Genomic DNA, 70316 nt, shown 5'->3' with positions numbered 1-70316 from the left:
TGGTCTACTCTGGGAAATGATCATTTTCCCCCTCAGATCAAGTGGATCTGAGAAGAACAACGAATGCTTTGTATCACGTGTATAGTTAAAGATTTTATTTAATTAATTATTTTACATATATGATGAGTACACTGTAGCTGTCTTCAGACATACCAGAAGAGGGCATCAGATCCCAGTACAGATGGTTGTGAGCCACCATGTGGGTTGCTGGGAATTGAACTCAGGACCTCTGGAAGAGCACTCAGTGTTCTTAACTGCTGAGCCATCTCTCCAGCCCCTCACGTGTATAGTTAAAGTTTAAACACAGTTATTAACTAGAATGCATAGTTTACACGTTTTTGAAGACTGTTTGTAAATGGACTTACATAGATATATAATTAAGATATTTCGGGACACTTTGTATAACCTATGTTCCTTGGAATATAAAAAATACATTAAATTGAAACTCTTATCCCTCTATTTTTGCATATGTTTATTTTATTGTAACTATTTCATTGTGACACACATATTTGACTACATGCACTTCCACCACCTTTCGAGACTGCTGCTCTTCATCCTCACCCAATCATGTCCTTTCCTTTCCTCCTATTGTGAGTTTCTTTAGGGGTTTTTTGTTTGTTTGTTTTTGTTTTTGTTTTTGTTTTTTCGAGACAGGGTTACTCTGTGGAGCCCTGGCTGTCCTGGAACTCACTTTGTAGACCAGGCTGGCCTCGAATTTAGAAATCTGCCTGCCTCTGCCTCCCAAGTGCTGGGATTAAAGGCATGCGCCACCATGGCTAGCCAGGGTTCTTTATAGAACAATGAGTACCTTACTAGTGGCTGCCCCACTGGAAAAGATGTCTTTCCTTCCCCCAGCAACCATTAACTGACTACAGGTCGTCTGGGAGAGATGAGACCTTGTGGGCCTCTCCACTCTTTTTTTTTTTTTTTCTTTTATTAGATATTTTCTTTATTTACATTTCAAATGCTATCCCGAAAGCTCCCTATTCCCTCCCCCTGCCCTGCTCCCCTACCCACCCAGGGCCTCTCCACTCTTAAGACAAGATGCAAATGGACTTGCTTGAAGGTCTTGTGCTTTTCTCTACATTGTAGGCTTTAGTATCTGTGAGTTTATCGGTACCAAACACATCCTTCACTACACTCGGATGAGGTCCTACTGTTTATTGAGCATTTATTGGTGGGCATTTGCGGTAAGTTCTTTGAAGTCTTTCTCTTTTAATTTAGCTGCTTCTTGAGACAAGTGTGCTGGGGTTTTTTTGTTTGTTTGTTTTTTGTTTTGTTTTGTTTTTGCAGTGATGTTTGGTGATATTCTACAAGGTTTGTTGTACTATTTTATCTCGAGATATTTTCTAGTTCCATTTTAATTTCTTTCTTAGCTGAAAGGTTGTTTAGGTGTGTGCTGTTAAATCTCGTATTGCAGATGCTTTCTTGTTTGACCCCTAGAACCATCATGAGGGAAGGAGGGAGCCGTCCCCCAGAAACATAATTAATTACCTGGGACAGTGGGATTGTATCCTACGACTTTAGTTCCAAATTGCTTTTACTACAGACTCCTGAGTATAGGGGTATATAATTTCACTTATTTTTGCATCTCCCATTGACTAAATTTATGGTTTAATTGGTAAAAAGGAATTTTTCATTTAATGATTGAATGGGCATTGAGTAAGAAGTGTATTAGTGGTAACAAGGTTTCAATGCTTAGAAATTAGTCACACATTTTACATTGCATAGGAAGTTGCTTTTCTCCCCCAAAGCTTCAGGTAGGCTTGGTACCTTCATGTGGGTTAGACATGGACATTCAGATCTTCCCTTCTCCCAAAGGCAGCCACATCTACTGCTTTGATAGTCTACTGTAGAGAGGTCTGCATGTTCCAGCTAACTGTTGAAGCTCACGTCTGTCTCGTTTTGGGGCTGCCACCTGCACCCCTGTCCATTGCGATTTCTAACACTGTTTTATAGTGATATCCAGTTGGTGAGATGGATAATGTGTGTGTGGTAGGTAATAAATTTACAGTGGTTTTAATTTGAAGGATGCATTTTCATATTTGTGCTGTGTCAAATGGCTCCTATCTTGACAGTATGAGCTTATTTATTGACAGCGTAAGTCACCTCCCACCAATTAATATGTCTTCATTTGGCTACAAGACAGATTTTCTCAATCTTTATCAAATCGTGATCTCCTTTTCTCAAAAGCTCAGTCTCCTTAGATGGCCATTTGAGGATTTAGTGATGCTGGTTCAGCATTTCCTGAATCACATTTGCCAACACTGACCTTGCATAGCTACTCGGCTTGGAATAGGCACCCCAAACTGTGTCATGTGCTTCAGTCTTGCCCAGACCTGCAGGGTTAATCAGCAGGGACCTAGGGCAGGGGAGAGAGAGTGGGAGGGACAAGAAACACGAAGAATGAGAGCAAGACAATTAGACTGATCAAGTTCTGAAAAACTTTATCCAGGAGTGGTAATTTAAGCATAAGCAAGAGGAGGCTTCAAGGGAGGGGGGGGGAAAGGCCGGGGGCTCTTCAAAGGTCAAGTGGCAATCTTCAGCTCCTGGAACCAATGGTCACAGTGTCCTCTCTATCCACAAATATTCTTACTGTTATGACCACAAATGTTCTCTCAGGATTGTTTATGTAAGCTAGAAATTTTCCACAAGGAAAATGGCCTCAGCCATGGCTCCCAGCATGGTCTCAGAATTTTTAAAATTTGTTTTGGTGTTTTAAACAGAATCCCACTATGTAGCCCAGGCTGACCTGGTTTCCAAATGCTGGGATTATGGGTGTGGGCCACCACACTTCTTGTTTTGATGGTGCTGGAGACCAAATCAGGGAGCTCATATGTGCTGGGCAAGCCACGTCCTTCTAACAGAAAACATCAAGCCTCCATCCAAGGTCCATGAGGCCTCTCTTTTTCAAAATGAACTGCACTGGACACCACTGGCCCCAGCCTTTCCATCCTCTGTATGCAGCCCTGTCAACATCACTGGTGCAGCCTTTTCTGTCTCTCACCTCTCTTGTCATTTTGCCCAGATTCTCATTTTTCTCTCTCAAAATGCAGCTTACATTCTAGAAGGTGGAGACACATCCTGTCCTTGTCTACTCTCACAAAAGCCTGAGAAGTACTTGTCTGAGTACATTTACCATCTGTTTCCCCGGAACCTGGAAGATGAGGACAGGCTGGTACTCTGCGGACGGTAATGCAAGCTCTCCCCTTTCTTGTAGCCATACTTCCCATGGCCTCCAGCTGCTGCACTGAAGTGTCTCATCATGTTTCCAGAAGACTTCTGGAGAGAGTGAGTTCCTGCAGCATCCAGAAAGCTGACGGGGACTGTGACCTGGCTGCTGTCATGTGAGTGCCCCTCAGCAAGGACATGGGAAACCGAATGTGGATTATCCCCTTAGCTAACAAGTAATGGTCTAAAATGCTTTGTCAGAAACACAACCTACCCATCATTCAAATGAACACAGGAAGAGTAACTCTTCTGTCCGCTGAGCACCAGGCTACAATCTCTGTGTGCAGGAATGCCCCAAGTCCTACACTCACCCTCCAGCCACCCAACAATGCTGTTTTGAGGTGACATGTCCTTAGCCACCAGAAATTATTGGTAACTTTACTGAAAAAGAGCAATCAGACACCCAGGAACCTTTGTTCTAGTAACCAATTTGACAAGAAACCATGAAGTGAGGCTACAGCAGAGATGCAGTGGTCTCTGGTCTTCTGCGGGCTCTAAGAGATTTTTATCCTCTTGCAATCTCTTGGCCCATAGAATAAGCTTCTATAATCTGGCAATTTAAATCACTTCTACACACACACACACTTGTTTTCAAGAGAAAGGGGAAATAGAGTGCTTAGAGTTGTCAAATCCCTGGTTATTGCAATTTTATTATTAGAAGAATGAGATAATGAATTGAGGATTTTTCTGCATCTTTTCAGAGACACCCGCTCATTATAGAAGTCAAGAAATCCTTACTTAAGACAAAGGGTTCTTAAAATGACAGAGCTAAAGTTCATAAGCTATTCTAGACAACCTTCAGATTGGGGGGCATCAACTCCTGGACATTTTTATGTTATGTAACCCTGTTCCCTGGGAGAAGGTCTGCTCCGTGGGTTTTATAAGATTCCCAAAGCAGTCAGAGGTCTATATTGACCTTAAGTCCTCCCACATCAGTGACATGCGTATCTGTCATTGCAACCCAAAGGAGGCCTACGAACATTGACAAGGAAGTCTCAGGCAGAGTTAGACAAGTAGAAAAAGTACCCATGGGTATTTAACAGACAGCTTGTTGGGATTACCAGAGAATACCATAGGCTTTCGATTTGGGGGAGAGGCTGGTTAATGAATGTCAGAGATCTAGAAGGCATAGAACAAAAATGGGGTAAGCCCTTCATGTTACTTTCGTACTTCTCTGACCAAAACACCTAACAGAAACAGCGTGATGGAGGAAAGGCTTATTCCGCTAATCATTTCTAAGTGTCCGAGTCAGTCCATGGTAGTAGTCAAGACATGGTGGGAGGCTGCATGTGGCAGAGGCTCTTCATACCATCATAGACCAGGAAGCAAAGAGTGTGGCCAGAACCAGTTTCTGGACTATGATTTTCCAAGTCAGGTGGAAGTTGAACACTTATACTGCACCTCCCAATGTCCCAGAGCATCCTCAGACAGGACCACTGTCAGGGTGAAGTCCTCCCAAATGTCCCAGAGCATCCCTAGACAGGACCACTGTCAGCATGCAATCATTTAAAAGACCTCAGCCTGTGAGGAACATTTCCGAGTCAAACCTCATCCTCACTTTGATAAGGAAACAGGATTAAAGGGTTAGCCTTTAGTTTTTAAAAGTACCAGCTTTTAATTAAAGAGAAACTATGGAGCCAATCAGTGTTTGGAAACATATTTAATTTATTAAAGTGCAAATCTGTAAATTGATCTGTGCTGGTAAGAAAGTTGAAAAGTACGAGGCAGCTGTGATTTGTGATACAGACCCTGTCAGCTATGGTTTCTAATACCAAATATAAGAACTATTATTTTAAGATCATTTCACTCCAGAACATATCTGCACCTCCAAAGGTTGTATTTTACTATGACAGTATATAAAAGCTCTACGATTTGAGACCAGTGTTTAAGATACAAAAACATTGCTTGTATTACAAATGTAACTCATAAGCATCATATAAACTACCATTAATATTAATTAATTAATAGAAATCAAACATCCATGAGCTTACTAGATTCTTCCCTTCCATTTTCCGGCTGGAAATAAATCCTTTGTTTCTGACCCTCTGAATGATCCTTGTGCTTACTGATCTCTGAGACAGCAGTTTGCTTGTTTATACCCCTCTATAGTGACTTCATTAAGAAGCTTCCAGAAATACAATAGGAAGCTGTCATCCTTGGCTGGGGTTGAAGGTTTTCCTGCACCTCACAGAGATTCTCTCTTGGATAGAAAAATTTGGTGGTTGTTGTTGTTGTTGTTGTTGTTTTCCTCAATGAAGTCATTCAGGAGGTTAGAACTTCTCAGAAATAAATTTGAAATGCTGCTCTGGGGAAAGAGGGGGTGGGGAGGGTGGGGTGGGGGGTTGAATAAACTTTAGAGAATGAACTCACACAGCAGGAGAGCAGGGTCAAGGTCACTCTACATAGCCCTGGCTGTCCTGGACCACACTAGCCTTGAACTCACAGAGATCCTCCTGCCTTTGCTTCCTAAATGCTGGGATTAAAGGCATGTGCCACCATGCCCTGCCCGTGGGACTATTTTTTGAGTACCCTACCTGGGTAAGAATCAGAGGGTCTCTCTGGTTTCTGATCTAGAAATTCAGTGAGGTTCGCTGGTGCCTGTTAGGGATTATGAAACTGGCAGTGTCTGCAGGAGTGTGGGGGAAGCTACCTCTTTTCTCAGTGTTGCCCCATCTTTTAATCACAAACAAAAGGGCAACAGAATGCAGCTGTTGAACGGTTCAGCCTGTTCTACACCTGAGGATTCTAAGCACCATCATAAGAGTGGCAATCACAGAAAACAGAAGCCTCACCAGGCTGTTCAGAAGACAGGCTTCCACATAGTTGCCTGTTCCTTTAACTCCCACATAGTTACTGCTGCCTGTGGCTTCTTTGTGTGTGCGCGTTTCTCTCCTTTGGGCATGTAGGAAGGAGCTGCAATTTTTTTTTTCCAGCTCAGCACTGCTACAGCCAGATTTTCTCCCACAAGAACAAAGCAACTGGCTGCTGAGAATCAGCACTGGTTCCGCAGCTGTCTCCACGTACAGTGCTTGGAGAATATGCTGTCTTCTACCACAGACTGGATGCTAAGGCCCACCCACATCCTTCCACATTCTCCTCCCCTGCTGAGTCCACACATTATCTCATAATGATTTCTCATAGGAGAAATGGTAGCCTATTCCCTGCCTCTTCCTTCATCTTCTTGTGAATATCGAGCTCAAGGCTTTCAATTTATCAGGACAGAGCTACATTATACATGTAGGTACAGCAAGATTTGCCACACTTCATCAGATCTGCCTGGCACCTAATGGAGAGTTAAAAATCACCTCAATTTTTTTTTTTATAGTGAGAGTTTTCTAGTTATCCCAAATTGTGAATGCTACCACAGAAAAATTGGAACAAATTCTGAATTGTAATTTAGAACTATGTTATATTAAGTTTTATTGGACACCAAAATATTTTAGTAGATTTTTCTATTGGCCAAATTTGACTTCATATCTGTAATAAGTTAGTTCCCACTATGCATAAAGGCTTTTCAAAAATTATATCTAGATTATTGCTCCATCAAGATGTAATGCCACTTCAGTGGGAGAAATAAATCAATTACTAGAACAAAAGGCATGGGGAATTAAGGACCAGCAGAGGCATAACCCGAGTGCAGACTCACAGGGAAAAAAGAGGGTCTGTAGCAGCTGAGCGGTCCAGACAAGGATGTCCAGGATGCACAGTGAGGGTGAACTGGTTTTGTTCAATGAAGTTTAAACATGGAAGGGAATGACTTTACCTGGGTCTGTTACTGGTTTTCTTTTCTTCCTTTGTTTCTCTTTCCCCCCCTTCTCTTTCCCACTCTCTTCCTCTTCATCCAACTTCCCCTTCCCTGGTTCTCAGTTTAATACTTTCCGCAGACATCTGAAGACAATGGAAACAATGTCTATAAAATAAGAATTTATCCTCTTGGTGTTCAATTTGAAGTCACTACAAATGCAATGTCCAAAAGGTGGGGGCTACTCACAAGTCACTAGTTCTTTTATGTATTTGTAATTCTTTTGTTTTTCTTGTCACAGGCAGGATTTCTCTATGTAGCCCAGGCTGTCCTGGAAGTCACTGTAGACCAGTGTAGCCTGTATCTAGAGATCCCCCTGCCTTTGCCTTCCCAATGCTGGGATTAAAGTTGTATATCACCACACCTGGCTTATATTTGTAATTTCTGTAAAGACTCGTTTTTTCCGTTTTCTTGGCAGCCTTCATGTTAAACGTAGAAGAATCTGCATCAGCCCTCACAATCGTACTTTGAAGCAGTGGATGAGAGCCTCAGAGGTAAAGAAGAATGGCAGAGAAAACGTCTGTTCTGGGAAAAAACAACCCAGCAGGAAGGACAGAAAAGAGCACACTTCGAGAAAGCACAGAGCACGTGGAACACACAGGCATGAAGCCTCTCGTTAGAACAGACATGTGAACCTACAGTGAACTCCTCAAGTGAACTGGCCCATAGCTGGTTATAAATTTCTCAGCTGAAATCTTCCTTATTGACACCTAATGCTTTGTCTTGTTTCGTTTTGTTTTGTTTTATTAATGAATAATTGCAGCTAAGGATGTAAGCACTTGGGTTGTACATGTAGGCTCAATCCCAGCACCAAAAGCAAAACAAACAAAACTGTGCACAAGTAACCAATATAGTTAACTTAAAAACTATATAAAATCCATCTTTATATATAAATTTTAACTATATAGAATTCCTCCAACTTTTTTTTATTCAAGTTCTCCAGCTCTACAGAGGAGTTGAAAGAATGGAACAAGGGCTATATACATACCTGCCACTTACATTAGTCACTGTTAATCTCTCTGTGTGTCTCTGTCTCTGTCTGTGTGTGTGTGTGTGCGCGCCTGCCTGCATAAGAACTTCTTCACTAAATCATATGAAAAGTTGCAAACATCATGGCCTATATCTTAATCTATTTCTTGTTACTAAAAGAACATTTATGATTAGGTAACCCCTAAAAAATGCAACTTTATTTAGCTCAGGATCCTGAGGTGAGAACACCTAAGACCTTGGCACTAACATCTGGTTAGCATCTAGTGAAGACCTTCTCACTGGGCCTTAATGTGACAGCTGCATATGACAAGAATCCTCTTCCTTTTCTTATAAAGCCACTAGCATCCAGGAGACCACACCCATGTAGCCTAGTTTAACACCAACTACACTCAATGCCCCATCTCCAAATGCCAACATATGGATTTAAGGATACATAAATATCTGGAGAACACATTCAAGCCATAGCAAACACTTCAGTCCTAATTTCTAGAATTTGGCTTGCTATCCTTCAAGAATAAACACGTTTTCCTAAATAATTACACTAGCAGTTTTATACCGGGAAAGCAAACAATTTCATATTGTCTATATTCAAGTTTCTTTATTTCCAGATCACTTTATATAATTCTTTTCAGTCTAGCTCACCTATTGCCTTTTTATGTGCTTTAGTGTTTTCAATATAAAATCATCTCTCAGGTGTTCTCTTTCCTGTCTTCCTTCTCTTATTCCATAGCACAGACTTTTAGAAAGAGTAAAGGTTAGAGCTAACTGTACATCCCAGGTTTGTCTGACTGGTCCTGGTGGTCAGACTTTTCCATTTCAAGCTTCCTAGGAAGATTTGTACACTTCTTGTCTCCTTTGTGGCTCTATAACATCATTTTCTAAGTAGGAGGGTATAAGCCAAGTAAGTGGTGCTTAGAGGTTTGAGCAGCTATGATCCTTTTGTAAACTCTAGCACTGAGAAACTTGGCCTCACTGCCCAGAAATTTCTCTCTTCTGTTGTGGTTCTCAGAGCAATGGCTGTATTATAAATACAGGGATCAGTCCTGGATTGGTGGGTAATTTTGTATTGTTCTTAACAAGAATCTCTCTCTCTCTCTCTCTCTCTCTCTCTCTCTCTCTCTCTCTCTCTCTCTTTCTCCTTTCTATCTCCCCCCTGTCTGTCTCTGTGTGTGGGGTGTGTTGTGTGTGTATTGAGAAAAGTTCAAGTCTGCTCCTGGCTTCCTTTGGATGAAGATGTAGAACTTTCAGCTCCTCCAGCACAATGGGTGCTGCTGGGCTTCCTGCCAATTAAATATTGACTTTTATAAGAAAGAAGAGAGAGAGAGAGAGAAAGAGAGAGAGAGAGAGAGAGAGAGAGAGAGAGAGAGAGAGAGAGAGAGAAGCTCATGTAGCTCTGACTGGCCCAGAACCAGCTAAGCAGGCCAGGCTGGTCCCAAACTCACAGAGATCCACCTGCCTCTGCCTCCTGAATGCTAGGATCAAAGGCATGCACCACCACACTTGACTCTAGAAGCCCATTTTTTTTTTAAAACTCCCAATTGATCTCCTCCCTGTTTTCTGAGTTGATTCACTTTGAAGGAGAAGTTTAGACACATGGTAAAAGCTCATTTTCCAGGAGAGCCATTAGAACAGGGGCAGGTTTTCAGGGTGTCCTTGATGCCTTGGGCAGTTCCAGGCAGTGGTATTATAGGATTACTTGGAGGTACAAATAGCACACAAAGAAGTGTCCCCATTCCTGGACTCTTACAGGTTCTCCTTGCAGCCCCCATAGTGGGCTAAGTTATGTGGACATGGAGATGGGAAGGGAACTCTGTCACTGGTGTTCCCAAAGGGCAAGGGGACCCTTGCTGGTTTATAGCATAAACACATCTGCCACCAGCACTGTGGGTAATGATTCTTGGCAAAAGCCACATTCATAGACCAAGATGGGCCTCAACCTGACTCAATGCACTTAACCATACCCTCAAAGCAGAGGAAACTGCAAAATGCTTCAGTCTTTGGTTTGTGACAGCTTTTTCCATCAGGTCAGTCTTAGAAACTATCATCAGGTTTTGTCCAGAAGTATAGCACTTTTCTGTTCGGCTCTGGCATGCCTTTGAAAGGCATCACCAAAGTGCAGGCCTAAATGCCAAAGAAAGCAACACTGGATTTAAAATTGTAGTAAATACAATAATATAAGATCAAAGCAAGTCACAGATTCTAAATTTGTCCTGATGGTCATGCTGAAAAGTTAAAAGGAAAACCAAAACATTAATCTTTGAGCATTTTAATTGATCATTTGAATCAGATAAATGTTTTTGTTTTATTTCTGCTTATAACTCACATCATCCATAATTTGATACAATTTGGAGTTGATATAATTGACAGAATTTTGTATGCTATATTTTAAAAAACTGGCTGTTATGGTTTGGGTAAGTGTCCTCAAAGGCCTGTGTATTGAAGGTTTGCTTGTTCTTCATCCTGTGGTGCTCCTGGGAAGCAGGGAAAAACTGGAATGTGGAGTCTTCCCTTCAGGGTGTGTCCTGTCTTTGTTTCACACCACCAAGAAGCAAGCAGCTTCCTTGGTCTCATATTTCCACCACAAAATATTCTGTCTGCCACAGGCCCAGTGGTAATGGATCACAGACTGAAACTTCTAAAACCGAGAGCCAAAATAAACCTTTCTGCTTTTTAAGTTGATTTGTCTCAAGTACTTGTTACAGAAATGGAGGGTGAATGCAAAGATTTTATTGTAATGTAAATAGCTAATGAGATTATCAAAATAGAAAAAGCTCTTAGAGACTACCATGTGTGCTTAGTAAAATATGTTTTACTATAATATGTACAATATTGTGCTGTAAGTACTGTTACTATACCACAAGTTACTTAAAGTACTTACTCACCCAGGTTAATGTGTAAGCCTTTTTTTTTTTAATGTATTCTCATTCTTTATTAAAAACTATACAGTTTATTATAAATTGTTTTCATTGTTGCTTTTTTACAATCAAAGGAGCAGCTCAATGTGCTGCACACTCTTCTGCCTATTCTGAGACTTCACTCCTTGATTAATGTCTTTGAGGCCTTTTAAAAGATTTTAATTCTTTTAGGGGATTAGTACCATAATTTCATGTGAGAACTTGAAGTGTCATTTGCTTGTGCATTTAGCCACTATCTATTGCTTCCTATCGTCCCCATGTCCCCTCTTCTCTAGTTTATGCGCTTTATTGCTGTTATTTGTAAGCCTCATTTGTTATAACTAGCCCCCACTCCTTAGTGCACTGAACCTGCCTCTTCTTTTCCTACTCTCCTTCGATATTCTGCCAGCTATACTTGCACATTTATTAATACACATGAGATTGGATACTATAATTTCATAGATTATTAATAATCGTCTTCATGTTTCTCCTCAAAAGGGTTTCCCAACCCTGACAGTTCTGACAACTTGGGCTGGATCATTCTTTGTTTGGGGAGTTCTCCTTACAGATCTGTTCTATTCTTATTCTGGTGAGTCACTTGCTTGAGGTCTCAGGACGACTCAAAAAGACTGCAGAGAATTCTCCATCTGTACATGGGGAGATGCTCATAGTTCCGTGAGTGTAGATAACTGAGTTCATATCCACTGTAGGGAGGTTGTGTCCTTTCATTCAAGCAGTACCTCTGGCCCCTACATACTAAGTATCACTAAATGTCTCTGGATGCTACCAGATGTCTCTTGGGCAGACAAAGCAAAATTATCCTTTCTCCAATTATAAACTACCAGCCTTAAATCTGAAGTGGCTTTTAAACTAGAAAGCCAGTTTAACTGAAGAACGTGTAAGATGACCCCAATATGTCTTACCCTGGTAGACACATACCAGCCTATCTAACATAGCAAGCATAATCCAGGTGCTATAATGAAGGTATTTTGCATTGATAACTAAGGTCACAGATCAGTGACCTTAAGATGGAGAGATTATCTACACAGGAATGACTAAATCACTAGATACCTTTATAGGTCTTAAAGCCAGAGAGGGAAAACAGAAAGATTCAAAGCATAAGGCATTCAGAGCTCCTGTGTTCATCATATTGCTTTTGAACTGGGTGAGACTCAATTCCTAGACAGCTTTGGTGACCCAGATTTGCCAGAGGGTTTCTGTCTGGCACTTTGTCAGAACTCACACAGTAAATATATACATTCTTTACCACCATCAGCCAGGCCTGATTGGTGTTCCAGGTAAAGATGGCTGCCATCTGCTTCTGAATGTCCTCTGAGGTGTACAATGATTGAGCTGTGTTGGTTGGAAGCCAACCATCAGAGGGAAGCCAATCCATCCAGTGGGACACACTGCTGGTCTTGGTTAGAAGTCTCCTACATGGAAGCTACTGGGGTCATCTCCTAGTGTGATATGGCTCCAGTCAAGACATATTTGTTAGAGCAATTTGGATACTGCTGCCAAAAGGCAGAGGAAATTGGCTCCTGGGAATGTCAGAGCACAGGTTGACCCAGGAAATACCTCACCATAGTCCCAGCCTTGTTGCAGCATTAGAACTTCAAATCACTGGAGGGATGTGGCTCAGAGGGCTCATAATTCACTCACCATTGTGCATCCAAGTCATCACCACCACAAGAAAGTGTACAGCCAGCCCAGCATAGCCTTATGTTATCTGTTCTTTCTATGTGTCAGTTTTCATGACCAAACTTCCCCTTTACTGTAGAGACAATAGCCACCAGCCATTCTGGATTATGATCCACCCCAGCAATTTCATTTTGCAATGATTCCATTTCCAAATAAAGTCTTACCTTGAGGAACTGGGAATTAGAATTTCATCGTGAGAACTTGATTGAGTACAAAGACACAGTTCAGCTCATCATGGGAAGGTGGTTGGACATAGCACTACCCTGAATATGCCACTGGCTAGGACCAACTGCATCATTCCACTTCTGAGATAAGGACAGAACACATCTTAGCTTATAGCTGCTGCTCTGCCATTGCTGGGATAGCAGATGGATGATCAGGAAATGTATATGTAGACACATTACAGTTGTTTTAAAAAATACTATGAAACAGAAAATTAACTCCTTTCAAATGGCAGTAATTACTTTTGTTTTGAATACTATGGAACAAACTAGAAATGTTAGAAGTGTTATACTTGTCTGTAGGATAACCTCAGGGTCATCTTCCCCTCAATATTATGAAAGGGAAAAACCAAGGACAGAGAGATTAAACAATTTCCTCAGCGGAAAATCTATTAAGTAGAAAAACCTGGGATCCAGCCATGGATTTTGTCAGCACTAAACCCTGACCCACTTCTCTGTCACATTTACTATCGAGTGGTTTCTAGCAGGTTTAGTCATTCTGGTTAAAGACTTGAGAAACTACCTCATTGCTGCCAAGGTGGTAATCAGTATTAAAGAGTATGACCTTTAAGACAAGACTAGATTAGTAAGATTGCAGAGATGGCTCAGGAGTCAAGAGTTCTGGCTACTCTTTCAGGGAACACAGATTTGACTCCAAGCACCTACACAGTGGCTCACAGCCATCTGGAAATCCAGCTTCAGGGGAGCTGACACCTCTTCTGGCTTCTGTGGCCACAACCACATATGGTGCACAGACATACATGCAGGCAAAATAACCATACGTATAAAATAAAATAATAAAAAGTGACTAGACTAAAACTCGTAAAGAGGTAGTTAACACAGGAGTAGTCGCCTAGTAACAGTGACTCTGACTGATTTTCCTGTCTCATACGCACTTCCTTCGCTCTGTGATACCCTTTGCCACTTTCTAACAGGCAGGTATGCTCTGACCAGCACTTTACTTCTTGAACTTTTAAGCTTCTATGACAGTGAGAAATAAAGCATTCTTCATAAGTTACCCAGTAAATGGTTAGTTTTATTAATTGACACAGTCTAACTTCAAATTTTACTTGTGTGTGTGTGCACATGTGTGTGCATTTGTGCACGTGTGTACACATGCAGCCTTGCTTTCTGCTGGTGTCATAGTATGTGGCAGTCAGAGATCAACTGTGAAGAGCCAGTTCTCTCCTGTCACTTTGTGGGATCCAGTGATCTCAGGTTGCTAAGCCTACCTATGAGCACCTCTACCCACAGAGCCATCCCACTGTGCAACTTTGGCTCAGTATAAAATCACTTGGGAAAAGACTCTCAATGAGGGATTGCCCAGATTATAGCATCCCGTGGGCATGTACGTTTGTACATTGCGAATCTTCTTCTTCCTCCTCCTCTGCCTCCTCTTCTTCCTCTTCCTCCTCCCCTTCTTCCTCTTCCTCCTCCTCTTCTTCCTCCTCCTCCTCTCCTTCTTCCTTTTCCTCTTTCCCTTCCTCCCCTCCTTCCCCTTCCCCTTCTCCTCCTCCTTTCTTCTTCCTTCCTCCTCTTCCTCTTATTTTTTTCTTTTTACACAGGATCTTGCTATGTTGCCTTGGCTGACCTGGAATTCTCTATGTAGATCCTGCCTCTGCTTTCCAATGCCTAGGTTGTCTTGATTAAGCTAACTGAAGTGGTAAGACATGCCAACTTTGGGTAGTACCATTCCCTAGGCAGGGGACCCTGCACTGTGTCAGAGTAAAGAAAGTAACTGAGTATAAACATGACTGCATTTATTCTCTCTCTGCTCTTAACTGTGGACATGACTAGCTGCTTCAAGTCCCTGCTGCCTTGACTTTCCCACAGTAATAAGTTACAACATGAAATTGTGAGCCAAATACAACCTATCTTCTTTATCTTGCTTTTATGAGGGTCTGTTATCACAGAAAGAGGAAATGAAGCTAAAATGCCAAGTCATCCAGTCTCAGATATTATTCTAGGACAACCAAAAAGAGACTAAGACAATAACCTACAAAATACATAGCCCTCCTGCCACATTTTTGCTTTCATAGAAAATTATTATTCATTTCCCCCTGGCCAAGAGTATTATTTATTATTAGCTACAAAATATATGTTTACTAGAAAATAGTCTATAAGATTTTTCTGAAATGATTTTTTATTACTTTTACTCTTCAGCTGAGACAGCTGTAATGTATACAAGTTACACTTGGCCACAACTGAGGACTTGTAAGAATGAACAGGTAAGAACCGTGCAGAATGCCACAGGCCCAGAGCCGGGGTCGAGTGGGTCTGCCTGTGATGAAAGCACAGCATTCTCACAGAGGTGCTCCTGGCAACCAATGGTGAAGCTCCAGATGCAGGGAAACATATTCCCAGCAGAGGCACACAGTCCAGCAGATTGTACCAGCATCCTAGCCTCCAGCATCCCTGGTGTCTATGCCTGTACAGGCTAATCCATGTGGACCACTGTCTGTTTGATATCACACACTCCAGCCTCTGCATTCTCTTCTCACCTCGATTCACTCCTCATGGTACAGGAGTTTCAAGGCCAAGAACTGAAATTATTGTTTGTTTGTTTTTGTTCTTTGAGACAGGGTTTCTCTGGGTAGCCCTGGCCATCCTAGAACTCACTCTGTAGACCAGGTTGGTCTACAGATTTATTTGCCTGCCTCTGCCTCCAGCATGCTGGGATTAAAGGCATACACTGCCACCACCTGCTCTGAAATTATTTTTTAATCTCTTTTCTTCTCAGAGATGAAAAGTTATTCTCTTCCTGCCCTGTCTCCTTCCTTTCTTCCCTTCCTCCCCCTCTACTTCTTTCCCTGTTATTTGGAAAATGTAAGTGCCTTGCTTTGGACTGAACTCAAACTATTTAGGCAGGGAACCCAGACTTTGATATGTGCTAGTTATTGTGAATAAAAGAAAATTATTTACAAAGGACTGAATGGATACGTTTTTTTTTTTAATTACTGTATTTATACCCTACACAGTTAGAGCAAGTCTTACTGGTTGCACAGATATCTAAACAACGTGGCAATGGTTTTGAGGTTCTGGTTCTCCATAAGGACATGAAGGAGCAAGTCTTATTTAAGTATAATGTGGCTCACTTGGATCAACATAACAATCTTTAATGTTAGAAATAGCTTCTCGCTACAAAATTTTCGGTTTTCAGATATAAAAGAAGATACACACACACACACACACACACACACACACAGGACAGCCAGGGCTATACAGAGAAACCCTGTCTCGAAAAACCAAAAAAAAAAAAAAAAAAAAAAAGGAGAAACAGCCTTTCCCTTAATTAAGTCTCAAAAGGAAGACCATGGTTTCCTATTTCTGGCCGAGAAGACAGTAGATGGCATACAGTAACTGAAGCCAAAATAGTAACAATGACTTACGTAAAAATAAAATAAAATATTGGTATACTTGAGTTTAGTGGAGTTAGCAACTATTATTTAAAACACACACAACTTAAAATATGTAGATTTGTTTGATATGTTAAAAATACAAATTATGAGATACTTTCCAAAATGTACTTAAATTACAAGTAAAATAAGAAATGTGACAAGATAAATTGTGCGCGTGTGTAGGTCAGAGGATGACATCAGGTGTCTTTCTTTCTTTCTTTCTTTCTTTCTTTCTTTCTTTCTTTCTTTCTTTCTTTCTTTCTTTTTTTCGAGACAGGGTTTCTCTGTATAGCACTGGCTGTCCTGGAACTCACTTTGTAGACCAGGCTGGCCTCGAACTCAGAAATCCGCCTGCCTCTGCCTCCCCAGTGATCAGGTGTCTTTCTTAATCACTCTCCATTTCATTTACTGAGACAGGTTCTTTTGCAGAACCCAGAGTTCACTGATCTGGCTGTTCCAGCTAGCTAGCTTGCCCTAGGAGTCCTCTAACTCCGCCTTCTAAGAACTGAGATTACCCCTGCCTGGCCCCTACATGGATGCTGAGAATATGAACTCTGTCCCTCCTGCTTGCACATTATCTATGGGGTCATTTCCCCAGCACCACATAAACAATTTAAAGATTATGTTGATATTTGAGTTTTTATTTGTGCAGCACAGTCAGACAGAAAAATATACTACTGAGGTCAAACAGGCCTTAAATGGAATCCCTACAGTGACCTTTGATTTGTTTATCTGAAAATAAAAAATTGAAAAAAAAACCTACAAAGTTGTTGTGAAGATTTAACATATATTAAAAGCAACAAGTGACCTGAATTCCCATTTCTTTCTTTCTTTCTTTCTTTTTTTTTTTTTTTTTTTTGGTTTTTCGAGACAGGGTTTCTCTGTATAGCCCTGGCTGTCCTGGAGCTCACTTTGTAGACCAGGCTGGCCTCGAACTCCAAAATTCGCCCGCCTCTGCCTCCCGAGTGCTGGGATTAAAGGCGTGCGCCACCACACCCGGCCCCATTTCTTGAGTACCCGTAACTGTAACTGCAGTGTGGCTCCAGCGTCAGTTTGGGAAAATTGAGGACTCCGTGTTTTGTACTTCAAAATAAGCAGCTATGGAAGGAGTTGTATACTCACAAGGCTGGAGTAGTGACATCAGGGACTATCAGCAGTAGAAACAGGGGGATGTATGAGCAGCGCTTCACATAGGCCTTGAACTAAGATAACAAGAGGCCAGAAACAGGACTTCTTTAGTGAGCACAGTTGGGATAGCAACCTTAGGTCCCTAGAGGTCACACTGAATAAAGATATTTTTTGATTACTAGGATGGTGATGCCTCAACTGAGTAACAGGATAATGTGATCTTATCTCTCAGATATTTTTATATCGTGAAACTTTGTTTCACTGAGTTAGATTAAACTGTGAAGAGTTTGAAGCAATGTTAAAACTTCCCTTTTCTTCTTGTCCTTTCTACTCACAGAAATATTTGAGCTTTAGAAGGACGTGAGTAAGGAGGAGAGAGAGAGAGAAAAAAAAAAACCACAAGAGTTGTCTGTGGGGATGGGGTCTTAAAGAAACATTCATCCCAGCCAGGAGGATCATGAAATAGGTGAGGTGAGAAGAACGGGGCATGCCTCAGGTGACTCTGCCGCCAGAGAACCTGTAGACTATGTAAGAACCAGAGAGGCCAAGAGATATCCTCAACACTCACTTACAGAGCACAGGAGGGAGAGTTAAGATATCAGGGAGATTCTACCTGAGGTTCACTTCTCTCTCACAGCAAGAATCAGTGTGGTGTGCATGGAAATCAAATGAGTCTCCAAGGTGGACCCGAGAGTTAAGATGTCTCCCATCCCAACCTCCACGAGAGGTTTCATGTGAGTTTTAGGTGTCACCTAGAGGATGTTACAGTCCCTGGTTATTCAATCAAACGCTAATGTACGTATTGCTGAGAGTTTTATTTTTAGATATAACTAAGGAATAGAGTAAGGTAACATTAAAGAAGATTATAAGGTAAGATACTACAGAGGCCAATTCCTTGAGGTAAATCTCTTATTGTGCTCCTGTTGTGGGTTCTGTATTGCTGGCTGATCCCTGAGAGAGGAGTGCTTCAGAGATAACTGGGTAAGAAGGATTCCCTCCCCCTGCCAGGTGAGATAGGGCCTCAATAGGCCCGGTGAGGGTGGAAACACAATCCATGAAGACAGAGGTCTGAAGTCAAAGCTGCCTACAACTAAATGTCGGTCGATGCTGAGAAACTAAGACAAGACAGTCTTGTGTCTTAACTCTTTGTTTTTAATGAAGGATCTAGATGGGAACTTTGGGCAGCAACTGCTCTTGTAACTATATCCCTGTTCCCCTGTTTTAGGAAGCCACCACCTGATCCAAGCTACATCTCCCATCTAAGATTAAGTCCCAATAAAAGCTTTTCCTGACCAATCTCATTTCTACCGTCTTTGGGCCTGGGCACTAGGCCCCAGTAACATAGTAAGACATCTGTTCCCTTGTGAAAATCAACTGTACAATGCTACTACATGTGTCTTCTACAAACATAGGTCTATAAGCATAGGAAGCCTAAAACAGTAAAAGAATTTAAAAAAAATTGTAAAGTGGTAAAAACCTAACAGATCACACCAGCATCATCTGGTGTATCACAAGCTATCTGAAAAGAACATTTCTCGGTGTTTCTATGAGAACAGCAGAGAGTGTAAAAAATTTACCTCCAGATTTTCAGGAACCTTTGGGTAAAATTAGAAATCCACCACTATAATATTTGGAATTTTCAAAAGCAGTTGGTAGTACCAGAGGATGCACAGGTGGATAGCCTCATCTAACACATTCAAAGCAACATCTAGGTGTGTTGCTTAGGGGTTTGTTGCCTACAATTTGGGAAACTTTTAAAGGTCCCCCCACCCCTTTGTGATCTGTCCTTGAAAACTAACTCAGAGTAAGACAGAATAGTTTGGCTAAGGAAGAGGGGCAAAGTGACATAAAGATGATTGTGTGGTTTGAATGTGACCTATCTCCCAGAGCTTCATGTGTTTGAACAATCGGTTCCTAAGTGGGGATGCAGTTTTAGAAGACTGTGGAAATTTTAAGACAGGGAGCCTGTGGGAAGAATAGGGTCACTAAGGGGAGGTTTGAGATTTCATAGCTTGAACTCACTTCCTGGCTCCCCTCGGCTTCCTAACTGCAGCTGCCATGTGACCCCTCAGGTACCCACTGCTATGTTTTCCCTGCCACTATGATGGGATGCTGCCTCTTGAACTGAAGTCAGATAATCTCTTCCTCTCCAAAGTGGAGTCTTGTTATGTATGCTGTTCATGGCAACAAGAAAAGCAATCCAACGATAAAGAAAACATCTGTTTCTTGCTGCAGTTGAGCTGAGTTATAAACGCAGCAGTCATCTGAGCTCTGGGCGCTGTAGAAAGAACAGCAAGTGCAAAGACCTGAGGGAGACATAAACTATAACAGACACGAGAAAAAGTGAGTGAGCCTACTTAAAGAACTCAAGTTAGCCAGACTTGACGTTTAGCTAAACTCTGGAGTTAACCGGACTGCAAGAAGGCTGAGGTTAACCTAAAAATAACAGGAAAGGCTAGGCATTCGCATTCAGTCGCCCATACCAAAAGAGCAGCGGCAAATCCTAAAAATGGGGGATATATAAACTTTGACCCATATGCTAGATTTTTCCTCTATTCCAGTCTGGGGAGTGGAAGTGACTCTAACAGAATGCCTGCCCTTTACTAGGCCTCTAGCTCAGCTAATCACTTGTTAACATTGCAATAACAGCTACTAGATGGTTCAGTAACCCCCTATGGAACACCTACTAATTTCTAGGTGTGGTGATAGGTATCTCAGGTACAATATAGTACTTATTAACCTCCAAAGAGATACCATTCTCAATTCACCACTGAAGAACCAAACCTCAAAAACTTCAAGTCATTTGCCCACATAAGTGACAAAGCTAAGATTTGAGCACAGCTCCTCTGGGCTCTTTCCATTTTTCTGCTACACCCTATAAAGAACAGAGTTGTCCCCTTTAATCCCAGCACTTGGGAGGCAGAAGCAGGCGGATTTCTGAGTTCGAGGCCAGCCTGGTCTACAAAGTGAGTTCCAGGACAGCCAGGGCTACACAGAGAAACCCTGTCTCGAAAAACAAACAAACAAAAAAGAACAGAGTTGTGTCCAGGGAAGAGGTGTGGTGGTAGCATCTGAGAGAGACAGATGAGTACCTTGACCTTTGAAGCCTTTCCCAACAGACTCTGTTTTTCTGAGAAAGTGATCATGGGTGAGGATTTGGTAGTTTGCCTGTGGGCTTAGTAGCCAGCTTTGACTAAATAGGCTCAGAAGTAAATGCTCATCAGTCAAGTTTATGATCCTCATTATGATGCAATCAGAATGCTGGTGTCAAACATGATTGCCTGGGAAACTGCAGACTAGCAACATACAGAACCAAGAACATGGACCATCACGAACATCTTTCCAATTTTCCTTAATATTTTCCGTATTTTAATTTTATGCATGAAGATGAAATGATGGTTATCATGCAAGATATCAATGAACAAAAGAAATGCTGACAAGTGCTTACTGAAGATAGCTTGTGCAAGCCAGGATGCATTGTTTGGATTTACAATGTGCTGCCCTTAAAGGGGAAAAAGTGGTTATCATGTTTCCATAGCTCCGGCCTGACACACCAAAGGTCACTTTGAAACTTATTTTAAAATAGTAACTTTCTATATTCCAGCATAAATTCCCTCCCAAAATTACTACCATATGATAGTAAATGTTAAAGACTAGTTATGGGTTGGCCTGCTCAACTAGTTATCAATAGACAGTTAACAAAGCTGAAGACTTAACAAGAAAGGAAGGGAAAAGTGAACATTTGGCTGCCATCTTTCAATACTGGCCTGAGGCTCAGTATCAGCTGAGGGATACTCTAAATCACTGTGTCTATATACTAAATAGTTCTCGCTTTAAAAAGTAGTGACCATGTATGAAATAGTGTGGGACCTTAATATTTTTTTATGTGATTCGTGTATTTGGAATGAAACAAAAATTGCTTTATTAACTTCTTGACAGTTATTTAAAAACAGAAGCCACGACCTATTTTATTCATAAAGCACTGCGATAAGTGCAGGTAAGCCAGATATTGTTTGTGATTAGCCCTAATCCGCACATTCAAAGAATTTCCTGAGAATGGTTTTTTTTAGTCTGTTTTTTTTTTTAATTTTTTTTCTGTGTCTGTCTCCACCCCACCCCTGTGTGTGTGTGTGTGTGTATGTGTGTGTGTGTGAGAGAGAGAGATTGAGAGAGAGATTGACTTCAAGCACACTGTATGCTTACACATGGAGGTCACAGGACAAATCATGCCCTTGCCTTTCACCTTGTTCGAGGCAGGGTCTCTGGTTATTCACCACTGCATATGCCTGGATATTGAGCCTGTAACTTTTGGGGACTTGCCTGCTTCTGCCTCTTCTCTCACTCTGGGAGTACTGAGCTTACTGACCTGGACCTGGCTCCTGCTTCCAGCTTTTGTGGAACCCGATGATCTGAACTGGGGTCCCTCACACTTGCACTTTAACTACTGAGCCTCCCCCCACCCCATTTCCAGAATGGTTTTTGGTCTCTTCTTCCCACAAACAGAAGATCAGAGCAGCAAATAATCTCTCTTTCATGTCACTCCACAGGCTGAGCCAAAGCACACTTGTGGCTTCAGTAGTCAGATGTTCCCACTTCAGCTCCTGTGGCAAAGAAGCAAGGCAGTCTGGGAACGTCTTGTCACTGTAGCTAAAAGATCTAGAACTGGTGACACAAACCACAACCTCAGTGTCCTGGAGAGGCCTCTGATCCCTCTGTTGGGTGACCAGACACCCTACCACCCTCCATGTCTCTCCAGCCTTTTCCAAATTATCTGAGATGCTCGGCATTATTTCAATAAATCTCCTTTCTGTTTAAACCAGCCAGAGTCAGCTACAGTGAGAACTCTCTATGGTTACATTTCTGTGTTAAGTCAAAACAGCCCCTGACATTATTTTATCCCATACACAGGCACCGGGAGGCTACGCACACGGCATTTTAAGTAAGGCTCAGCTGGTAAGAATGCTTGCTACACAAGCAGAAGGGCCTGAGTTCAATCCCCATCACCTGTGTGAAAAGCCAGGCATCAAGGCCACTTCCTCCTGTATCCCCAGGACTGGGGGACTGGGAGGGAGGCGGGAGGATTGCTGGGGCTTGAAGTCTAGCTCTGGGTTCAGTGAGAGACCCTGTCTCAACAGAATAAGGGTGAGAGTAACAGCTTGTTCAACTGTGCACACACCATATACATACATATAAATAATAAAATAACAAAAATTTAAAAAGAGTAGTCTATCTTTAAAAAAGACAAAACAAAACAAAATAGACTTAGAGGATAAAGGTATTTGCCAACGAACCTGACAAGTTTGATCTCCAGGTTCCACATGGTCAAAGCAGTCTTCTGACCCCTATACATGTACGTACACATTCACACACATATAGGTACATGTCCACACTAACTGTGATTTTTAAAAATAAAAACAAAAAAACATGCTTATGTTTTGTTTTATTTGGTCTTTGTGAAATCCACAGAAGTAATGTGGAAATGGTGTGAACTCTGTAGAAGGGGAGTCATACAGAAGGCATTACTGTATGCTACCTGGCCATTCCACCCCATCCCTACCAGACACCCAGAGGCTTCTTTCCCTTAGAAGAAGGACTGACTCATCTAATGGATGGAAGAACTCAGGCAGGTAGGTGTGACCCAGGCCCTCCCCATCCTTGGTAGCTCCCTGCCACCTGGGAAGCTGCCAGCATCAGCCTTCTCCATCCGAAAGATGCCTGACCTGGTCTACCTGCATCTGAAGGACGAGCCTGTCACTCTGACGCTTGGCATCAGGAAGGCTGTGGTTTTTTATCTTCACTCTTAGCAGCAATAAAGGCAATAATTTAATCCCATTACAAGTTTTGTTTCAGAACTTGACAGAACTGTTCCTTTAAGGCTTAACTCTAATAGATTCATGAAAATTGCTCCATATACATATTTTGTTTATTTAGCATATTTTCTTCTCTCTGTCTAGACCCAATCAAAGCAGAAAACACACAGCCATTTAAACAGAAAAGTTCAATACAAAGTATGGACAAGGGGCTGGAGAGATGGCTCAGCGGTTAAAAGCACAGACTGCTCTTCCAGAGGGTCCTGAGTTCAATTCCTAGCACCCACATGGTGGCTCACAACCATATGTAATGGGGATCTGATTCCCTCTTGTGTGTCTGAAGACAGCAACAGTGTACTCACATACATGAAATAAATAAATAAATCTTTTTTAAAGAAAGGAATGAACTAAATAAGAGGCTTAATTAATTGAGGAGGGGATAGACTAACTTTAGAGGATGTAGAAATAGCAGATCTGAGAAGCAGCAGCTATCCCTGAGCGAGGCAACCAACAGAAGAGGATTCCTCTACCACAGGCTAAGCTGGGCTCAGGGTGCAGGAGAGCCTGGCTAGACCTCACTGAAAGACGCAGGTGTCACTGTGGTGTCCTGTTTTCTGGAATTTGCTGGAAGCACATCCACTAAGTTGCCAGGGAAAGTGGCTGGGACTCACCAGTGGCAGAAAAATATGAAGTTGCTGAAGGCTGGGAGCCAGTGCAAGGAAAGGCAGCCACCTGCCTCAAGTGCCACCATCCCAGCCGGCCTGCTCTGAGCCCCTGGGAAGCTGTTTCTCTTGTAATGTCTTTCTAACCTGTCACTACTGACCTAAAGTGTAAAACTGTGATGCCTCTGAAAGAAAAATACCTTTTAAGGTTCCAGAATTCCTTTTTTTAAGCTAACCATGTCACAGAGTAAATCTAGAGTCATGAGGCAATACGTCCATGCTAATTTTCGCTTGATAGTACTGTTATCAGGCAACATTATGAATTGGGAATCAAATTGTTCATACGTTTTATTATATTTCTTTTTCTGACTCCTTCCCACCCCACTCGAAACTAACCCCTGTAGAAACATGGATTTTCTCTTACTTTTAAGTGCTAAGTGTGTATAGATGGGGGTTTTGAGCAAGGATGGACCCTCCTGAATAAAAACAAATCACCAGAGGGAGACATTCTGGAAACAGGAAATAGTAGTACATTTGTGTGGTCACATCTTAAATGTTCCCCCCAGGGCTTTGTGTTAAAGGTTTGGTTCCCAGTGAAGTGGTGTCACTTTCCAGGGGTGGGTGTCAGTGGGAGGTGTTCAGGTCAAGAGAGAAATACCCTGGAAGGACACAGTAGTACCCAAGACCCCCCTCTTTCCCTCCTTCAGTTCCCAAAGAAGATCACTGTTGCTCCAGCACACTCGTGACTCATGCACCCATCGTACATGGGAACCTCAGCACGGCAGCCAAGTCTAAGCCCTGAGTCCAGTTCCTGGAACAAGAATGGTATAGGAAAGGACTGAAGCCCAGAGGCTATCCCCTCACTTCTGCACGCACACCATACCGTGTGCACCCACATACGAATAAATTAATGTCAAAAAATTAGTTTCTAGTCAAAAGAGTAGAGTACTGACCAATATACCAGTAAATAGGACCACCAATTCAAGTTAACCAGCAGTCAATTGGCTTTCAGAAGGGCCATAATAAAAGCCCATTCCTAGCAGAGACTTCTTTGATTATTCAACTCCATGGAGCCTTCAGGCATAGACTTCCACACACAGAAGGAGGCTGCTAAAGTGAACTAACTGGTAGGGAAACTCCCTTACTGGGGAACTGTCCACATTACACAGTAAAAGCCGGTATCATTCAGCCATTTATATCTTCTTCTCCATGAACAAAATTTTGAGTGTTTTTAGGAAGAGCTGAAGCTAACCATGACCCTTCATGGCATATTCAGGAAGGGGCACATGATGCACTTTTGCCCAATGTGATGTCTGCAAAAGTCAATGAGACAGTTCTTTGTTCTCTCCAAGAGACTTATGCCACGGACCACCCCAGTCAGTATAGGGGTCCCTGGAATGAGGGTCCTCCAAGTCTAGGTGGGTAAGGATTCAGTAGTGACAAACAGAAACAACAGAGGCAGTTTGAATCTGAGTGTATTTTGCAGCTCTCAAGAAGGGGATCTTTCCTAACCATCTCCTGTATGCCCTCACTTTATAGTCTTGTTCTGTTTTAGCACTATGAATTATTTTCCTCAGAGTATCACTGAAAGACAACTTAGCACGTTTACTCTATTTCTCTTGTAATGTTCTGTCTTCAGCCACTAACCTGGATAAAGTCAGAAACTTCTTTTTTCTTGTTTCCCACATGAAACTCTTGAACTTGACAACAAACCTCTGTAAAGATTTACGAATGTGATAAATGATGAGTACCATCTGTTCCGGAAAGCCTTAACTAGCCAGCTGGGTTAAATACACTTCCTTTGAACTTCTACTGTCCTCTGGGCATGCTTCTTTGTACAGCAGTTGAGCTATACGGTCATTGATAGTTGCACTACTTGAAAAATACCTTTAAAGCCTGCTTCTACCATTGCAAGGCTCTCGGGGACAGCGTAAGGAAGGACAAGTTATAACACTTGAGAGAGAAGTAGTGTTAGAGATGAGACTGAGTTGTTGGTGGGCATGCGCAGGGTATCGAATTTTCAGCTCACTTCCCATTAAGAATTCTCCCAGGGCCTGTGGAAGGAAGATTATCTTCCATGGAACCTTGTGCCTACTTTGGAGCTTAGCAATAAGCCTGAAAAACTATTGGGCCATCAGGTAGTAAGAAGGCCTAAAGCTCCCTAACATTGGGTAACATAGAAGGATTGACGCTAGGAGTTCTTTGGGAAACCTAGCTGGTCAGCTTGAAGGGTTTTGTTGCAAAACAAAACAAAACAAAACAGTGAACGTCTCATTGAGTGCCGTTGTGAGGCAGCTGAGGGTAGATTACTAAGTAGGGCAGCAAATGATAGATATAGTGAGTCTTACCATTTTATGAATTAGGATGAAGAGCCAATACACAAGCCCATAACTGAGATTGAACCCCTCTGCTGATGAAATATCAACAGAAAGCTCCATAGAGCCCATCTTACCAAGTAGACAGCTGAAGATGGAGGAGGAGGAGGAGGAGGAGGAGAAGGAGGAGGAGGAGGAGAAGGAGAAGAAGAAGCCCTATTGTAAAATTAAACATTTAATTGACTTCATTCTTAAAGCAGACAAGACATATCCCTTTCATGGGTGAACCTGAAGGTCCCGGCTCTACTCTTTCCTACAGGTGACCTGAGGTAGAAACTAGAAAGCTCAGATTTCATACAGAAAAAGTAGGGCAGCAAATGATAGATATAGTTTATCTTTGTGTTGTTGAATGAAACCCAGCCCTCCACCCCGTTCTCTCCCTTTCCCCAACTTCTACACTTGATTACATACTCCTTGGGGACAGAGACTGTATTTTCCCATTCTTTTTCCTGTGTTTAGAACACATGAGAGTCACAAACAGAAGCTACAGGCATATTTTTACAGTTTGGGGTAACTACACTAAAAAACAAAAATGTCAATAATATATTTATTTAACCCAAGATAAGCAAAATGTTATCATTACAATATGTAACTAATTTTAAGTGGTTGAAATATTTAACCATCACAGCCCACTCCTGCTCTGTGTGTGTGTGTGTATACATCAAGTTTTTGAGATCTGGAATGGCTTTTACAGCACATCTCACGTAATTAATGGTTGACATATTAACAGCATAGGTCTTATGCAGTTTCTGCCACAGAACAAAGGGTAACGCAAAGGGTGAATTTACAATACTGAACCTTATTATTACATCTCCTGGATCCTTAGCAAGTTTCATTTTCCTTTCAGAGTAGGGCACTACAACAGAGCATACTCCCTTTGATGAATGACATGTAAAGTGCTTAACTAACAATGTTTATCACTGAAGTTTAGAACATCTTTTGGGTTGTATTTATTTATTTATTTATTTATTTATTTATGTTTCTCGAGACAGAGTTTCTGTCTCGAGCCCTGGCTGTCCTGGAACTCACTATGTAAACCAGGCTGGCCTCAAACTCAGAAATTCGCCTGCCTCTGCCTCCCAAGTGCTGGAATTAAAGGTGTGCACCACCACTGCCCGCAGAGCATCTTAATAGATAGAACATAGCTATTAATTGTTAACAAGTCATAAGCAGGATATTGGCCTTTATGCTTTGAAGAAAAATTCAAGTCTTAACTGAATAAAAGGTATTTCCAGAACTTTGTTCTTTGGACATGTGACTACCAAACAGTTGTAAATTTCAATTTTTACCCTTCAATTTTAAATTGTGACACAGCCTGTAAGTGTCTAGAACACCGTGAAGGACTTCTGTTGAACTACTCAAAAAAAATTTTTTTTGAGTTAGAAAGTTTTTATGTTTTATTTATATTTGTAAAAGAGGGAAAAGAAGAAAAAGGAAGAAAGAGAGAAAGAAAGAAAGAAAATCACAAAAAAAATCCCCCTACAAGAAAAAAAATCCTCCAAAACAAAACCAAGCCAAACCTTGCCTTCACTCTATCTTTGATTCCAGTTCTGGCTATTGTTTAAGAAAAGTAAGGAAGAGTCTAGATGTGTTATCAGATTCAGAGTATGTGGGGGACTGCAGAACTCTCATTGGTCATGTGTACATATACATGTCATGTCAAGATTGTTCTGCATTATCTTAAAGCCACGCCTCAGACGTGGAATGCGTTTGAGGAAGGTGCTTCTGTGAGGCCTTGGACCTCAGTGGACCTGTTTGTAACCACATTATGTTCTGCTGTCTATCTGTCCTGCTGTCCATCTGGGTCCCTGATGGAGTCCATAAAAAAGATCTAGTTGAATATCAGACTTGACTAAGGGTCTGCATTTTTTTTCTTTAAATCATAGCCATATGGTAAATTTTCTATTTTGTTCCAGTTCTTATTTACTGATGAACATGTAATAGGTGTTTCTTGGAAAAGGCCAACTCTTATTAAAATATTTCTGGAAGAAAACTTAAAAAAAACAAAAAATAAATAAAACAAAAGAACAAAAAACAAAAATAAAACTTAACCTTTTGCATAATAAGTATATGCATATAGTGCCATCATTTGTATAACAGTTGGTATTTTCTTAGTCTAGTGTAAGATACTATAATATTTTATAAAATCTTGACTTTTTTAAAGATTTATTTATTTTATTTATATGAGTATACTGTAGCTGTCTTCAGACACACCAGAAGAGGGCATCAGATCCCCTTACAGATGGTTGTGAGCTACCATATGGTTGCTGGGAATTGAACTCAGGACCTCTAGAAGAGCAGTCAGTGCTCTTAATCGTTGAGCCATATCTTCAGCCCATTTTTTTTTTTTTTGGGGGGGGGGGTATCGAGACAGGGTTTCTCTGTGTAGCCTTGGCTGTCCTGGAACTCACTCTGTAGACCAGGCTGGCCTGGAACTCAGAAATCTGCCTGCCTCTGCCTCCCAAGTGCTGGGATTAAAGGCGTGCGCCACCACTGCCCAGCCCTTACTAGTCTATTTTGTTCATTGCTCAGCCTTGCTAAACTGAAAATTACTTAGATCAAAAGGGCACTGTGTGCCTGGTGGGAACTTCAGCTTGTGTAAGATGTTTGTCCTCATAACGAGCTGGCTAATCTTTTCTCACTCTACACTTAGAATTATTCGAAATCCCTTTTCAAGAACAAAGCTCTTCTTTCTTGTGTTTATCCTTCCTGCCTTTCAAAACATTCCAATTAGCCAGGAAATTTAGCTCACCGGCCCCACCCAAAATGCTGCTTACCACAACCAAGCAAGGCCTTTCTCTTTGTTTATCATCTAGTAGCTTTAAGCTGTTTTATTCTAGGATAAAATGGGTATCAAGAGCAATATGAGGGAGTAATGGCAGTTGATTGAATGGCCCCTGCTCTCTGAGCATTTAGGCCATTCCTTCACAGTGGTTCCATATCCAACATATTTTGATACTTTACTGTTGAGACTGTGTTACGGGATCATGTGAACCAATATTTTTCAAAAGAGCTACAGTTGAAGATCTTGTAGTCCGGCTGATTAGAACTTTGCGTTTATGGGGGACTTGGAATGTTGATGACCCAGGGCCAAAAGGACCTTAAGATAATCCCTCCACACCTTATAGCTCCTCGCCACCCTCCTCTGTATCTCTGACCTGCTCTCCTTTTGACTATCAGAAAACAGCTTCCAAATGTAGTAACAAAGCACGTAACGGCTTTTCACCAACCCAAATGAAAAATGTCACCACATAGCACAGGAGGCCTCCTGAACACTGTAACTCCACACCTGCCATCATCACCATGCATTTTGTAAATGCATTCACTGTTTTTGTTCTAAAGCTCTAACAGTTCACGCAGCTTCTTTTGTAGTGGAACACGTCTTTCGGGGAAACACATACTCATGTTTCCAGCCATGGTTACCCATATTTAGCTCAGATAAGACCAAACAAATACAATGACACCTCTTGCTAGGCATTCCCTTTGGGGCAAGGCCTGTTTTGCTTAGCAAGTTAGCATCTGTAGTGTACAATAAACTTCACACAGCAGTAGTGCTACGAAACAATGAATTATCAATAGCCCTTATCCACAGTTCTTGGAGGGGTAATGGAATTAACATAAGAAGAATTGTGCCTGACAAATACCTTAGTGGATGCTCACAGCTGGACTGAGCATAGGGTTCCCAATGAAGGAACCAGAAGGACTCAAGATGTTGAAGGGGTTTGCAGCCTCATAGGAAGAACAACAATATGAACTAACCAGTACCCCCAGAGCTCCCAGGGACTAAACCACCAACCAAAGAGCACACATGGTGGGACTCATGGCTCCAGCTGCATATGCAGCAGAGGATAGTGTAGTCGGACATCAATGGGAGGAGAGGCCCTTTGTCCTATAGAAACTCTATGCTCCAGTGTGGGAATGCCAGGGCCAGGAAGCAGGAGTGGGTGGGTTTGTGAGCCAGGGGAGAGGGGAGGTGATAGTGGGAGGGTGTTTTTCAGAGGGGAAACCAGGAAAGGGGATAACATTTGAAATGTAAGTAAAGAAAATACCCAATAAAATTTTTTTAAATGTATTTAATGATAAAAAGAAGAGTTAGTAATACAGTTCTGAACCTCACTCATTCAACCTCACCAAAGCTAAGCAGTACAGTTTCTGTTTAGACCAAGTGCCAAAATAATAAAATTTAAAAAAAAAAACAAAACAACCGAAAACAACAAAACAACAAACAATACTGATTTGTATAGACCTTCCTTCTCAGACAAGACCTGCATCATTCTTATTCACTCCTATATCCTAAAATATCGTATTTTAGGTTTACTTATTGTCTCAGTCGCAGTTTCTATAAAAGCCAAGGTAGTTTAAATTGGACACTTAGAATACTTACACATTTAGAAATTCTGGGTGAAGTATTATGCTAAAACTTGTGATGCATATGCACTTTGCTGCTCTGGAAACTTAGAAAGAGTCACGACTGAATTTAAATCAAGTATTTCAAATATTTTACAGGTGAAGCCAAGCTGTGGTTGCTAGGCAACCTGACAGCCTCCCAAGCGGGGACCAACTCACCTCCCACACTTGACCATCTCTCCCCAGGAGTGGGACGCGGAGTCGCCATTGGTCCCTATCTTCTCTCACTGACCTTCAATTGGTCGGAGAACCTCTCACTCCGCTCCCGTTGGCTCTCGCCGTCTCTCGCCGTCCCGTCATTGGCAGGCTTGTTCTCGGGCCACCCTACGTCACCGTCTCACCCCACTTCCCAGGTCCTCGGACTCTGTTCCCACCCCTTACCCCGCCCTTCCAGCAGCGAGGGGAAACCCTAGCGAGTCACCGCCTCTCATTTTCCTCCCATTGGCAGAAAGCGGATCGGGGGGCGGGCGCTCCCGAGCGACTCTGAGTCCCGTGATTGGCTGAGGTAGCCGCTGTCCCGCCCTCTGTCCCCTCCCGGCGCTGCCGGAGTCGGGTGGGTCGGTGGCTATAAAGCTGCTGAGGGCGGGAGGCACAGTCTACTGTCCTCTTGCTTTGCTCGTTCTACTTCCAGGGTCCGATCGCGTTTGGGTGAGTGTCCCGCGCGGGGCCGGCCGGCCAAAGGCCGAGGCCGCCGGCGGCGTGTGCGGAGAGGAGGCAGTGTCCTTGACTAGGCCGGAAGGCACTGCGCTCTAGTCTGGGCTAAGGCGTGAGCCGGGTCCCGGAGGATGGGGCGTTGGGAGCGAGCTTGTGTGGGAGCTTGAGGGCTTGAGGACTCCGGGACGCTGAGAGGTGAAGGCGGGGTCCCGGGCTCCACTGTGTGCAGGCGGGACGCGCAGAGAAGGCAAAGGGCGTTGAGGGCCCCGTGTTCTGATGACATAGTCAAAAGTCGGAGTCGCCTTAGAGGTGCCTGTGACCACCGAAGTGGAGGCGTCAGCAGGGGATCAGAAGGGAGCTGGGGTGTCAGAGCGACCCTCGGGTTAATGGTTGACCCCAAAGGGATGGGGAAGCTCAGGCTCAGAGGGAGGGTTGTAGGTTGGCAGGGGGTGTGTCCTGCCTCCACTTACAGCATTGATGAGGGAAAGTGGGCAGTGCTACTTTTCCCCAATTCAGGTGCAAGAAATCACAATTGTGATTTAGACCTAGCCAAGGATTGATGGTCTGGACCACTTTGGTACGTGGCTTGCTTAAAAGCAAAGATTAGTGAGCTTGGCACCTCCCCCTTTTCCCTCCCCTCCCTCTCACTTTCCCCCTACCCCTCCCTTTCTGCTAATATGTTCTCATCTACTACTGTTAATAACAGCCAGCCTTAAGTGTTATAAAGATGTGATGGCCCAACCGGCACACAGACTTTGGTTTAAGTCATGGAAGTTTCAAAGCGAGGTGTATGGAAGTCTTTGGAAACATGACCTTTGACCAGTGGTAGGGAAAGAATTGCTTGGCAACATTCTGGAGGAGGGAATTTGGGAGTAGGTGGCAGGAGGTTGTCCTTCTTGCCAAGCTTGCCCCTGTGGCCTTGGCCTCAGGCCATCTCTGCCTGCTTTCTCTACCCACCTCTACTGCAACCTCCCTCCTGCTGGTGATGAAGGCGAACACCTTATTGTGCAGATTCCATCAGACTGGAGACAAGACTGAAAGACCTCCACAGACACCTGCAAGTGACTCTCTGCAGGTTGAGCCTTCTCAACAGTGCATGTTCTTTGGTCACTTTTAAAGTTTCAGTTAGTTTTGCATGGAGATGGAGAGTAAGCATAGCCTGTCTTGTGAAAAGAAGGAGAGGCTGTCTTTTTGTGGATGTAGCTTTCCTAATTTAGCAAAGTTTCCCTTTAGTGTAATGTTCTCTTGGGTTTCTCTGACACTGGGGAAGAGGGAGTATAAAGATTATGTTTGAAGTCATCTGGGCCTTGCTTTTAATGTTTGTTTTTCACAAATATCCCTCCTGATTGCTTATTCATATCATTAACAGATGGGCTTATTTCTGAGTTTTGTTTTGTTTTTAACTGAGATTTTAGAGACATTGTTTTTAGAAGAAATAGAAAATTCCAAGACACTGATGGAACATAGGTGTTCTCGGTCTTCTGGAATGATTTAATGCCTGGCTGGACTTTTAATTATCTAGGAGAACTGAATTTGTGGTTGAAGGAGATAATGAACTGTGTTTAAGAATCTGTTTATACTTTTTGTTGTTGTTGTTTTTCGAGACAGGGTTTCTCTGCATAGCCCTGGCTGTCCTGGAACTCACTTTGTAGACCAGGCTGGCCTCGAACTCAGAAATCCGCCTGCGTCTGCCTCCCAAGTGCTGGGATCAAAGGTGTGCGCCACCACTGCCCGGCTGTTTATACATTTTTGTATTTATGTAAGCAAAGAAGTCGAAAGTGACAATTGCTTCATTTAGAATAAAGCCTAGCCTTGGTACTTGATGGCTGCTGGTCTGACAGAGCCAGATAGCAGACAGCTGTGTCACTTTTAGATTGAAAAGGTTGAGAAACATATTACCAAATGAAAGGCTTCATAATAGCATGGGAGTGTTAATCATGTTTGCTTAATGTCTGTCAACAGAGCAATAAAGAGAAACCAACCTTTTAAAGTTCACCCCTTGTTGGGCTTATGGTTACTTGTGGGCTCCTGTGAGAATTCGTGGAAGACTGGCAGATGCTCTGATTCCATTTGGGCTCCTTACAATGTTCAGATTAGGATCTGAGCATGATTCAGACCTACCCTTTGCTTTGAACCGTAGTGGTAGGAAGCCAATTTCTTTAAACTCCTAGGCACTGTTTGGCCCTATACATTCTCTTATCTCAAGTGATAGCAAAACTTACTGATAAATAGGCATTTGAATCTAAAAAGTCCTTGGATTATTCTAATTCCAAATTCACCCAACCTTTAAGTATTCTTTAAAAAAAAAAGATTTATTTATTATTATATGTAAGTACACTGTAGCTGTCTTCAGACACTCCAGAAGAAGATGTCAGATCTCATTATGGATAATTGTGAGCCACCAAGTGGTTGCTGGGATTTGAACTCAGGACCTTCAGAAGAGCAGTCAGTGCTCTTAACCACTGAGCCATCTCTCCAGCCCACCTTTAAGTATTCTTTACTCTTAAGTCTCTACCACTGCTCAAAAGGATAGTTCAAAAGAATCAGATAGCTGGACATGGTGCATACCTTTAATCTTAGTACTCAGAGATTCAAGAGAACTTGAATCTTTGCAAGTTCAAGGCCAGCCTACTCTGCATAGTGAATTCCAGGGCAGCCAGACCTACACAGGGACCGTGTCTCAAGAAACAAACAAAAGGAATCAAAATATGTTGTCCAATGCAGATAGGAAGACTGTTCATAACTAATATTTCAATGGTGTAGGCTGTGGTGACTTAAGTGTGGATGACGGTCTGAATAGGAATACAGGTCCTTGATTAGAAAACTGGTTTATCTAGGAAAGTTTTGTAGAAAAGATGACTGAGAAGAGAGCTGTATACGTACATGTATAGCTGAGGTTAAAAACTTTATAACAATGTTTGCTTATGTGCTCCTAAAGGAAGATGAACGCTCTAAATATCCTGGTTTCTCTTCAATAACAATGCAATAGCTCAGCCAGTAACTGCCTACACTAATCAAGTACCGGGTGTGCTAGATTAGTTTATCTGTGTTTTTGTTTGAATCAAGGCTGGGAAGTGAGCTAAAAGGAGAAGACCTGCTGAGTCAATTTCGGCAAAGAAAGTAGTATCAACTCTAGACGGTCTCATTAGTCTTGGCCAAATTCAGAATGACTGTATTGTGATTTGCAGGTCTCCAAGCCTTTGTTGTGGTATGTGTGGCTGTTTACAATTCTCTGATAGGGTTTTCTCCAAAGTGCCATTTACTGCCTCTCTTCTCTCTTCCAGATCATATGGATGTCCTGTATGTTGCCTGTAATTAGCCCTACAGCCCTCTCAAGTTCTTTCTTATTGTTAGTGTGCTCAGGTTCTGTTTGCGAGTCTTTTTTCTCTAGTTTAATCAAAATAGAAAGAGGACTGAGGGTGTGGCCGGTGTTTGACTAGCTTAAAGGAGGCCTGAGATTTGATCCCAGCACTGCAAAAATAAGTAGAAAAGGGGTATAGTAACATTTCAGAGGAAATGCCTTTGATACGAACTACAGTCATGGCTTCAAGACCTTAGTAAGTTACTCTATCTCAACCCAGGGAAGGAATGTTACTTTTTACCCTACTGAGAAATGGTCTTGATTTGGCCTGCTTAATTTACAGACACTTAAGCATAATTTGAGACAAAAAAATAAACAGTAAGCTATTTTCTTTTTTTTCCTTCTTCTTCTTTTTTTTTTTTTTTTGGTTTTTTCGAGACAGGGTTTCTCTGATAGCCCTGGCTGTCCTGGAACTCACTTTGTAGACCAGGCTGGCCTCGAACTCAGAAATCCACCTGCCTCTGCCTCCCGAGTGCTGGGATTAAAGGCGTGCGCCACCATGCCCGGCACATGTTTTACCTTCTCAGCAGATCTTCAGAGTAAGCGGGGAAGAGAAAGGGGTGGGTATTTCCTTTATTTTACAGGTGAGGAAGTTGAGATTCCAAGAGACACAACTTACTGCTAAAACTCCTTAGTGTAGAGCAAACTCTGGAAGCTGTAGGTCCCTTGATTCTAGAGCTTTCTTTTGTTTCTTCATCCTTGAATCTTGGTGACCCATGTTTATAGAGAAGACTGTCCCTCTCCCAGATCCTTGTCTGTTCGCAATCTGAATGGTGAGGTGATGTTGGTTCCTCAGTAGAGCCAAACCTGCCGCCATAAGGACTAACCAAAGGCAAGCAGTCCATAATCTTTAAGTACCGAATTTGTTGAATTGGGTTGGTTTTTTTGTTTTGTTTAATATAATTTAGATGAGGAAGTCCCGGTTGTAACTCTTTGAATTGAAGCCATTAATTTGCATAGTGCCTTATGACTTTAAAAGAAGTTCTCATTTGAAACTTCTAGTGGCTGAAGGAGGAACCGGTGACAGACCTGGAGACCACAGTTCTCTGTCCTTCACACAGGTATGGCACCCGTTGTGCTTCGTAAGGAATGTTTCCTCTAAGGGGTGCGATTTTGATCCTAGCTAGTAACAGTTTGTATGTGCCACGTGGGCTTTTCTTTTCCCTCTCCCCCTCCTTTTTTCACTGTGTCACCCTGGCTGGAAGGGTGTGCCTGCTTCTCCCTCCCAAATGCTGGGAGTTAAGGCATGTACCATCACGCTTGGAGCCATATTTTCCTAAAATTAGTTAATGCTATTAATGTGTCTGGAGACTTTCTAATTTTATATTTAAAAGTTAGTATTTACTTATAACATGAAAAGTATAGATAATAAAATGTAGCCGTATAACTTAATCTGAAATAATCACAGGGTGGCTTGCTTGCTTGCTTATTTACTTATTTATTTATTTGCTGTTAGTCTGATGCAGGATGTTGTTTGATAACTCTGATTCAGTTCTTCTGCCTCAGCCTTCCAAATGCTGAGATTTTAGTAGTTTGATGGCACACTCTGCATCAATAATGCTTTTTAAATTATAGTTTCAAAAGACACTTATCTGGCTCTGAGTGAGTCCATGGACACATGAGGATAGACCGGAGCTGCAGGGCTTAGATCAACACCCTAATTATATGCAGTATCTCAGTACAGTTTCTCATAAGAAACAGGTGCTGATCCTAAACAGCAAAGGAAAAGCTTGAAAAGCTGCAGTAGCTAAAACCTGCCAGGCGAAGTTTAGTTTAGGACAGAGCCCAGAATAGAGTGCGGAGCTCTGCTAGGAGACTGCCCAAGGCACCAAAGCTTGTCTGTCTCAGCCATTGAAGAAATAGTAACAAGATTTCTTGCCTGACTTTGTTAGGACTTGTACCGAGGGGTGTGGCCTCTTTAGGGAGTGGAGGAGGACCTCCTGAGGGTGCTGGCTGGCTGGAAGACTTGGGGAGTTCACCAGAGCTTTGTGGAGAGGCATGTACCTTTAATAACGTTGAGACTGAAAGGAGAAACCTTTGTATTTTATTATGAATACAGAATCTTCACTATTGTACTTTTTTTTAATAATTGCAAGTCAATAATGTGAAAAATAATCTACCTTATTACCTATATGTTATATATTAAGTTATATGTTTTTAACTGTTAGATTTTCAAAATTCTACTTAAAAAGGTAAGTTTTCTGAATGGTTAATTAAACAGAGTATCTCATTCTCTGACTAGATAAGGAGCCAACACACTATTGTAAAAAATGTAATCCCTTGCCAGGCTTGGTGGCGCACTTCTTTAATCCCGGCACTCGGGAGGCAGAGGCAGGCGGATTTCTGAGTTCAAGGCCAGCCTGGTCTACAAAGTGAGTTCCAGGACAGCCAGGGCTATACAGAGAAACCCTGTCTCGAAAAACCAAAAAAAAAAACAAAAACAAAAAACAAAAACAACAACAAAAAATGTAATCCCAATCCAAGGTTTCTACCCCGCCTTTGGCCATTTAGTTCCTGGATAAAAGACACATACGACCTTTAATTTATAGCAAGCCTTAATCCGAACAAGAGCTGGGCAGACATATGTTATTATGTCTCTTTTCCAGCCAATAATCCCATTATATAATTTGTCATGTTTTGTATGGGCTGCTTTTAACTCCAATTAGGCAACCAACATGGCCATTATTTTAAAATTTCTACTCTATGGCAGCTTCTCTATCTTTCTGCTTCCTCTTCATTGGTGCTGCTCTGATTCCAAGCCTAGGAACCCTAAACCCTGCCTATGTCTCTTCTGCCCAGCTATTGGCTGTCAGCATCTTTATTTATTTATTTATAACTTGGGGGACAAGGTCAGATATCACAACCTGGGTCTCTGGAAGCAACTAGTATTTAGCTTAGCAAAGGGCCAAATCTCAACACATTATAATTTAAGTACTTTGACTTTTGTCCAGGATTTGGTGGTTAGTCCCTCCCACCACCAGTTTATAGCTGGTTTATTTTAACATTTGGGAGGATATAAGCGCACATGGTTAATAGGAGCCCCAACAGTTACATTTTAGGTGGAAGGTTCTATCAACTCTTCTTCTAAGTACTGCTAAGTGATTCTCTTCTCACCTGTGTCACAGTCTTCACCCACTTTAGCTGGGTGATCTTTGGTTGCTTGGTTGGTTTATTTTTGTTTTTTCTCATTTCCCTCCCGCCCCCAAGTTAACATCTGCTGTATTTCAAATTGGATATCTGTTTACCAGAAACATTAAAAACATGTTATCTTCTGGAAAATATATGAGAATGAATAATATTGACTAAATTTGACAGCATATACACACAACTTTGCATGAATGCACACATAATCAGAGCCATGAACTTGATGCCTTATGGGCTGTTTGAGCTAATCTACATTTTTGTGAAGGGGACTAGTCACCTCCATGCTATCCAAAAGTGTCGGGGCTGGCTTCCTTCTCTGTTTAACTTTTCTTTGAAGTTCTGGAGATTGAATTCGGTGCCCTATATGTTGGTCTTTTGTCATTTAATTAACTAATACATTCATTCATTTATTTATTGAGGTTTTTCATGGCCAGGCTTCTTTGTATAACAGCCCTAGCTGTTCTGGAACTCACTTTGTAGACTAGGCTGACCTCAGACTCAGAGATCTGCCTGCCACTGCCTCCCAGGTGCTGAGATTAAAGATAGGTCCTAATGCAAGTTTTAGACCTTTTTGCTTTGGGTTATGACAGGGATGTAATTTAGAATCTGTGCCTAGTAACAAACAGCTCCTTCATGTCGTCATTTCAACTTCAGTCAGTGAAGTGGGGACCAACTTAAGAGAGTCACAGAATTGATAGAGAGCGTATGAAGTAGCTCATTCATTTTGATTTGAGACACAGAAAAGGAGCTGAAGATTTAATTTAGGAGGTAGGGAGGTAGGTAGACACTTCTTTACCCTCTTGCAGTCTATCAGTAGAACGAATCCCTTGTATTGAAATGTACAATACAATTCTGTTGGTGATGGCAGGTTTATTTTTAAAATATTGAGCACTGAACCAGAGTAAGTAATTTAGGGCTTAAGGGGTATAATTGACCAGTTATTACATTTAGTTATTGTTTTCCCATTGAATAGTACATACACTATGCTTGGCAAAATGGGTTATACAGAAGTCTAAGACATGAAGAGATTACAAAGTATTTGGACTTGGTTGAGGTCGTCTGGATCTTTAATCACCTTGGATACCATAACTAGTTAGTACCATATGAAAACAGAGCCATCGTGTGCGTAGTATGGAAGGATTAAATAGCAAACAACAGATTTAAAAAAAAAAGTTTGAGAGTACAGCTCAAGGTGTCCTTCTTGTCATTGCCTCACACCACCGGGACAGAATGCACACATGCAGGCTTGAGCCAGCTCTCTGATGTCTTCTTGAGAGACTACTGATCCATGCTGGAGCCTAGGCTCAAACCAGAAATACTAACCCATGGAGAGGTCCCATCTTCATGGCTTTGAAGACCAAATTGGATTAGAGAGTAAGAGCTTATCAAAAACGCAGTCTTTTAACTTAGCTGCTAGGTGCTTGTTTTTTGTTTTTTGTTTTTTTTGTTTTTTATATTTTAATATATCCTTAGACTTTTGTGCTATAAAAATATTTCATGTTCTAAGGACCAAGCTTTCCTATTTTAAATATTCCCCCAACATCTTAATAATTAACTCACTGTAGCAATAGCCTGTCCTTTTATTCTATTTTAATATATTAACCAGAGGTTTTAGAGCGCCAGAGGACAGGTCATATGTTTGACTTTTTGCTCTTGGTGTCAGTTTAACAGTAGATGACAAACACTGCAGCAGAGAGCAAAGCAGTGTGACCGGGTAGCTGGCAACCTGTGGTGTAGATGGATATAGAGCTAAAAGTCCTCTTGAGCCACTTCGCCCAGTTATTACAAACCAAACATGGCCACTGGGATGTTGTAGGAGTTCAGTTGCATGGGGTTTGTCCCCACAGCCAAGCCAGGAGGTTTATAACCACTGCCCGTACTAACAAGCCCCGCTACACTACACACACCCTGCAGAAACATCCAGGTTGATTTTTCATTTCTTGATGATAAAGCATCTAAAGACCTGAGGCTCCGAGGTTAAATGACTAGTCCCAGGGCAGATGACAGTGGTATAAAGAGTTATTTTTGTTTCTTTTGGTAAGTAAATCTAGGCAGTGGGTGGTTTTGTTTATACTTTTTTATGGTGTCAAAGTCTTTTTGATTGGTTGTTCATTTATTTTTAAAAAGATTTTATTTGTTTGTTAGGATGTGTATCTGTCTGTCTGTCTGTCTCTGTGGGGTTTTGTGCACCACTGAAGTGCAGGTCCCAGTGAAAGCCAACAGGCGAGAGATTCACTGTAATTGGAGCCGCCTGAGGTTGGGAGCCAGCTGGTGTGGGTACAAGGAATGAAACCCAGGTCCCCTAGAACAGCAGTTAGTGCTCTTAACCACTAAACCATGGCTCCAGCCCGTCAGTCATACTTTTGAGTCGTCATTTTGTTTCTTAGTTCTTTAAGGCAAACCGTATGGAAAGGTTGCATGTGTGCATGTGTGTATGTTGCTAGGGATTGAACCCATGGCTTTATACATGTTAGGCAAGTCCTCTGCCGCTGAGCCTGAAAATCATGTTTTGACTCTTTAAGTTTCGAGTAAGGTGGAAGCCTTCCTAAAACAAATCTTATTCCTTTCATGAGTTGCTGCTTTACATATTTATAGCTGACTGCCCCAGTACAATGCACCAGACTTAGAGAAACCTCAATGGTCCAGGTGACTTGATTTCTCACCATCTGTTTTGCAGCCTTGAACTTGATAAGTCAGTAACTTAAAATCTAAAGCCACGTTTGTTTGTCTTTGTCCAGCTCTTTCACCATGCCTGGGTCACTTCCTTTGAATGCAGAGGCTTGCTGGCCAAAAGATGTGGGAATCGTTGCCCTTGAAATCTACTTTCCTTCTCAATATGTTGATCAAGCTGAGTTGGAAAAATACGATGGTGTAGATGCTGGAAAGTATACCATCGGCCTGGGCCAGGCCAGGATGGGCTTCTGCACGGATCGCGAAGACATCAACTCTCTTTGCCTGACTGTGGTTCAGAAACTGATGGAGAGACATAGCCTTTCCTATGATTGCATTGGGCGGCTAGAAGTTGGAACAGAGACAATCATCGACAAATCAAAATCAGTGAAGTCTAATTTGATGCAGCTGTTTGAGGAGTCTGGGAATACAGATATAGAAGGAATAGATACAACCAATGCATGCTATGGGGGCACAGCTGCAGTCTTCAATGCCGTGAACTGGATCGAATCCAGCTCTTGGGATGGTATGTTCAGTGTCTGCGTTCTGAAACATAAAAGCAAACAAGCAAACAGAATGTGCAAGCTTACATGCACATGCAAAAAGCCCTCTTTGAGGGTAGAATCCAGGGTCTCTGGTAATGAACAGTATCCCAGCCCTCCAGTGTCCGTTTAGTCTGTGCTGTGTGCAAGATAGTACTAGTTATCCTAGTCCAAATACATTTAAAAGGTGACTGACTTTCAGTGTAAGTGACTCGGACAAAACAATCTGTTCAAAATTTAGACAGAATGTTTTCTGTTTTTCTCTTTTACTAATTCATGAAAAGCATATTCTGGAGATAACTGTAACAGATTTGAGTTCGCATGTATAGTTTTGTGATTTTAATCACTTTTGAATTATATATTTTTCAGGACGGTATGCTCTGGTAGTTGCGGGAGACATTGCTATATATGCCACAGGAAATGCCAGACCTACGGGTGGAGTTGGAGCTGTGGCCCTACTAATTGGGCCAAACGCTCCTCTAATTTTTGACCGAGGTGAGTAATTGAGACGACATTTAGGCAAGCATTCTATGTCTGAGCTTTATCCCTAGCCCACACAGTGTTCCGAGAAATGTGGATACAGTAGTAGAAGCTACTCCTTGCTGAGTGTTTATTGGTTGCCAGGTGCCTTCTGTGTATTGATTTGCAGAAAGGCAGAGTTGTCCTCCCCTTACAAAGAAGTAAAGTGGGCTGAGACAGAGTTGAAGAAGTAAGAGCAGTAACATGCTCGCAGTCGTTGTTTAGTTCATTTATCTTCAGGATAGCAGCAGCGTTTCTTAGTTAGAGCCAGTTAGGAAACTTGCCAGAGTCTTGGTGCCCATGGTGCTACTAGGTTTTATTTAAGTTATATTGACTTCAGCTTGCACTTCCTGTATTGAGTTGCTAAGGGTTGACTGGTATGCTTCTAAAATGGCAAAGCGGGCCTGTATCATCTTCTGTTTCCGTTCTGAAGGGCTCCGTGGAACACACATGCAGCATGCCTATGACTTTTACAAGCCTGATATGCTCTCCGAGTACCCTGTGGTCGATGGAAAGCTCTCCATACAGTGCTACCTCAGCGCCCTGGACCGCTGCTATTCTGTTTACCGCAAAAAGATCCGCGCCCAGTGGCAGAAAGGTGAGTTCTCCTCAGCCAGTTCCCTTGTACGAAATGCTGGTGTCAGGAAGGCAGTGTCATAATATGACTGGAGTGAGAATCTTTGTGAACAACCTTCATTAATACCTTTCTACCACTTCTTCATGTGCTAAATATGAAGTCGCTAGCTATATGTAATTTAGGTAAAGACACAAGTATTTCCACTGAGCTATTCTTTTTTTTTTTTTTTTTTCCCTAAGTTTTTGGGCTAATATCCACTTATCAGTGAGTACATATTGTGTGAGTTCCTTTATGAATATGTTACCTCACTCAGGATGATGCCCTCCAGGTCCATCCATTTGCCTAGGAATTTCATAAATTCGTTCCTTTTAATAGCTGAGTAGTACTCCATTGTGTAAATGTACCACATTTTCTGTATCCATTCCTCTGTTGAGGGGCATCTGGGTTCTTTCCAGCTTCTGGCTATTATAAATAAGGCTGCTATGAACATAGTGGAGCATGTGTCCTTCTTACCGGTTGGAACATCTTCTGGATATATGCCCAGGAGAGGTATTGCTGGATCCTCTGGTAGTATCCACTGAGCTATTCTTAAAACTTAAGTTGACTTTTCAATAATATTACAAAAATCATTTGAACTTTGTTAAGTTTTTGAGAAAAGTGTTTAAATGAGGTTTTAGTTTTCAACCATTTTTCAGAGACTACTGTTTAAAAAGTTAAGCCTGGCGGTGGTGGTGCACGCCTTTAATCACAGCACTTGGGAGGCAGAGGCAGGCAGATTTTTGAGTTCGAGACCAGCCTGGTCTACCAAGTGAGTTCTGGGACAGCCAGGGCTATACAGAGAAACCCTGTCTCCTCGAAAAACAAGACAAAAAACAAAAAAAACAAAAACAACAAAAAAAAAACTTGGCTTTTTAAAAATGAAAGGGTTAAAAATAACATTCGTAACAAATATTAAGGAATATAGTGGCCATGAAAAAGAAGCATTCTAGTGCTATACAAAATGCACTGTTTTAGGGTTTTTAAACATGTAACAGTATAGTACTATTTATACTTACTTAGCAGTATATTTTAAATATCCTTATTTAACAGTAGTGTTTCTTGATGACACCTGGCTTTGTAACCTGGACTGACCTCAAACTGGGGATCCGCCTACCTCAGGTTCCCCAGTGCTAGAATTACAGGCATGTCCACGTCAGGCTTAGCAGTATGTTTTTAAGAGGCCAGTGAGATCTCAGGTTTTTCATTAGAACCCCACAGTAAATACACTTTATATATGTATATGCTGAACAGAAACAAGTGCTGTGAAATTACCCACGCTGCAAATTAATGCAGTTTGCTGTTTTTTTCTATTATTTTTAAAAAAGAAAAAAAAACAAAAGAAACGCTGATCCAACTGATCTATCTGCTATATGTTATGACTCATATTTGAAAATCAGTGATACAGCCATATAGCCGAGTGTCTAAATCCACATTTCAAACTATTGAGAAATTTAATTAGACAGGATTTGGGGTCACTGTTTAAGGACACAGGCAGGTGGCTCTTCTGTTGCCACCCGCCCTGCTCTCTTTGCAGTGTAGTACATAAATTTGTTTTGTTTCATAAAATTAATAAGTAAATAAAGATTCGAGTGTCCTAGCCTATCCCAAAGTCAAGGCACAGTTTCCGGCTTCTGTGGATGCCATTGTTTCTTGGTCTTCTCTTTCAGAGGGAAAGGATAAAGATTTTACCCTGAATGATTTTGGCTTCGTGATCTTTCACTCACCATATTGTAAACTGGTGCAGAAATCTCTAGCTCGGATGTTCCTGAATGACTTTCTTAATGATCAAAACAGAGATAAAAACAGTATTTACAGTGGACTGGAAGCCTTTGGGTAAGAACGCTGTTATGATTTGCTTATTTCTATTTTATAAATATTTACATATATATAGACCTAGAGATACAGTGAGAAAACATTCTATTCTAGTTGAGTGGTTGTGGTCCACACCTTTACTTCCAGCACTTGGGAGGCAGAGGCAGAGAGATCTCTGAATTTGAGGACAGCCAGGGTTACACAGAGAAACTCCGTCTCAAAAAAAAAAAAAAAAAAACCAAAAAACTTTATTTAATGAAAACCAGTTCTAGAGAGGTAGTAGCTGGCTTATCTACACAAAATCATTAGTCATTTCTACTTAAGTTTCTGGTGTCTGTTTTTAGCTTCAGCCTCATTGTTACCAGCACAATACTGTAATCACAGCCGCACCAGTGTACACCAAGCTGCGTTATCTCCTCCTCTCTCGGGACCTCTTGCCCTGAGCCGACCTGCAGTGTAGCAGGAGTGAGCCTGTCCTCAGCGTTCAGACTCCTCGTGTGCTGCACAGGTTGAGCTCACACTTGTCCTCTGTTTGATGGGCTTCTGTTCCTATGTCATGACATTTTAAACTAAATGGATAGCTGTGACTGGGTCTGCTGTGTTTAGTGGCTCAAAAGTGTCAGCGAGTCAAGTTATCTTTACTTGACCATAGCAATTGTTAGGCAAAGAACTGGACAATTGGATAATATCATTTATGTAATTACAATGTTGCTCCCTGACTTTATAAAATGGTGAAACAAAGCCCTATTTATTCACAGATTTTGAGTATTAGTTAGGACAGCTACTAATAAAGTAAAAGCATGGTGTTTAAATACTATATAATTATCTCTTCCAGGGACGTTAAATTAGAAGATACTTACTTTGACAGAGATGTAGAAAAGGCATTTATGAAGGCTAGTTCTGAGCTATTCAACCAGAAAACAAAGGCGTCTTTGCTTGTGTCTAACCAGAATGGAAATATGTACACATCCTCTGTCTATGGTTCCCTGGCTTCTGTCCTGGCACAGTAAGTATAAATCTCTGTTCTGATACCCCTTTTCTATAAATGATATTTTGTCCTCAGGGCTGGTCTGTTGCCATCTGCTGACTTGAAGGACAGGGAAAGCTGCAGCTCTTTGCTGAGTGTTTGTTAATATCATGTAGACTTCCCTGGCTCCTGTTTTATTATTGTTTACTTACAGTTGAACCACAGTCTCTAGTGGTGAGGATTTATGAGTGCTTTAATAGTTTATTAAGTCCCATCAATTCCTAAAAGATGTAAATTGAGTATGCAGTGTAATACTAAAACCTCAAGTCAGATTGCTTACTGCAGCATTAAAATTCATAGGTCTTCAAGAACATTAAATTAAGCAGGGAAGCCGGGTGTGGTGGTGCATGCCTTTAATCCCAGCACTTGGGAGGGCAAAGGCAGGTGGATTTCTGAGTTTGAGACCAGCCTGGTCTACAGAGTGAGTTCCAGGACAGCCAGGGCTATACAGAGAAACCTGTCTCGAAAATCCAAAAAAAAAAACAAAAAACAAAAACAAAACAATTAAGCAGGGAATGGTGGCACACACCTATAATCCCAACATTCAGGAGGCTGAGCCAGGAAGAATGTTAGTGCAAGTCCAGCCTGGGCCGGGTAGGCAAAGTAAACAGCTTCAGGTTAGATCCTGTGTTGCTATGGACCGCGTATGTGGCTCCTGACACTTTGTAGTTTGTGTCTGTTAAGTGTGCCTCTTCCTTCCATAGGTACTCACCTCAGCAGTTGGCAGGGAAGAGGATTGGAGTGTTCTCTTACGGTTCTGGCTTGGCTGCCACGCTGTACTCCCTTAAAGTCACACAAGATGCCACACCAGGTAGGGCTGGCTCCATCAGCAAGAGCACATTGCAGACTCACTACAGCAAGGTTGCTTCAGCCCTTCTCTGATGAGCACATTAGTCAGTCTATAAATCATTCCATTCTCAGGTTCATTACTTCTTTCCACAGAATTTTTACTCTCTACCCTATAAGTCTGCCTCAGTAGATATCAGATTGAATTCCTCCCCCTGTAGTTTTGACTGTATTGAAGCAAACATTTGTACAAAAATATTGAGGGGAAACTTGGCATCATTTAAAATTATACTGAGGATTGGCCATAGAAAGGTTGTTTATAGTTTCAAATCCCACATGTTTCTTTGCTTGTGGACTAGCTGATACTAAATAATATGTCAGAGGTGGTAGGCAGCTGTCTCAAGACGATACCGTCTATATTTTAGCTAAACAATAGCCAGTCGTTTTTAAAAGAGATAAGAAATTACTTGTATTTGGCAGCATTTTAAGTTTCTTTGAGAGGTGCTATTCTTGATCTTTTAATGTTGAACTTATTTGCTCTTTTAGGATCTGCCCTTGATAAAATAACAGCAAGTTTATGTGACCTTAAATCAAGACTTGACTCAAGAACTTGTGTGGCACCAGATGTCTTTGCTGAAAACATGAAGCTCAGAGAGGACACACATCACTTAGGTAAACTACTGTGTTAGAGACCTACAGTCATGTTAAACAGCATCTAGGACAAGGATATCAGGGTTTTGTTTAGTACTAGTGTGATGTCAGTGAAAATTCTGTTTAGTTGGATTGCCAGATGGGCCATATCCTGAGTAACTTGTGATGTTCTGCCTTTCCTTTCAGCCAACTATATTCCCCAGTGTTCAATAGACTCACTCTTTGAAGGAACGTGGTATCTGGTCAGAGTGGATGAAAAGCACAGAAGGACTTATGCCCGGCGCCCCTTCACAAATGACCACAGTTTGGATGAAGGAGTGGGGCTCGTGCATAGTAACACAGCAACAGAGGTCAGTGAACCTCATTGTGTTAACCCTCTTCTTTGGCAGGATGTCAGAAGTTTTCATTGCCATATGGCTGGGTTTGGGAACCTTAACAGATGTAGCAACTTAAAGAAATGCCTGTAAAGCAGAGGGAGCCAGAGCAAGGACTCCGTGGCTTGCTTTGCTCTGACCCCGGGGCTTAGAGTCCAGCTGTGCCCTTTCCAGTTGCAGGAGGTACATGCTAAGTACTAAATTTATTAAGAGCCAAAATGAGAGGAAGTTAGGTTTAGAGAGAAGGCTCATTTGTGTCTTAGGGGCTGGTGAAGGAAGAGGAGGAGGAGCCCCCATATTTCTGTGAGACTTTTTCAGACATGATAATAGATCAAATCCTGTCACATGCTAGGCACTTTAGTTCCATGTCCTTTTATAATCCTTATACTTACCCTTTTGAGGTTTATAAATGGTACTAAGTCCAGGGTGAAGCTCCAGGAAGTCTTGTCATTCAGGGTTATAGGGTAGCCATGTATATACCTATATATAGGTAAGTGGGAAAGCCAGATTCAAACCAAGGACTTTAACCTTGGAGTTCCAGGTTGTGCACACACAACCCTGATGTGTCCTCTCTGGAGCATGTGCAGGTAGTACCTGAGTTGTGAGTAAGATGTTATGACAAACAAAATCTTGGGAAGGCTCCTCACTACATGAGTAATTGCATAGTCATTTCACTGTAAGGTCAAGCCTGGGAGCTTAGCTCTCTCCCTGAAAAATTTTATAGTGTGTGTTAAGGTCAGCTTCTCTGAATTTGTCCTGTATTAACTTCTCTGTGTACTTTAATTAGTCCTATGAGTCTTAGAAGAAAAGATTGTAAAAGCCAATGACTATTTTCTTTTTGTTTTAGCATATTCCAAGCCCTGCTAAGAAAGTGCCAAGACTCCCTGCAACCTCGGCCGAATCTGAATCAGCTGTCATCAGTAATGGGGAGCACTGAGAGTCTGTGGCCTTCACAGAGGCTCGGGGCCAGGATGGGGTATGGAAACGGTTGGAGGAATGGATGTCTTGGGACAATTTTGCAGATTATGTGTTGCTTAAAATGTAATGTAACTGACCCAGAGCCCAGAAAGCTATTGTGTTTTTGGAAAAGTCTCTGCTGAACTGAACTTGCTAACATGCTTTCTGTTGTGGTCTGGCCAGTGGTAAATGTACTGCAGTGATGTTAAAGGGCTCTGGAGAACTCTATACCTCTCTGGATGTTTATACGCATGCAGTTTAGTTTTCAGATGCGGTATGAACTGAGTGCTTCTGACAGCAAAAGGCAGAGGTACTAGTGTCCAATTTAAAAAAATTTTTTTTTCTTTTTTTATGTGTAAGAATTTTATACTTAAAGTATCTGTAGCTTTTTGGGGGAAAAAAAACTTTTCTAGGTTGGGGATTGTGGAATTTAAATGTTACACACAAGACCCTGTTTGAAAATGGCAAGGCAAACATTTATCTTTTTCAAAGATTTGTAAATCCTGAAGAGAAAAAAAGAGGGTATGGTTCTAAGATCTGGATGAACCATCAGTGAGAGGAAGGTTAGCCGTAATCACTGAGCAGAAAGATGCTGGCACTGAGCAGGCCCCCATCATGTTGGGCAGGGTACACCTGGGTGCTGTGGACACAGCTGCGGGAACTTTTTGGCCAGGTCTCCGTAGCAGTGCTCAGCAGCACTGAGAGATGGCGCTGGAACTTGCTGCCCTCCTGAGCACCCTACCTGGGAGATAAAGTATAAAGTAGGAAGGATGGGGCAGGGCATTATTAGGTTACAGTGTTACAGATCCAGTTTATAGACTGACAGCTTAAATTCACGGGACACCTTTTTTTCCTTTGTGGTTTGTGTATTTCTGTGTTTTGTTTGTTTTTGTATACGTTCGAAAATTTAACCCACATTTTCACATAGTGAAAATTTCACATGGTCTGATTAGCCAAAAAAAGAATAAGATCTAGAAGTAGAACTTAAACCATTTTTTTCTTAACTTTAATTTCTAAAACAACAAAAACTACCACATGAGCTGAATAAGAAAATTCACTAGCAAGTTCTCCGGATGATTTTTGGTGCTGAACAATGACATGAGCCGCATAGACTGTAAAATAGAGGTAGTTGGAACTAATGTACAGAACTAAATTTTTTTTAACCTTATTCGCGTTTAATTCTGTGAAGTTTCAGTTATCTAAACACATAAATGTGTAATGTTTCAGATTGCAAGGTGATATGTAATGTAGCATTTGTAAGATACTCTTGTCAATATTAACTAGTAGGATTTTGATTTGTACAGTTTTAATTGGTTAAAATGATCTCATTTTAACATCCACTGCAATAGATGAATAATGTAAGTTCAGATTTAATGAATGGTGGGGAGGTGGTGCATGTAATTTTTTTGCAAGTATTGAGAGTTCTGTATGTTTTGAAAAGAGTAATTTTAACGTTTGGGTGCCAAGAAGTGGGTTTTCTCAGAGTCCATTGCCGGCAATGGGCAAGCCTGGCGGTACTGGCACGGAGCGTTAACCACACCTTACTAATAGCAAGGCCAATAACTTTGAAATAAAGTTTTAGACAAATATTTCAGCTCTTTGAGTGTTTTTTTTTTCCCCTGAGGGAACAGTTTGTTTATGGAGTCAGCAAATAGGTATTTTAAATGTGAGTCTCCAGTTGGTTACTCATTTGCTTAGTCTTCAAACATTTCCAAACCCAGTATAAATAACACACTCTTTATACCAGAAATAAACTGTATTGCCTGTGGTCTTGTTATGTCTGTTAATAATTCTACAGATTAGGAAAAAACAGGTCATTCCCTCATATAGCACAGCTCATGTTATCATTTGAATCTAGATTCAGTTTGTTTTATTGTGGGCTAGTGGCCTGTCACACAGTGTTAATCTAGTTTTCTCTCAGGTCCTTTTCTTTTTTTTTGCATACTCTGGATCCTAAGAACTATAGCTTTGTTGTCTTTTTTTCCATACTAAATACGGAAACAGTTACTTGTGATCTTCCTGCGACATAATTGAAAGTTCATCTTTTGCCTGCTACTTGGAGTCTCCTGAAAACACTGAACCAGAAGTTGAAAAAGCAAAGGTTGTAGCAGGCTCATTTTAAATTACAAGATTTTTGTTTTCTTTGAGACAGTCTCATGTAGGCTAGCCTAAAGGTCTGGTTCCCCTGGCCCCACCTCAGTGCTGGGACCACAGGCATGTGCTACCATGCCCACGGCAGAAATCAACTGATCTTAATGTCAAATGAGTTCCTTCAAACTTTTGAAGAGTTGTTCTTAAGCTAAAGGTTCCTGTTTGTTTTTTGTTTTGTTTTGTCCTTGATTGTAGGGAGAGGTAGCCAACCTGAGATTCATAGTGCAAATTTTATTTCTGTTGAGGCAGTAACTTGCAGAGGATTACAAATAAAATGGTTTGGTTTGTTTCTCTAAAGCCGAACACTAGTTCAGTTATTGGGAACAAGCACTTTCCAGCAGTGTTGGCATGTGAATTCTGGTGGCATCTTGTCCACACATGCTTCTCTGTGAGAAGTAAGATTGTGGCTAGAATCCCTCGGGCAAAGGGATTGTTGCAACCCTGAGAACACTCAGATGTTGGCAAGCAGGGTTATGAAAACATGTGACACGTAGGATCAACTGTTACTACCAAGACTTGTCATCTGTAGATAGGAAGACAGAGCATTGGGTTCTGTGGTTGCCTGAACAAGATGGGGGGCCCAAGATAAAGACGGAGTCTGGTCAGCTTTTACCACCTACTTAGAAAACCTGGGAAGTAACCCCAAGTCAGTCAACCAATTAAAGGAAGGCATACTGAAAGAGTTTAAAAACAAGGTGTCATTGAAACCTCATCTCTTGCTCTGGAGTGCTACGCTGAGGCCCTAGATTTTATATGGAGGTTAGAGAGTGAGTTCTCACCCTTCTCTATGAAAGTTGGGGCTTGCTCTGAAGAGACAGTCAGATCTTCAAGTGAAGTTAGCACAGTGGGCAAGGGTGGAAAGGTTGCAAAACAGGCTTCCTCTGGTGGGAAGGACAGCTCCTTGTCAGAAAGCTGCCAGGGCATCTAAGGCATGCCAGGGTAAATTGGCCTCCAGGTCCTGCCTGGAGTTTTCCACTGTTCTCCAAACCAAGAGCCAAAGCGAAGTCTCAGCACAGCCCGAGTGGAGATGCACATGCCCCCTGTCTATGGAAATAGTAGACACTGAAGGACTTGACACTGGCTAATAAATCCGGTCAATCTGGACAAATATGCAAGTGGATCTTAAGTGTGTCAGAAAAGGTGGAGGGGAGTTTATCGTGAGAACATTTGCCTATGACCTTGACAGGGGCCATCTAAGCAGGTCTTGGGATACTGCTATACAGTTTGGACCACAGCTGTGACAAACATTACATGAGGTGGCCCTGGTAGAACCACCCTAGCACCGAATCGAAACTCCAGAAGATCTACGTGTTGGGATTCATTATGTAAATCTGACATCCCAAGGATAGTGCCTTCATTCCCTAAGGCCATCCAAAATGCACTGAGTACCAAGCAAACAGAACCACAAGGCTGTGAACTGGGTGTTTACCAGAACATTAGCGTCATCATCTCACATGAGCACAACAGCAATTCATCCTGATTGGAATTGACACCTGCTCAGGCTACGGCTGTGCATTTCCTGCCCACAGTGTGTCCTCCCAGCAGTTACCCTAAAAGAAAGAATACTTGATTCTTTGTCAGTGTATCTCCTAACACCATGTTGGAATCCCTCTGCATTCACACAGACCTCATTGCCGATGCCGCAAGTAGCTAGTACAAACAGAACATGACTGGCCTACTGCGCCAGATGGATTAGTAACCTGCAGGGTTGGTGTGTTCTCCAGCAGTGGGTGTGCGTGTTTTAACAATGGCTTAGATGTCTCTTGGTGTTTACGTTCACAGGTGTGGGAGCCAGAGGCTGGAAGTAAGGTGGACTCATTGCACAATCAGTGACTTGAAGGGTTTGTAATTCCTCCCAAACACCTAGGCTGAAGTAAATGAGCAGTTTGGGTTCTCAGGAGACAAGGAACTCTTGCTAATCTAAGACTAATGTGGCCATGTAGGCTGCCCATGAGAGTGGGCAAACAGGGTAGGAATGAAGATACAGCAGGCATTGATGAAGATAATTGACCCCAAGTATAACCTGTGATGATAGTGAGCATGCAGCGACAGCAGTTACAGTCTACCAGGGATAAGGCAATTGAGAACTAGGGTTCTTTCATGATGACAGTTTGGGTCAAGCTACTCTATGTAAACCAGTGGAAATGCTGGTCTAAGGTAAGGAAATGTTACCTCATGGAAGGAGATCCAGTTACAGCCACCAGACCAGCCGCAGTAATGACTGTAGCTCAGAGAGCCTCAAAGCCTGGCCCTGAACTAACAGCATCAGTGTCACCTGTTTAAACTGTACTTGCTCTTGTCCACCCAAGGATTCACTGAATCTAAGGACCTGTAGGTGGAACCCCCTGGGCTGGTAAAACAAATGTAATCCTGGTGGTTAGAACTTGACATTTACTGTTACAGCTCTGATAACCTGCTGTTCTGAGTCCTTCCAGGTCTCAGCCCCCTCCAAGAAGTATATTTAGCAGAGGGATTTAAATGGAGCAGGGGGTCTGGATAGACTTGTTAGCTTCTGTGCACTGCTTTGGGTCCTCCCTGCCATATTACTTCCTCCAGCTACTGATGCTGTAACCATTTCCATGCAAGTTTGAAAGGTTCGTACAAGGTCCTATTCGGAAGTACACTGCCTCGAGCCAGTGACCCTTTCCTTCTAGCTCTTAAGACTTTTTTTTTTTTTTTTTTGATACAAATCCCTGAGAAAGACAGAGAAACCACTTGGTACTCACTCAGCATTATCTGGAAATGCAGAGGGCACTGCACAATAGAGGCTCTGTTGTGGGGTCACTTCCCAAATACACTACATGAACGCCTTGGTCGTTGGCGCTCTTTGGAGGAATCTAATTTATAACCCTGGCTGTTGGGCATAATATTTACCTTCTTCAGCTCACTGTTGCTACTCCTTCATCCCTCCCAAGATACTGTTATCCTCTCAAAGTGGCCTCCCTTAAAGATCTAATCCAAAACTAGCAAGCTTCTAACATTAGATAACCTGGTGGGGAAGCCCGCATGGTATCCCCCAATTTGATATCTTCCTTTTAAAAACAAAAATAGTTGCTAGCAAGGGTCCACGTTGTGTATTAGAATATTCTACACACAAGGGAAGGGGACTTGCTCAGCTGTCTTGTTGTCACTTAAACAGTGCCTGGCACACAGCCCTAATTCCTTGTATTTCTCTATTAAATAAATGAAGGCTGAAGTATGACAAGAAGACAAAAAAAAAAAAAAAAAAAAAAAAACCGGCAAGACACACCAGCTTTTAGGCTAAGAGACTTTGTAGGGGGTATGCATATCTCAAATTTATTTAAAAATTACAAAAAATGTCCCCATTCAAATTGCGTACGAGAAAAGTTAAAAGCAGAAACTGCTCATGGCTAGCTCCCAGCTGCCTGATATAATTTATAAAATTGAACAAAATTTAGATGTGTGTCTTATGCCTCTGTAGACACGGGACCCTTTCTTTAAGTCCCTTTCTTTAGGTTCTGGTAGTATCATTATTGGCACACTTTCCAATGCTTTTCTTCTTTGCACTCGATGTAAAATGATTCTATAGACCCCCGTGATAGAGCTCCGAGCATCTCTCCCTTGGTTATTCCGGATATGTTCGTCTGTAATCCCCAAGTGTTCTAAAGTGCTCTTCACCTCGTTTTCTTCTTCTTTGAGGGTACTGGTTTCCGACAAATGTTTGGGATCCAGTTGGAACGGTTCCAAAGGGGTGGGGTATGGCACCCCTCGCATCCATTCATTGCTCATGATGTAGTTGATCCCATACCTCTCTGTGGGTGTGGGCTGAAGGACTCCTCGGATGAGCCGGTGGCAAGGCTCAGACACATGCTGGGGTATGGTGTAGGTACCCTCAAGGATGCTCTTCTTTAGTTTGGCCACGGTCTCCGCTCGAAATGGCATCGTGCCAGTCACCATGAAGTACAAAAGGACACCCAAGGCCCAGATATCCACATAAACACCAACGTAGTGTTGGTCTCGAAAGAGTTCTGGTGCCGCGTAGGGTGGAGATCCACAGAAAGTGTTCAGCATCTCGCCTTTCTTACTTACTGTGCTGAATCCAAAATCTCCCACCTTCACACAAGTCCTACTGGTATAAAAGACGTTTTCTGCTTTCAGATCTCTGTGAATAATTTGATTTTCATGCTGTGAAGAAACATGAGAGGACAGTCACTCTTAAGGTAAATGACCAAGTAGAAAATACATCTGTTTCTCTGCAAACAGAGAGTTGATGATTAGTAACCTCAGGAATTTAATAGAAAACAACTTAAATCATATTAGCAAACGCTGCCCTGACCTTTAACCCAGTGAGATGCTTGCATCACCACAAATAGACTGAAGGTTCGGGTCTTCCGTGGGGTTGAAGATTGGAATTTGTGCCACCCAGACTCTTGATTTCATGCCAGAAAAAAGACCCAGATCTTATGCAACTGCACAATTTTGAAATGCAATCAAATATTAAGCCTTGCTTTTTGAGGTCTTAACTGGTTTTTCTGAGTGCTCCCTTGACTGAGACCAAGAGCAGGAAGTCTTGGGACCTGTTCCCATCACCCAGATATACTCCTTTGGGTGGGCTCACATGATTTAGCAAAAGAGGAAGAGGTTCTTGCAACAGAGTCTGCAATATGTTTGGAGTACATGTCCCTTCCTGCCCTTACACTCTAAATTCAGGCAATAGTCTGGGGCACTTTGACCGATTTAGTTTTAAAGGCTTGGGTAAAGGTTTAATGCCATTTGTCCTAATGAACCCTTGGGGTTCAAAACACGGGCATCGTAAGCTAGTACTGGTCAAATCTACATTCAGTTCTGTGAGGTGTAATGCGAATGAGACGTCTGCATTAAGTGAGATGCTGACGTTTGCTTCCTAAGGCTGCTGTGGGGACTAACTGTATAAGCCACTGTGTGGGCAGTTGCTCAGCGTGGTCCTTTGCACAGGCCTGCAACTCAGCCTTTCTCTCTTCAGAGACCAGAGTGCAGGGAGAAGTGGTAGGCCAGGGGGCTTCTACAGAGCCCCAGCTGTGCTCCCTGCTGTAGACGCTGCTGTTCCTTCTCCTTGATATAGGGCAGTTAGACTCACAAGTCAAGTTCCTTCTGCGTGCCCAGCAGTATGGCTGGCCCTAGCGAGCACACAAGAAGAACGGACCTTGGAGCAATAACAAGCCATCTAAGAGGTACAATATGAGTCTGGAGAGGTGACTGTGGCCAATAAGAGAAGGATGCTCATCTGACTTCTCTGAGTGGCTTTTTTTTTTTTTTTTTTTTTTTTCCGATTTCTGGAGAAGCCGCAGGCCTGCTGTGTGCCAAGATCCTGGATGCTGCTTTGGAGGCAAGGACCATGGTCCCAGGCAGTCTGGCACTCTGTCATTTCAGAGCCAACTCTCTGGGATGATGATGTGAAAGTGAACCAAGGTCCCACGTTCCCGGTTCCTGTGGCAGGCGGAATGGGAGCCCCTGCTTACCATGTGCTTCACGGCAGACAGGATCTGGGAGAAGATGAGCTTGCTTTCCGGTTCAGAAAGCTTCCCCTCGGTGCTTATTTTTCCAAAGAGCTCCCCACCTCCTGCATACTCCATCACTAGGTGGAGCTTGGACAGTGTCTCCACGACTTCATAAAGGCGGACGATGTTGGGATGGTGCAACTTTTCCATGCTGGAAATCTCTCTGGATAACAGCCTCTGGGTTTTCTGGTCTAACTTGGTTTTGTCCAGAATCTTAATGGCCACCTTTTCTGGAAAGAAAAAGGGAGATAAAGGGGTGTTGTTGTTGATGATGATTTGTTATAATGGGAAAGTGGGTATAAAGCTGGAGGGTTCTGGGTGGTCTCCTTTATTCTATTAGACATAGAGGTTCAGTGGTTCCCAAATCAATGGAAATTAAAAAAAAAATAATCCTCAAGTCCATATCAATATCTACATACAGGCCTGGACGACAACTCTTGCCTTGCCAAGGAGTTTTCACTTGGAATCTTCACCGGGTAAAGCTAAAACTCCTTTGCTTAGCTCAGAGAGCACTCCTGGTCAGAACTGGCTTGTCTCTTCAGTGTCATTGTCTGTGGTCCCTGTCCAGCTTCCCCTCCAACTTTCCCCTTTAACCTGGTGTTCTTGAGACAACAAACATCTACAGGTGGGAGCATTCACCCATTGTTGTTCAGATCATTCTGTCCCCAGTCTTCACTCAGTTCAACCCTCATGGTCTTGTAAGGCTAGCCCTGTAGTTATCCTATCCCAGGAGGTCTCCCATGGCACCCACTTGAGACCATCATGACACCCAGGCAGGCAATGGGTGTTCAAGAGCACACAATCTCAGCTCACTAGCTTATACACACTGCCTTCCCTATTATTCTCACCCTCCCTGTAGGGACTGTGGCTTATTTTACTTTATCTATATGCCTGACATATAAAGTCCAGGACACAGGCACATTCTATGTTGTGTTGTTGGTGAAGGGTTAAAGAAATAGGTCCGGAGCCAGGCACTTGGGTGGCAGAGGCAGGCAGATTCACTACAGAGTGAGTTCCAGGACAGCCAGGGCTACACAGAGAAACCCTGCCTTGATACAAACAAACAAAAACAAACAAACAAAACAACAACAACAAAACAAAACAAAAGAAAAAAGAAATTGGCCCATCACTGTGTGACTGGAGGGAAGACTGCCTGGTGCAATGGTTCTGGACAGGAGTTTAGGATAATGTGTTGAAATCATGATTACATTCTTTAATCCAGCCATTTCACTTTTTGCAATTAATCCTAAAGGAACACCTGATATGTGTACAAGGGTGCATGTGTTCTAGAGGACAGCAAGCAGCCAGCAAGAGACGGTTAAAGTGTGGTTCATCTTTGTTTATAATGATAGGTCCCCAAATGATGTCAATCTACACTTGTCTGCACTTACGCTAGATATATAAGACATAAGAAAAACACTAATATTCACTTGTATAGAAAAATATGATGAAGCTGGGCATTGGTGGCGCATGCCTTTAATCCCAGCACCTGGGAGGCACAGGCAGGCGAATTTCTGAGTTCGAGGCCAGCCTGGTCTACAGAGTGAGTTCCAGGACAGCCAGGGCTATACAGAGAAACCCTGTCTCAAAAAACCAAAAAAAAAGAAAAAAAAAGAAAAAAGAAAAATATGGTGAGACATTTCATTAAAATGTTTAGAAGAATTCTCTACTTTTTTTTTTTTTATTAAAGGGTCTCTTGCATTCCAGGATGGCTTTGAACTCACTACACAGTCAAAGATAACCTTGAATTTCTTATCCTCATACCTTCATCTCCCAATTGCTAAAATTATAGGTGTATGCTACTAATGTCTAAAATTTTTGCATGGCTGTGATTTAAGATGGAATTTGTATGCTGTCTGAGCACTTGGCCTACTGACCTACCCTCCCAACCACAGATGGTTTACCTATACATTTTGTATTGATTACCAGTACTTGTAACCTTTCTATAAAATCAACCATAGGACGAAAATGGTTATCATTAAAAATAAATGAATCTTGAGTTCATAATAAAACATCATTTTGCTATTGTTCAAATATGGCCAGACTATCCAGAAAGAGGTTGGCAGACAAGTTAGAAGAGACGGTGACAGACTGTTTGACCTACTTGCAACATGTCTGCTTCAAAGAACTTTGGCCCAGTGTTATTGGCATGAAATAGATACTACTTACTCAAAGCACGGGTGTTATTAGTGTGTCAAAGGTCTGAATTGACCTTTCTGAAATGGATGGGGGTAGTAATGGTGCCTAATGTGTGGGGTGGCTGCTTCTTCTGTTGGAAGCAATATTAAGCAGCAAAGAGGCAAACCATAAATAATTAAGTCCCAGTTTGGCTATGTCTACAGGCTATCAGTCCAGCCAATGGGCTTCCTTGCTCATCTTCTGAGCATCCTTCTTCCTTGGCCACAGCTTTTCTACTGTTCAGTGGTTAGTGTCGAGTGCCTCATGCTGTTTCCCTGAACCAACATTTTGTACTGTCTATTGGATGAGCTGTTAATGCAAGAGCTAAAATCCCACCTTTTACGTTCACAATCTCTACAGGAGACTTTCCCTCTGTGTTCTTCCCTCTGTGTCTCAGTACCGATCTCTGCGGGCCCTTTACCTCCGAACACTCTGAGTGTCCACAGTGCGTGGTGGTGGTGGTGGGACCTCAGTCTCCCTTCCATAGAAGCCCCCTGTGCCCTCCAGGCAAAGCACAGATCCCATGTGACTTAACATTGAGAAGCACAGGACTAATGTAGGTCAGGACAAGTGCTATGGGTGGGTGGGGGTGGGGTGAGTGCCTTTTTAGACACTACTCCAGGGTGCCTTAACTGCATCATCTCATGTTAAAGCACATGGGAATCTGTGCTCTGCCTCGTAACACAAATGGAAAATGAAATAAATCATTACTAAAGCCAGGTGTGGTGGTGCACACCTTTAATCCCAGCACTTGAAAGGCTGAGCCAGGCAGATTTCTGTGAGTTCAAGGCTAGCCTAATCTACATAGAATTCCAGGATGGACAGGACTACATAGAGGGATCCTGTCTCAATCAATCAATCAATCAATCAATAATTTTTTTAAAAAATTAAAGCTCTGTTATTCTAAATTGTTCCTCACTGGTAGAAATGTCTGTCCCTCTAAGGAACTCAGACTTCATATCTACGCGTATATGTACAGATGGTGCCTGTCCGGGTCACAGGACAACCTTGGATGTCATTTCTTAAGCTCCTTCCACCTTCTCTCATTGTCTTGTACCTTTGCCACGAAGGCTAGGCTAGCTGAATCTTCCTTCCGAGGATCTCCAAATCTCCCCTTTCACCTCCTCACCCCCAATCCTGGTATTTACAAAAGATGGCTGGCGTTTTATGTGGGTTCTGGGAATCCAAACTCAGGGGCTCACCTGGAAGAGGCAAATGCTCTACCAGCCGAGCCAGCTCCCCATCCCCTATCTCCTCTTTAAACACATATTCAGGGAGTGTATACTATGCATTAAGCACGGAGAAGACAAGAACTGTTCTTACAACCCAGTGAGAGAGAAGGACTTTGTGAATAGCCCTTAGGATATTTATGGTTAACATTGGAAGGGGGTCAGAATAAGAAATGGCATGGCCCCTCTGAGTGAGAGACTAGGAGGTGAGGGAGAAGTCCAGGGGATGGTCCATGTGTTGGCCTACACGAGATGCAGCATTTGTACTAGAGAGGCTGAGGGGACTCCTCTATAATAGAGATGGAGAGTGATGATAGTGATCTCAAAATTATCCAGGAAGACTAGAAGGGTGAGGTAACCGACACAGTCATAGAGCCTGTGTTAGGGAAGACAGCCTTGGGAAAGCCAAGGCTTTATACAGTGTGTCATCATGACCTTGACTCCAGTTGTAGAAAAGAGTGGTCTGACTTCAGTGTGGGCAGAGGAGTAGCTGGCTCCTCTTGGTGCTGCTGGGAGGTTTGAGAGGACAAACTGCTCTTTCTCTATGTCTGATACAAACTCTGACACGGATTGGGAGGTGGTGTCACCTGCTTCTCATTCCAGCACTCAGGTAGGGAGCAGGCAGGCCAACCTGGGCTACAGAACAAGCTCCAGGACAGCTAGGACTACACAGGGAAAGCTTGTCTTGAAAAACCAAACCAAACCAACAAAGAAAAACCTCTGATATGGGTCCCTCCTAGTGGGTAGCACATTCTTTCAACTCAGATTTACAAGTTTGGATGTCTCTAGTGGTAAGGAGAAAGGGTGGGTTGTTGAGGCAGTGGGGCTGCAGAAACAGGAGGACTGCCACTGCTACTCAACTCCAAATGGCCATTGCTATTTTCACCACAGATCTGATGCTCTTGGATTTTACTGTTTTTTGTTTGTTTGTTTGTTTGTTTTCAAGAGAATCCAGAAATCTGCACATTTATTAGAAGGCTTCAAATTATTAAGTATCCATAAGTAATTCCTCTAAACTTTCTTCCTTTTGCATCATCTCTTTCCCTTTTAATTATTACTCTCTTAAAAGCCAATGAGCTTTTTTTACACAGGTTTACCATGAGTTAGTCCCTAGCTCCATCCTCCTGGGGATGACAGCATAGAGCACCTTTCATCTGCTAGCTCTTCTCCACCATTGCTATGCTGCCATGAGAAATTAGTATACTGACTCAATTCACTAAATATTTGTTTAATATTTATAATAAAGGTGTGGGGGGGGACTAAAAGTTACAGCATGATACAGTATCTGATGCCAAGGAGCTCTAAACTAAAACCCAGGGAAGGTTTGAATGAAAATGGCTCCCATAGACTCATTATATGAATGTTTGGTCTCCAGTTGGTACAACCATTTGGGAAAGACTAGGAGGTGTGTCTTTGCTGGAGGAGGTGTGTCACTGGGAGGTGAACTGTAAGGTTTCAAAAGCCCAGGCCATTCCTAGTTGTTCTTCCTAGCTCTCTCTTGCTTCATGCTTATGGATAGGGATGTAAAAGCTTTTAGCTGATGATGCTCTAGTACCATGCCTGCCTGCCTGCTTGCAGCCATGCTCTCAGACATGATGGTTATGGACTCATCCCCTGACACTGTGAAACCCAATAAACTCTTTTTTTTTTTTTTTTTTTGGGTTTTTCGAGACAGGGTTTTTCGAGACAGGGTAGCTCTGGCTGTCCTGGAACTCACTTTGTAGACCAGGCTGGCCTCGAACTCAGAAATTCGCCTGCCTCTGCCTCCTGAGTGCTGGGATCAAAGGCATGCGCCACCACGCCAGGCCCAATAAACTCTTTTATAAGTCACCTTAGTCATAGAGTAGTGTCACAGCAATCAAAAAGTGACTAAGGCAAAACCCAAGGGTTTCCCCTGAATCTTTGATTTTTTATTTATTTATTATTATTATTATTATTTTGCTAAGCCTCAAATCTTTCCTTACCCTCATGAATCTTCATGTCACTGTTTCACAACTCTACTAGTAGATCTGTTCCTTCTCATGCAAGGTACTATTTTCTGCTAAGTCATTACTTCTGAAAACATAGTCAACTCTATGTATTCCTCTCCCTTTCCTTATCTGGTCTTGCCCATCCAATGGCCCAGAGATTTTAAATATTCTTGTTCGAATTTCTACTTCAAAATTTTAGGTATGTATGGTATTTTATATGTATGTATGTTCACACTCATGCATGGAATGGATGCCATGTGTGTGTATGTGGGGGAAGGGTAGGGAGGCTGGAGGTCAGATTGAGTTGAGTCAAGTGTCTTCCTCAATATGTCTCTATTTTGTTGAGGCAGGGTCTCTAGCTAGACCAAGCCCACAAATTCAGCTAGTCTAATTAGCCACCTTGCTCTGTGGATTCCTGCAGACATTGCAGATTGAGCCACGTGGCTTGTATGTGAGTCCTGAATATCTGATCTAGTCCTCACACTCGCAATGTAAGCACTTTATCCACTGAACCACCACACCCGCCTGGTTTTGGATATTCTAAATCATTTTTTAACCACACCCTTCCTCTCCATCCTCCTTGCCTCTCCCTTAGTCTCAGTGGGCATCATTGTTCATTCATCTGGATCATTCCACTGGCTTGAGTTCACCCTGATCACTGAAGTCACATCACATCAATTACTCCTTCACAGTCTTCAATGGTTTTCTGAATCCTAAACGACAAAACTCAGTCTAGCAAGAGTCTTTGTGAGAAGGCCAATGTTTACATTATCATCACCACCCATGTTCTTCCCTGTCACTCTGCAGGCACCTCTGCCCAGCTCTGTTGAACCACATCTATACTGCCCTCATGGTTTCTCACTTGCAGGTACTTTACAGATCTTTCTTCCTCGAGCTTTTCCCACTTCGTCCTGGGAAACAAATCTCAGGACCCACTGCAGGCCTTTCTAGATTCTACCCGAGTCCCAGTGATCCCACTCTTGTAGCCTGCCCCAGGGACAAGATGGACTAACTGCTTTTCATCAGTCTCCTCTAAACAGCTGTTAGTACCCATAAGACAAAAGATGCACCATTTCTGTAGTCTTCAGAACAAAGCATACACTCAGGAGACATTTAGTATACATTGTTTGGTTGTTTTTAATGGTAATTGGGGAGATGGGTCAGTGGGTTAATGCTGTGGACACATGAGGACCCAAGTTTGTATCCCCAGCACCCAATGAAAGCTATACCCCTCATGCTACAGGGAGGAGAGACAGGTGGGTCCCCCTGGGCCTGCTGGGAAGCCAATCTCGCTAAAACAGTGAGTTCTAAGTCTATTGACAGAGTGAACAATGTAAGCAAAATTAACATGGGCACTTATGGTTAGTAGATACTGGACTCATGATTTGTAAAAGAAAGAGGAGGAGATGAAGTTAGAAAAGGGGTGGGGGCCTGAGAGGAACGGGAGGAGAAATCAGTGTGTATTTATGGATACAATAAATACATTGTATTCATGTATGAAATTACCAAAGAGTACATTTTTAAATGTTCTTATAGGTGAAGAGAGAGAAAGGAAGAGATTCCAGTGTCAACCTCCAGCCCCAACACAAAAGTACAGGTGAGCACACCCACACACACACGTGCACATACATACATGACACACACAAATAAACAATCACAAAAAGAAAGAAAGAAAGAAAGAAAGACAGAAAGAAAGGAAGGAAGGAAAGAAGGAAGGAAGGAAGGAAGGAAGGAAGGAAGGAAGGAAGGAAGGAAGGAAGGAAGGAAGGAAGGAAGGAAGGGAGAAGTAGACCAATCAGTGAACACACTGAAGGAGAAAAGGCAAAGCCAAGAGAAAGAGGGAGGAGGTCACGAAGGGCCAAGACCAAGAAAGGCTCAGCCACCTTCGTTTTCTTTAATCTTTGTTGCAGACAACAGATGGGACATAAAACATTCAGGAGCTCGGGGCATCATTGCTTTTAAGAAACTTCTAGTCAGACTAAAAGGGGGCGGTCATGATGGCTCTCAGCCTACCTTATCTCCCTCCAGATCCCAAAAGAAGCTGCTCTGTCGGCTATGAAAATAAGCCTCCAGAAGAGAGGTCACCTTCTTTCTGGAGACCCAAAGCAGCTGGTGTCTTTGTTATTATTGTTGTTATTATTTTATCCTTAGCCACTGACCTGAGAACTTCAAGGGCATCAAAACGCTGTTCCCTAGAAAACCTCATGACAATTCTGGCAAAGCTGGCCTTATACAGGAGCCACATCTTTGCAAACAACTATTCATTTCCCTGGCCTCTTTTGCACACGCCATAACCAGAGGTGACATTGTACCTTTGATAACAGGATTAGGCTATGGGGATTGGGCACAAGAAGGGCATGGAAGCCTTACAAAGCACCACCTACACAGCAGTATTTGTTCTCTGAAGCCCAGGCAGATGGGCATGAAGTTAACTTTATAATATATCAGGCAGGAAGCCACGCAATTCATATAAACATTGATCATCATTTTTTTCTCAGCTAACAGCTCCATCTACCAAATGTCTACACCATTGCCTTACGCCTGCCTTGTGGGTTTCTCACAGCTTAGCTGGTTATTCTATACGTGGTAGATACACTTACCAGCAGTATCTTCTTTGCTCTCCTTAGAGATGCTACGACCTTTAGGTCTGCTGAGAGAGGGTGGGCATGTGGTCCTAAGAACTGTAACAGCCTTCACCATCACAGCTGGCCAGTGAACAAACATATTTTCTTTTCAGAATTGGAACTGAGATTGACTGGGACTAGTGGAATGGGGACGGGCAATATAGGGGAGGCTATGGAACTTGAGCTAGCAACCACAATTCCTGGCCAAGATGCACCATGGATAATAAACACTAAGAGTCATCCTGTTCAAAGAAGTAGAGAGATATTTATCATGATGACAAATACCATGGTAACAAAGATAAAATGTTATCATGGAAAGCCATGAAATTCCAGGAAGACTTCAAATCTCGTGAGTGAGAAGATTGAGACTCTGCTGCAGGCTTTCACACCTCCTTGCATTTGAGCGAGTTTGAACAGATCTATGTTCCTGGAACTGTGTCATAAATGGCTCAGGCCTGAAGAATCTAGCTTTGAAAGAAGTCTAATGAATATGCTCCATGTGCTTGGTTTAGCGTATGGTATGTAGCATATTTGTTCTGGTTAGATCTTTGTTAACTTTACACAGGCTAGGATCATCTGGGAACACAGAACATCAATTGCGATCAACTCTGAAAATACCCCCATCAGATTGGCCTATGGGCAAGTATTTCCTTCCTTCCTTCCTTCCTTCCTTCCTTCCTTCCTTCCTTCCTTCCTTCCTTCCAAGATTTATTTATTTATATGAGTACACTGTAGCTGTCTTCAGACACAGCAGAAGAGGGCATCAGATCCCATTACAGATGGTTATGAGCCACATGTGGTTGCTGGGATTTGAACTCAGGACCTCTGGAAGAGCAGTCTTAACCACTGAGCCATCTCTCCAGCCCAGTAAGCATTTTCTTAATTAATGATTAATGTAGGAAGGCCTGAGCCACTGTGCGCATACTGTGGGTGGGCCACCCTTGGGCAGATGGTCCTGGGTTGTATAAGAAAGCAGACTGAGCAAGCCAGTAAGCAGCGCCCTTCTCTGGCCTCTGCTTCAGGTTCCTGCCTTGAATTCCTACCTTGGCTTCCATCAGTGATGGGCTTTGATTGGGATGTGTAAACCAAACAAAACTTTCCTCCCCAAGCTGCTTTTGGTCAGAATGTTTTATCACAACAATAGAAAGCAGACTCTAATAATATTACATACTTATAAATCTTCTCCATACAACAATCCTAAGGAACTACTACAACCCAGTGCTTGTCTCGCTTTACACGTGGGAGAACACGCAGAACGGAGACAGAGCTTTTTTTGTAGCCACACAGATAGAAAAACAAAGAATCACAATTCCAAGAAAACCAGACTAACTCCAAAGTCCATGAGTCCCTCGGGACTGCCCTGCCTTTTTCCGTGAGTCATGATACCTCTTTTCTCCTGGACATTGTTTGAGGGGAGAAAGACAGACAGGAAGTCAGCTGTAAGAAGACTCCATGCTGCTTTCGTGAGACGTGGTTACTGTTACATTTTGGCTATGGCATGTCTTAGAGACTTGGTCCTTGGTCCATGATGCTTCTGGGAGGTAGCAGAAGCTTAAGAGGTGGGGCTTCCTGGGATGATGTTAGGCATTGAGAGTGACCCCTTGAAGGGGACAGTGGAACCCTGGTCTCTCTGCATGTCTCCCCTCTTGCTTCTAGGCTGCATGCAATGAGCAGCTTTATCTAGTATAACTCCTACTGAGCTGTATTGCCTCACCACAGGGCCAAAGGCAACAGGATCAACTAAGCAAGGACTGAAATTTCTTAAAGTATAAATGAAACAAACCTTTCCCCCTCAAAGCTTTATTATGTCAGGCATTCTGTCATAATACGACAAAGCTGGCTAACACAGTTACATACTTGTGTTGTTCCTGGCTGTTTTCCTGTTTGTTTGACAAAATCACTGCTTGGGAGTACTATGAAAGTGGGGAGAGTGTCCAGAGTCTAAAAGCGGCATCGGTAGCAGCTAACTTTGGCTAGCTTGTCGGAGGCACGGTAGGAGAGACGTGCCTCTTCAACGTTATTCCAAATGCCAAGGAAGCCTCGTGAAGTAGGATAGAAAGCCAGTTGCATACCCAGCTTTGTTGTAATGTGGGAGCAGCCAGGTCTGGACCTTTGCTTCCTCATCTATAAGACAGAAGAGACTGGATAACACCATGGTTTCCTAATGTGAAGCCCTTAAGATTCACAAGGCACAAAATGATTGTCATGCACAGGCAGCCTTAAGTAGCCTTCAACCACATAAAATGTTATTACAGAATCAAAATGTTATTCTAGCCCATTCTCCTAATCAATGCAAAAAGAAAGCTGTGTATTGGTTGTTTTACTCAATTACTTTGGTTAGTTCATAATTTCTTCTTAAAACTTTAAAATCGGAGGCTGGAGAGATGGCTCTGTGGTTAAGAGCACCGAGTGTTCTTCCGAAAGTCCGGAGTTCAAATCCCAGCAACTACATGGTGGCTTACAACCATATGTAACGAGATCTGATGCCCTCTTCTGGTGTGTCTGAAAATAGCTACAGTGTACTTCCATATAATTAATAATAAATCTTTAAAAAAAACTTTAAAATCTGTTCCTGTTTATTTTACCACTATATTATTACATCCAAATTTTTGCCATTACTTTCTTCACAACTGATGTTTTCCCCCATTATTGTAACATTAATTTCCTTTTAAAGTAGTTGATTTAAATACAAAATAAACTTATGGGTTTTTTGTTTTTTTTTTTGAGAGCTGCTGTTTATTGAGTAGCAACTATAGACCCTAAACTTCACATGTTATCTAACGAATTTAAGAATCATGGTCTGTAATTTATTAACAATACAACTGAAAACAAAGTAGTTTGCATGAAGTCAGATGCCTGCTTGAGCTGGTGAGACAAATCTTCCTGATCCTCAAGTCAAAGCTCAGCCTGCAGTGAGTACTCGCTCCCATCCCCCATGTCCTCTGACAAGTTCTACCCCTGAGCTACACTCACAGCTACCACACAGAGCCGGGCACATCAGGGAACTTGCTCAGCCTTCTGCAGGCTGCAGGCTTCTGTAGCATGGGTGTGGCCTTTTCTCTCCGGGTATGGCTTTATCCAAGGTCTCCTCTACTCTCCCTAACCATGATATCTGTCTCAACTTCTGGCCCCTTACCTCCTTGTCTTTTCTTTCATTCTGTTCTAGATGACTGAAAAGTCACAGCCCTCCCGGTTAGATCTGCATTGCTAGTCTAGATGTAATCTAATGCTGGGCAGTGGCTTACACCTTTAATCCCAGCGCCTTGGAGGCAGAGGCAGGTGGACCTCTGAGTTGCACTAAAAAGCACCCAAACCAAGTCTAGATATAGTTTTATGAATAAAGCTTTAAAATTTGCCCCTGAAGTTTGACACTGTGTATTGAAACTTTCCATTGTGTCTTCTGAATAACAGAACCAACGCCTAGGAATACATGTAGAGACAGTGTTGAATATTGCTTACCCCAAAATGGCGAGCACCTGAGGTGATAAATGTCCCTGTACGATCATTGCATAATATATGTGTGTGTGCATGTGTGTATGTTATTCTGATTCCCAAAAATATGTAGACTTATTGCGTAACTAAGTTAAAATTTATTTTTAAAGGAAAAGAAAAAGGCCAGAGAGCTGGCTGGGGTCACTGGCTGCTCTTCCAGAGGTCCCAGGTTTGTTTCCAGCACCCACGTGGCAGCTATCAACCACCTGTAACTTTAGTTCCAAGGGATCCAATCCCCATTTCTGGCCTCTGTAAAGACCAGGCATACATGTGGTACACTGACATACATGTAATAAATACTGATACACATGAAACAAAATAAAAATAAATATTTCTTTTTTTTTTCAAGACAGGGTTTCTCTGTGTTGTCCTGGCTGACCTGGCACTCGCTCTGTAGACTAGGCTTGTCTCAAACTCAGAGATCTTGCCTGCCTTTGCCTCCCCATTGTCAGGATTAAAGGAATGTGCCACCATTCCTATCTAAAAATAAATCTTCTAAAAAACTAAAATAAGAAAAATTCACTGAGAAAATGAGTATATTTAAAACCACTCCAGGGCTGAGGTGTAGCTTAGTGGTAGAGTGTTCAGTTACAATGTACTTGGCCCTAGGTTTGGTTCTCAGCACCACAGGCACACATACAAACCACTGTACATGAAATGCTAACTATCAGGACTGGTGGCACAGGCCTGTAATTCCATGTACTTAGGAGACTGGGGCCAGAGAATAAAGAGTTCATGATATGTTTGAGCTACAGAATGAGTTCAATACTGGTCTTGACAACTGAAGGAAAGAAACCCTGACTCAAAAGAATAAAATGGTGAAATTAGCATCCCAACAAGTCTGGGGATGAGAAGTCTCCGGAGCATCACCCAGCAGAGTTGGAAGTCACAGTCCATAGGGAGTACAGGTGAACTGGTCTTGGTTTATATTAGGATGAAATTCTGTTGAAAAGGAGACTTCGATTTATCTTCAATTGCACAAAGGCAAGATGGATGTACCTGAAAAATCTTGCCAATAACTAGTATTGATTGATCATTTACTCATTCCTCCTGACACCCAGTGAGGCAAACACTGTTACTGGATGCATTTGCCAATGCAAACTGAGAGAGGTATTTTAACTTACAGGGAAGACTAAGGTAGCTGAGATGCAGAAGTGTGAACCCAGATACCCAGGAGGCTTTCAAATGGGGCGGAAGATTTGATGCTCCAGTGACCTCTGAGTGTATGTGCCAATGTGCCAGTGTGTTGGGGGTGATGCTTTTTATTTGGCTGTGCTAGGGATTGAACTCAGGACCTTGCATATGCTGGGCAAGTCCCATACCACTGTGCTATATTAGGTCTGTTACTTTTTCTTCAGGGGTAAAACAGATTAAAAGGTCATGAGACTAAACTGAAAGCAAAAGTTATCTCTGACAGAAGAAAGGACTTTGGGGCATGGTAACAGGGTAGGTCAAGGAGACATCAGGAAGGGTCTCTGGAGGGGGACCCTGAGCTTCAGATGGTGGTTTCAGCATACTCACTGGCCAGTGTTTTTCTCCCATAAGCCAATTCCTAGCTTTAACTAAGCTCGGCTAACTCTGGGAAAGGGTCCAGTTAGGGTAGGCTAGTCCCAGGCCAACCAGTAGCTGCCAAGTGTGAAGATTCAAGAGTCATTGGGAACATCTACAAAGAAGACTAAAGGAGAAGAGTCCCTGAGAGCAAGCCCTTCATTTCCCAAGAAAGGGAGTAGTCTGTCTGGTTGGTTCGAGGGGACCTTGGAACCTATATTTAGAGACCTAATGGTCTAGGTCTTCTGTATAATTCCAGGCCATTGTTTATGACACACCAGTACAAACCAAACGTGGCCTTAACTAGCCTTCTAAACCCCACCCCCAATTAGTCCCATCCTACCTTTGGTTAGGGAGTGAATCCCCAGCTTGACCTGGGAAAAGTTTCCGCTTCCGATCTCCCCTCGAATCCGATAGAAGCCAATGCGTTTCCCCAGCGAGATCTCCCTCACCACCTTCTCATCCTGGCACATGTCCTGAGTCAGTTTCTCGAAGGGTGTCAGCTGGCGCTGCTGGTCCTCCTCGCTGTCCTTGCCGCCTTCGGTCTGACAGCTGCTTTCCACGCTGTCCCTCCGCTCCCACCTGTCACAATGTGTGTTCACCAGGCCGCCTCCATTCACAAACACTGCTGTCATCGTCTATGCAGGCTCATGGCTCCATCTCAGCCCAGAGCCACTGTCAGGGCAGCTTGCAGGGCAGGCAGCGGGGTGGCGAGTGAGGAAAGCTTGAGTTGAGGCCTCCGGGAGCACAGTGTCCATGAGGGAGGGAGAGCCGAGCGAAGAATCCTCGTGGAGACCCAGGGACCAGAGAGAGCGCCCACACAGCCCAGCAGGGCTTCACTCCAGGCGCTTCTTGCCTTCCCTCACCTCGGATTTCTAAGCTGTAGCTGTACAACCAGATGCACATTCAGTTACCATAACTCCTCCTGAGGTGGAACCTGATGCTCTGTGGTAGATGGCTGCGACTGGGGGGGGGGGGGGGGCGACACGACAAAGGCTCCACTCTGTTAATTCCCTGTGGAACCAGGCAGTCTTGCGCTCCCAAGTGTAAAAGCCCCTTGGCGGCCCCTGAGTCCCTGCAGCGGGGGATCATCGCTGACCTTCATTTTTCTGGTTTTGTTTTGTTTTTTTCTCTTGCTGTTAAGTCGCAAGGCCCCGGGGACTTAAGAATCTGAAAGCCAGAAGAGCCTTTGGTTAACACAGGCAGCCAGAGAAGGATTAAGTCTCTCCACAATGTCACTTTAGCCGGCCTTTATTTAGATGAGCCGTCTTCTAAGCCCTGAGCTGTCCTGAAAATTTGGCAGATGACAGCTCATCCTAAGGACAGAGAGTAGAATAGTTGTTAGTCCATTCTAATGTAATGCACAGGAGAATGTGACACTGTTTCATGAACATTTTCATAAAAGCACTCTACAAATGTCTTATTAATAGTCGATGTTAACTTACATATTGTTGAACAAAAAGAAAAGTCAACATGTATCTATGGTGGCCGTTTGAATGTTTTCTGTAACATCACTTCTCCATGAGGGAAGAAAGCACATTTTGCCCCCACTTCCCCTTCCAGAGCATGGAATGTGAGCTCTGTGTATTGAGCGTTCACTAAATGTATATTGAACTTGATTTTTGAACTTGAGCATTTTTTTCAAACTAAAAATTTGGCAAACCAATCAACCCAAAAATCCAACCTAGCAGATTGCCTTGGAAATACAGATTTCTAGTCTGTTTGAAAACATCATATTCTTGTTATGAATGGGGCTGCCTTACGGTTGTTATAGGTTAAGTATGCAGTTGCTATGAAAAAGGTTAGGAAGCTTGGGCCCAGCATTCCTCCTCTTTCTGTATATGAGGACATGAAGGTGTAAGAACGTAGGGTTAAAAGGGGCCATATAGGGCTG

The 70316-nt window shown here is 42.5% G+C and overlaps 3 protein-coding genes, 1 long non-coding RNA gene and 1 pseudogene across 6 annotated transcripts in view; 3 read left to right on the top strand and 2 right to left on the bottom strand.

The window, feature by feature from the left end:
* Window positions 1–10916, top strand: part of Ccl28 (C-C motif chemokine ligand 28) — a 29189-nt gene extending 18273 nt beyond the window's left edge. For both annotated transcript variants that reach the window (XM_085830797.1, XM_029468153.2), the window contains 2 exons: window positions 3221–3347; window positions 7452–10916. In XM_085830797.1, coding sequence (XP_085686923.1) covers window positions 3221–3347; window positions 7452–7653 — 329 coding nt within the window. In that variant the 3' untranslated portion in view covers window positions 7654–10916. The remainder of the gene's footprint in view (window positions 1–3220; window positions 3348–7451) is intronic.
* A 9770-nt stretch (window positions 10917–20686) lies between these two features.
* On the top strand, window positions 20687–22142 carry LOC110308681 (uncharacterized). Its single transcript, XR_002379596.2, has 3 exons — window positions 20687–20924; window positions 21305–21362; window positions 21913–22142. It is a non-coding gene; the product is annotated as an uncharacterized LOC110308681 (long non-coding RNA).
* Window positions 22143–30943: 8801 nt separating this feature from the next.
* Window positions 30944–33167, bottom strand: LOC147000844 (uncharacterized; annotated as a pseudogene).
* Window positions 31128–49321, top strand: Hmgcs1 (3-hydroxy-3-methylglutaryl-CoA synthase 1). Of its 2 annotated transcripts, XM_021179992.3 has the most exons (11): window positions 31142–31267; window positions 35637–35695; window positions 40517–40974; window positions 41360–41485; window positions 41943–42107; window positions 43793–43958; window positions 44773–44943; window positions 45669–45775; window positions 46297–46422; window positions 46588–46751; window positions 47623–49321. In XM_021179992.3, the coding sequence occupies exons 3-11, from the start codon at window positions 40527–40529 to the stop codon at window positions 47710–47712; spliced, it is 1563 nt and encodes a 520-aa protein (XP_021035651.1). In that variant the 5' UTR covers window positions 31142–31267; window positions 35637–35695; window positions 40517–40526; the 3' UTR covers window positions 47713–49321. The 2 variants fall into 2 exon arrangements, with proteins under 2 accessions (XP_021035652.1, XP_021035651.1); XM_021179993.3 differs by lacking the exon at window positions 35637–35695 and having other exon boundaries at window positions 31128–31267.
* Window positions 49322–53144: 3823 nt separating this feature from the next.
* Nim1k (NIM1 serine/threonine protein kinase) lies at window positions 53145–69397 on the bottom strand. Its single transcript, XM_029468641.2, has 3 exons — window positions 68766–69397; window positions 55343–55611; window positions 53145–54029 (listed from the first exon to the last, which is right to left on the bottom strand). The coding sequence occupies exons 1-3, from the start codon at window positions 69055–69057 to the stop codon at window positions 53280–53282; spliced, it is 1311 nt and encodes a 436-aa protein (XP_029324501.1). The 5' UTR covers window positions 69058–69397; the 3' UTR covers window positions 53145–53279.
* Window positions 69398–70316: the final 919 nt, after the last annotated feature.

Source organism: Mus caroli, unplaced genomic scaffold (genome assembly GCF_978045245.1).
Source record: "Mus caroli unplaced genomic scaffold, Mus_caroli_1 scaffold_15, whole genome shotgun sequence".
Taxonomy (NCBI): domain Eukaryota; kingdom Metazoa; phylum Chordata; class Mammalia; order Rodentia; family Muridae; genus Mus; species Mus caroli.
The sequence above is the reverse complement of the archived record's forward strand: the minus strand, read 5'-3'. Positions and strand labels throughout refer to the sequence as shown.

What these genes read in the sequence shown, in the direction of transcription:
- Hmgcs1 (XM_021179993.3), top strand. Translation starts at nt 40,527, where the DNA reads ATGCCTGGGTCACTTCCTTTGAATGCAGAGGCTTGCTGGCCAAAAGAT. An exon ending in TCCTCTAATTTTTGACCGAG is followed by an intron (nt 41,486 to 41,942) that starts GTGAGTAATTGA and finishes TCCGTTCTGAAG; the next exon opens with GGCTCCGTGGAACACACATG. An exon ending in CCGCGCCCAGTGGCAGAAAG is followed by an intron (nt 42,108 to 43,792) that starts GTGAGTTCTCCT and finishes CTTCTCTTTCAG; the next exon opens with AGGGAAAGGATAAAGATTTT.
- Nim1k (XM_029468641.2), bottom strand. Translation starts at nt 69,057, where the DNA reads ATGACAGCAGTGTTTGTGAATGGAGGCGGCCTGGTGAACACACATTGT. An exon ending in GATTCACTCCCTAACCAAAG is followed by an intron (nt 55,612 to 68,765) that starts GTAGGATGGGAC and finishes TTTTCTTTCCAG; the next exon opens with AAAAGGTGGCCATTAAGATT. An exon ending in TGTCTGCCGTGAAGCACATG is followed by an intron (nt 54,030 to 55,342) that starts GTAAGCAGGGGC and finishes GTTTCTTCACAG; the next exon opens with CATGAAAATCAAATTATTCA.